Source organism: Mesoplodon mirus, assembly GCF_964341445.2.
Source record: "Mesoplodon mirus genome assembly, chromosome: 2".
Lineage (NCBI taxonomy): Eukaryota > Metazoa > Chordata > Mammalia > Artiodactyla > Ziphiidae > Mesoplodon > Mesoplodon mirus.
This window is the reverse complement of record NC_138977.1, coordinates 205,658,085-205,729,046: the sequence shown is the minus strand read 5'-3', so window position 1 is coordinate 205,729,046 and position 70,962 is coordinate 205,658,085. Positions and strand designations below refer to the sequence as shown.

Below are 70,962 nucleotides of genomic sequence, written 5' to 3'. Positions count from 1 at the left end.
ATTCACAGGGTCCAGGTAGGAGCACATGGACTTGTCTTTTTGAGGGCTGCCATTCGACCCACTGCAGCGACTGCCAGAGGAGCCCTGGGGAATATGGATGAGGGGGGTGGGGGGGAGGTATGGGCCCTGACTCAGGGCTGCCAGGGGAGCCTTTCCTTATCTCTGTGACCTGCAGGCCTCCTTGTCATCCCTTAGCCTCTGAGACCCCAGGCCGCAGTCTGTCTGTCTGTCCTAAGATGCTGTGATTTTCCATGACTCCCTGTGGGTCAGGGCCTCTGCTGTGGGGAAGTCAGGCAGCATGGCTTGGAGGAAGGATGCCCTGTCCTTCCTGGGAGATTGATGGCTTCCCTGCCTTTTCCATCCCTTGCCCACCAAGGGACATGCATGGGCTATGATAGAGGAGCGGAAACAGGAAGGATGTGGGCTCTCCCACCCACGTGGCTGGAGTCCAGCCCACTGTCCTTCCTGCACCTGGGCTGGCTGGCTGCATGACCCCAGTCCAGAGGATGGGTTTGGCATCCTGGTGACTTTTTTGGGAACGCCTCCCTCTTCCGAGAGTGGGCCTCGAGGAAACTTCACACTTTGGCGGGTGTGACTGGGCATCCTCTGTGAGTCTGGCCAGTGTGGCCACGTGCGACGACAGCAGAGCTCGTGTCAGTGGAAAGGCCACTCTCCTCACAGCGTGCACTTTCCCACGGGCCCATCAGTAGGTCCACCTCTCTGGCATGGGGGCGGGGTCTCTGCTCTCCCCCTCATTCTGCCCTGCTCCCCAACCTCCATCAGGGCCCAGTCTTGACCCTTGGAGTTTCCCCAGGTTAGGGAGGGCTGGCGGGGGTTCAGCTCTCGGTCCTGGGGACCACAGGCCTTGGTCTGTAATCTGACGGCTGCTTAGTGCACACGCATTAGGCCACACGGTCTCTCTCTTTCCTTCTAGTCCCTAGAGAGGCTGTGGGGAAGGCACGTATAAGCCCCTAGCACAGCCTGGTTAGGATTATTCTGAGGGTGGCTGCTAGGGCCGATGGGGAGACACTGGGATAGAGTCAGCCCTGGACTTGGGGTGAAAAGCCGAGCCAGGGGGGTATTTTGGGGAGTCCTGGATGCAGAGGTGCTAGCAGGTGGTGGTATGAGGGGGAACAGTGAGGTGAGCCCCGGGGTCACGGGCCGCCTTGAGGGATGCTTGGTGGGGAGTGGGGGGCAGCAGTGGGCAGGGAGAGGAGGCAACAGACTCTGGGTGGCCCAATGACATATTTTATTTGGCTCACATGGGTTTTGGGTTTTAAAGAATTTTTGAAAGAGTAGAAGACATTGTAAACTTGGGATTTTGATAAAATCCAGATTTCTGGCTTCTCTTGGGGGAAACAAAAAAGATTATGCCATTTGGGGTGCATAGAACCGCAGTATGGTAGCTCCCCCTAGAGAAGGGCTGTTTGGCCCAGTTGTCTGGCATCTGCAGCCAAGCTCATCTGTGGTGGGCAAGTGTCCCCTCTCCACGCCCCTACTCCAGGCACATCTCCCACCGCCACTCCTGCCCCCAGGAAGGGGAAAGGAGATAAGGGAAGGAGCCCAGTGGCCCTGAGGGTGGCAGGTCCCAGGAAGGTGACACAGGCTGGAGGCCAAGACAGAGGTCCTGCCCAGTGGGAGGGGTGGAGGTGACGGAGGAGGTCACTGCAAAGGCACTGAGAAGAGGCGGCCCTGGGGGCCCAGAACCACACCCTTTCTACCCACTTGCTCAATTAATTTTTGTCGGTCCTCTTCCTTCCTCCTTCCTCACTTCCTCTCCTTGCCCGCCCCTCCCTCTCTGCCCACGCCTGAGGCCTGCCAGCGCCCCGCTCCCACCCTCAGTGCTGCTCAGCCCCCCTCCCTTCCCCCTGCAAACTGCCTCCCCCATCACTGTGTGGGATGCAGATGAAGAGAGTGGCTCCCTGGCCTTGCCCCTGCTGGGCCTTTCTCCTCTCCAGCAGGGAAGCCCCATCCTGTAAAGGTGGCAGACAGTGGCTGCATAGCTGCCCTTCTGCAACCGTCTGTGCTGAGTCTGTCTGTCCCCTGGCCCTGAGGGGATGAGGAAGGAGTGTATGGAGACCTATCACTTGCACAGCCGGCCATCTCCTCCCAAGTATGGGATAAGCCAACTCCCACTGACACACTGGGCGCCTGCAGGTGTCCAGCCTCATGCCTGGTGCCTGGAGGGGTCTCTTGCTGGCACCGTGGGTGGGAAGGCAGGGACCCATGGGGTAAACCAACGCAGTAAAGAGCAGGAAGGCGGCCTGACCCGCAGGAGTTTGGAGAAGGGCAGGTCCCCTGGAGGAGGGGTCCCTGAGCTGGGCCTGAACGGCGGGTGCTGTTGAACAGCAGGAAAGCTGGTCAGACACCAGCACGCGGCCTGGGCTCTGCCAGAGAGAAGCGTGGAATCGGGGATGAGACAGGCGGGGCCATGGGAGGGGTGCCTCACCAGGGCTCAGACGAACTGCTCCTGGGACCCACACTCCAAACCAAGACTCAGGGTCAAACTCTGTGCTCTGCATTCAACCTCTCTTTTCTTTTTTCTTTTCTTTCTTTCTTTCTTTTTTTTTTTTTTTTTTTTGTCTGTGTGGCATGTGGGATCTTAGTTCCCCAACCCGGAATCGAAACCACACCCCCTGCGTTGGAAGCACGGAGTCTTAACCCCTGAACTGCCAGGAAGTCCCCTCAATCTCTCTTTTCTTACAGTCCTGTGTCTCCAAGGCCTGGGAGACTTGGGGGACAGTCAACCAAATGATTTTGGTGGTCACCACTGGCAGTGATGCCAGGGAGGTGGCAGTGCTCACTCAGGTTCCCATCAGCCCCTGAGGGATGGAGGTGGAACAGAGAGGGGGGCGGACTCCGTCACAAACTGCAGTCCAGGGAATCTTAGGGGCCACCCAGCGCACCTCCCTGACCATCAGCCTCTTCACAAGATAGGGGTGTTGCAACTACCTAACCGGTGTTCTGAAAATTAAATGACAAAACACACGCAGAGTAATTAGCTTCCTATCAGCTGTTAATGAAAACATCATCACCTTTCACTTAACCTCTCCTGGCTGTGAGGGTCCACAGGGTGATGTCCAGCCTACCTGGACCACTTCCACCTTCACCCATCTCCCAGTCAAGTGTGTCTCCTCGTTACGCCTCGGTAAAATGGGGCTTAGATTAGTACCACTCTAAGCTCTGACTTTCTTAAATTTGTGGATTTATTTCCCCCAAACAACATGTATGTCATTAGCCAGGACTGTGAAACTCCAGCACAAGGCCAAGCACACAGGAGGGGTCTCCCTTAGCCCCTTCTTTCTCAGGAGGCCCAGAACCTAAGCAATGGGAAAGGGACTCAAGTCACCCAACGGGTCCTGGGCTACAAGTGCCCTCCGCTGCCATCAGCCCACCTCCTTATTCCATTTCATAAGGACACATCAGCTCTCCTTTCGGCTCTGAAGATGACGCCAGGGCCTGAGCTACTTTTGCTGTGGTAATCAGCAGAGCTAATTGCATCTGACAGGCTGGGCGTGGGGCAAACCCTTGGCGAGCTCCGGGATCTGGGCTGCAGTGTCACTGGAGCCCCACCCCCTCCTCCCTGGAGGTCTGCCTGGTTTGGGAAGGGGTGTTTCACAAGCTGGAGTGGGCATTAGAACCACTTGGAGGTGCTGTCCCCACCCCTGGAATTTCTGATCAGCAGGTCTGGGACAGCACCTGAAAATTTGCTCATCTAACAAGTTCCCAGGTGATATTGGTGATGCTGAACCGTGACCACATTTGGAGAACCACTGTCCCAGGGGGTCTGCCAGGCTGCTGGGAAGGGCGTCCCCGCTGCTGAGGCCACGGTCAGCCAACCCTGGGAGGGGGCTGGTGGGTGACAGGGCAGAGGGGTGTTGATGAACACGTTGTGGGGCTGGACACAGGCTCCTGCTGGTCTCAGTTTGTTGTAAGAATTGTCTGGAAGGAAGGGGCATGGTGGATGTGGAGCCAAGCAGATGGGCACAGGGAAGGTCTACAGACAAGGAGGGGCCCCCAAAAGAACGGCAGTGAAACTCTCTGCGATGTTGTAGCCTATTGCTCATTCCGTCCTGTGAGGGTACGTGGTGGCCGTCTGCCTCCCACGTGGATTGTGGTGTTTCTACTACAGAGGATCATGGCACGCTCATCTTTGTGGGCCCTGGGGCACCCAGCATGTTCCTTGCACACTGTAGGTGCTCTGTAGACATAACACAGTGGAAAGAACTTGGGCTTTGGCGGAGGCAGTCAGAGCAGGCTTCCTCAGCCCAGCTTTGCCTTTTCTAGTTGTGGGGCTAGAATATTACTTCTCCTGGGTTATGGTTAACCCACCTGTGAAACAGGAGTGACACCCACCACCTAGAAGTTTACAGGGCCCGCTGTGTGCAGTGCCCAGCACATCCTAGTGAGGGCTTGATAAATGTTAGTGTATCACTATTAGCCAACTCTTTTTTTTTTTTTTTTTTTTTTCCCAGCCACGCTGTGTGGCGTGTGGGATTTTAGTTCCCTGACCAGGGATGGAACCTGTGCCCTCTGCATTGAGAGCACAGGGTCTTAACCACTGGACCGCCAGAGAAGTCCCACTGTTAGCCAGCTCTCAGTGGCATTTATTGGATTAAGCTGTGGTGGGTGTGCTATAGGGGTCTGGGGGCCGTGGGAATGAGGGACCCACGGAAGTGGGGGCCATCTTGGATTTCTCCCCCAGGGTCTGGGGCTTCCGGCCAAGCTCAGAGTAAGGGCCTGAGTAACCCATTGGTTTGGGCCCACCACCTGCAGCCCTTTGCCCCAGCCCCTGCTGCCCCCATGACCCTGGCCCTTTGCCAGGCTAAGTTTAGCCGTGACTTGCATGGGCCACTATGCTCTGTGGGCCGGGGCAGGGGTGGAGAGGAACTCAGCAGGTTTCCTGCCTGCTTCCGGGCAAGCAGACCAACAAAAACCCTCCAAGTGGCCCAGGTTTATTTTCAAAGCCAAACCCAACTGGATGTCTCAGACTGCATGTATGGGGCAGCCTTGTAGAGGTGAGAGCTTTGGGCCAAGGCAGAGGTAGACATACTTGAAATTGGGGGAAAGGGGCCCTTTGGTGAGTAGTGTGTGTGTGTGTGTGTGTGTGCATGCGCGCGCATGTGTACGCGTGCATACATATATCCACGGTTTTGTGTGAGGCTCTCAGCTACTGTCCTGTCCCTGTGGTCCCCAAAAGTCCAAACATCCAGATTCTCTCCCCTCATTCTTCTGATCCCCACAGCCCCTAGGGCAGTGTTCTTGTGACTTGGTTTGGGGAGGGGAAGTAGTGGAGGCTTCTAACCCAGCCCCACGTCATGGGCACTGAGCAGCCACCGCCCTGTTCACCATCACTTAGGTGCCACAGGCAGAGCCAGCCTGCACAGAGGGTACCAGGAGCAAAATGACAGCTGGGATCCCATCCCATCCATGGGAGGGTGGAGGTGGTTTAAGCTGGGAGTGAGTCAGAGAGAACTCCACCTCCAGGAGGACCCAAGGCTCCGAAGGCTTCTCCCCATTTGCTTGGGGTCAGGGCGGAAGCAGTGGTGTGCCAAGGAACAGCAATCCCAGGGGAACGTTTTGTGCTTTCAGAGCACTTTTGAGCATGGTTCTTCCAGGCCCATGGGAGTTGGGCAGGGCTGGTGTGCTTGACAGGTGAGAAAAGAGGCCCATGGAGGCCAAGGGGGAAGGAGCTGGTATTGGAAGGTGCCGACCCTATGCCGGGCACTGTGCTCAGCACCTGAGATGGAGGGTCTCGCTTAACCGCCCCTTCCTATGAAGGAGGACCTGCTGTTAGCGCCATCTCACAGGTACAGCAGTGGAGCCCCAGGGAAGCCAAGTGACTCACCCAAGACCCCTCAGCAAGGAGCGGTCACGGTTCAAACCTGAGCCTGTCTGCTTCTACAGCCTGGGCTCCTTCCTGTTTCCCTTGTGCTCCTGTTGAGTCTTCTTGGTTACCCTGCTGTTGCCAGTGTTCCTGTGGCTGCCTGCTTCCTGCCCGAGTCCCATGTAGGGGCATCTCTGTGGCCCACTGCATCACAAACCCCTGCAGGCAAGTTCATCTGCTTTCCCATCCCATCACAGCTACCCTTTTATAAGAAAACTTGCTCAGGGGCAAGCATTTTGCTGAGTGCTTTCTATGCATTATCTCCTTTACAACAGCAGGTATAGTTATTCCCATTTTACAGATGACGAGATTGAGGTTCTGAGACGTTGAATGATTTGTCCAAGGTCACATATCCAGTAGGTACACATGCTGGGTGCTAAGTCGGTCCGTCTCCTCCAGAGTCCGTCCTCTTAGCCCCTCATGCGCTGTGTCAATTGCTCCAGTTGGTTAGGAGTTTTGAACCTTGCCTGCCCCAGTACAGCCCATCATCTTCCAGCAGACATGAGGACATATACAGGTAGCCCTGTGGAAGCTGTTGGGTAGAGAGGAGGAGGACTTCCTAGTCACAGGACTTGGTGATGGCACCCCTCCCCAGCTGGTAGCATCCTACCCTGAGTTGGCGTGGAAACTGACCTCTGGAATCAGGTGCTGCCAAAGACTTTTGCTGTGACTTGTCAGGGCCCGCTGTGCCCAAATGTGGCTGCCTATAGTACAGAGGCCTGGAAGGGCCTCAAAACCCCCAAATTATCTCCTAACTGGCTGCTACCTAGTATTCTACTATTAGTACTCCACACCTTTATCCTAAAACTCTGATCCACGTTTATCAGCCGGCCTTATGGTTTTATCTTGGACCACCCTGGCCAAACTTTCCACTACTATTTCTCTAACGTAGAATCCGGGGCTGACCTGTTTCTGAAATTATCCAGCAAGCTGCTTCTTGTCTTGGGGAAGAGAAGCTGGCTGGCTGCCCCCATTCTTTTTCCTCGCCCCACCTCCCTTCCACTCTGAGACTTCCTCCACTTTCTCCTGTCCTCCATTTCCTCCTCAAGTAAAATTACATAAGTGCTTCAGAGTTCACCTCTGAGGCCTGAATGTGTCTGCACACTGAACTCTGCTGCTGCTGGACCTCCCTCCTCCCTGCCAAGCCTTTTGTTTCCCACTGACAGGGTGGAATCACATCTGAGCAGCAGGCTTTGCCCAAGTGTGGCAACTCAGGCCATCTATTGGGTTGTCCAGAGAGTTTGTTCGGGTTTTTCCGTAACATTGGAAAAACCTGAACAAACTTTCTGGCCAAACCAATACATCCTGGCACTGCTGGGTAGAACCCACAGAGGTGTTCTTACCTAATGACAGATACCTGCCTCTTGGCACCATTAGGGTAAGAACCAGAACAGGTGGCTTTCAGGGTGCGAGTTCAAGGTCAGGGAGTGGGGTGTATTGGCATATATTGTGTGTGGGGGGGGGGGGCTCTTGGTTCTCCAACAATGACCTCCTTTGGCCATTTGCTCTCCTAGCTGAGGTCCCCGGCAGGAAGCAAGTGGGGCAAATGTGGAAAAGGCCAACTGTTACTTCCCAAGATTCCAGCCAGGGAGAAGAGGGTATAATATAAGACTTACCATGTGAGTCTGCTTCTCAGACTTTAATGTGGATGGTATTAAAATGCAGATTCTGGTTCAATAGGTCTGGGGTGGGGCAGAGATTCTGCACTTCTTTTTTTTTAAATTATTTTATTTATTTATCTATCTATTTTGGCTGTGTTGGGTCTTTGTTGCTGCGCACTGGCTTTCTCTAGTTGTGGCGAGCAGGGGCTACTCTTTGTTGCGGTGCGCGGGCTTCTCATTGCGGTGGCTTCTCTTGTTGCGGAGCACGGGCTCTAGGCACACGGGCTTAAGTAGTTGTGGCATGTGGGCTCAGTAGTTGTGGCATACAGACCGTAGAGCGCAGGCTCAGTAGTTGTGGCGCACGGGCTTAGTTGCTCCGTGGTATGTGGGATCTTCCCGGACCAGGGCTTGAACCCATATCCCCTGCACTGGCAGGCGGATTCTTAACCACCGTGCCACCAGGGAAGCCCCGAGATTCTGCACTTCTAACCAACTCCCAGAAGATGCTGCAGCTGCAGTCTGAATAGCAAGTACTGTGTTGTAAGAGGTTAGTCCTTCCCCAAAATTCCCCTGAGAGCTAAAAATCCATTTATCCTGGAGGAATGGTGTGTCTCCTTTCACAATTAAGAAGTCAGATTTAAAGTTCAGATGACTCGTGAGAGGAAAGCCAATGATTCAGTCACTCTGGTTGTCTCCTAGACTGTTCTGGGGACAGACCGAGGAGTAGCCAGGAGATCAATGTCTGAATTTGAGGTGGAGCCTTCCAGATCAGAAGGAGAGGTTTACAGTGGGGAAAGATAAGGGCTCAAGACTGCTTCAGTTACTGTTCAATGAACGTATGCTGTGCACCATTCACTGTGCTGTGTAGGCAGTTTGCATGGATCAACACATCCATCAGTACGATGGCCCTCTGGGTGCTCTGGCTTTCCTTTTGTACAGTAAGGAAACTGGGGCTCAGAGGGGTGAGTTAACATGCCCAAGGTCACACAGCTACCCAGTGAGTGACAGGGCTGGCTTTGGAACCCAACCCTCCTGTTCTTAACCACTAGGCTATACTGTACTGAGGAAACAAGCATTCACTAGAAGGCATTCACTGGGCGGGGGAGGGGATGTCTTATACAGGACTGTTTTGATTTCAAGTGTTGGAAAACAACTCAAGCTGACTTAAATAAAAAGGGAATGTATCGGGAGTTCTCTGGTAGCCTGGTGGGCTTTCACTGCCACGGCTCAGGTTCAATCCCTGGTCGGGGAACCGAGATCCCACGAGCCACGTGGTGCCACCAAAAAAAAAAAAAAGAGAGAGAATGTATTGATTTATATGACTACAAAGTCCAGAGGTAATGGCTTCAGGCACAGCTGGGTCCAGGGCATATGCTTTCCTCCATGTTGGCACCTTTCTCCTCCCCTCTTTGAGGCAGCCAGAGAGCCACCAGCAGGTGTGTGCTCCTGTTCCCTCAGCAACCCTAGGCAACAGGGTGAGCCTTTCTCCCCACTGGTCCCAGCAAATCCTACCTCTATCTCCCAGGGGCCAGCATAGGGTCATAAGCTCACGCTGAAACAGCCACTGTGGCTGGTAAGGAGGAGCATGAAGTAGCCTTGCCTTGGGCCTGGGTTACACGCTCACCCCTTGAGCAGGGGGTGGGTTCATCCCCACCCAGACCACAAGGACTGGGAGTAGAAAAGGTTTGGTTCCCAGGAAAAGTGGGGTGCTTCTGCCAGAAAGAGGGCTGTCTGGGCAGACCGAAACAGGTCCACCACTGTGGTTGTGTAGCCAGGATCGCTGCTGTGGGACTTCGGGGTTCTTGTTCCCGAGGCTAGGCTGGGCGTGGGGACGGGGAAGAACCGTAAGACGTCCACCAGCTCGGCGGGGCGGAGGTCGGTGGGAGGGAACCACGAGGGAAGAAACGGCACCGAGGGGAGCCCGGTGTGACCGTTGTCGGCCTTTCTCTCCCTGTTCCCAGGAAAGCTGCAGCCATGGCGCTGGGGCTCTTCCGGGTGTGCCTGGTGGTGGTGACGGCCATCATCAACCACCCGCTGCTGTTCCCGCGAGAGAACGCCACGGTCCCCGAGAACGAGGAGGAGATCATCCGCCAGATGCAGGCGCACCAGGAGAAGCTGCAGCTGGAGCGGCTGCGCCTGGAGGAGGAGGTGGCGCGGCTGGCGGCCGAGAAGGAGGCCGAGAAGGAGGCGCTGGAGCGCATAGCGGAGGAGGCCGAGCAGCAGAATGAGAGCCGTGCCGCCTGGGACCTGTGGAGCACCCTCTGCATGATCCTCTTCCTGGTGATCGAGGTGTGGCGGCAGGACCACCAGGACGCGCCCTCGCTCGAGTGCCTGGGCGCCGACGAGGACGAGCTGCCCGGCCTGGAGGGCGCCCCCCTCCGGGGTCTCACCCTGCCCAACAAAGCCATGCTCGACCACTTTTACGAACGCTGCATCCGGGGGGCCCCGGCCGACGCCTCCCGCACCCGGGAGTTTGTGGAAGGCTTCGTGGATGATTTGCTGGAAGCCCTGAGGAGCCTGTGCAGCCGGGACGCGGACATGGAGGTGGAGGACTTCATCGGCGTGGACAGCATGTATGAGAACTGGCAGGTGAACAGGCCGCTGCTGTGCGACCTCTTTGTGCCCTTCATGCCGCCGGAGCCCTACCGCTTCCACCCAGAGCTCTGGTGCTCCAGCCGCTCTGTGCCCTTGGACCGCCAGGGCTACAGCCAGATCAAGGTGGTCCGGGCTGACGAGGACACGCTGGGCTGTATCTGCGGCAAGACCAAACTCGGGGAAGACATGCTGTGTCTCCTCCACGGCAAAAACAATGTGGTGCGGCCAGGCAGTGAGGCGGAAGACCCGCTGTGCGTCGGAGACTCCCCGTACCTGGACACGATGCGAGTCCTGAAGTGGTTCCAGACGGCCCTCACCAGAGCCTGGCACCGCATCAACCACAAGTACGAGTTCGACCTGGCCTTTGGCCAGCTGGACACCCCGGGGTCCCTCAAGATCAAGTTCCGCTCGGGGAAGTTCATGCCCTTCAACCTGATTCCTGTGATCCAGTATGATGACTCCGACCTGTACTTGGTCTCCCATCTTACCAGGGAGCCCTGTGGGGCGACCCCGCCATCCAGCACAGATTGGCTCCTGTCCTTCGCTGTCTATGAGCGCCACTTCCTTAGGATGACCTCGAAGGCGCTGCCCGAGGGCGCCTGCCACCTCAGCTGCTTGCAGATTGCCTCCTTCCTGCTCTCCAAACAGAGCCGCCTGACCGGCCCCAGCAGGCTCAGCAACTACCACCTGAAGACCGCCCTGCTGCACCTCCTGCTCGCCCGGCGGCCAGCCGCCTGGAAGGCTGAGCAGCTCGATGCTCGTCTGCACGAGCTGCTGTGCTTCCTGGAGAAGAGCCTGCTGGAGAAGAAGCTCCATCACTTTTTCATCGGCAATTGCAAGGTGCCCGAGGCCATGGGGCTCCCTGAGGCCGTACGCAGGGCTGAGCCTCTCAACCTCTTCCGGCCCTTTGTCCTGCAGCGAAGTCTCTACCGGAAGACAGTGGACTCCTTCTATGAGATGCTCAAGAATGCCCCAGCGCTCATTAGCGAGTATTCCCTCCATATTCCCTCAGACCATGGCAGCCTGCCCTCAAAAGCTGTCATCTTGTAGAGCATCCACGACCCAGAGGGCCAGGACACAAGGCATCCTACATGTCCACACTCCTGGGGGCATGTGCAGGCCCTGTCCTGGGAAAATGACAGGCTTTGTAGGGCGCCGTGGCTCAGGCTGCCGGGGGAGCCAGACCCTATAGCACAGAGGAAACAGAATTCCAAGCCAAAGCTGGTTTGCTTTCATGCCGTTGGGGCTTGCTGGTGAAGCTGTTGTCTGGGTTTGGGGACTGATCCTTTGCAGCTTACTTTTGGATCACCACCGATGGCCAAGATGATGACAGAACTCTATGGACGCTGAGTTACAGACAATGCAAACATCGATTTGGGTGTGATTCTTTTTACATCCCAGGTCCAGTCTTTACTTGAATATCAACAAAAGATCTACAGGAATGCTAACAGGGACCCGTGTTAAGACCTTGCACCCTGATTTACAGTAACCCTTGACCCCAGGCATCTGCAACCAAGCAATGGGCACCAGTGTGGGAATTTGCAGTGTTCCATCCACAGCCTGCACAGTAGGGGTCCCCACTGTGGCTGCCATTTTTATACTATTTAGAGAAAAGACCTAGAGAGATTCAAGGCCCCAGGTGGCTAATGTCTCTGTTACACAGAAGTGGGCACTTGGTGGCAGACAGAAGTTTAAGCTGGCCGTTGTTTCAGCTACACCTCTCACTCAGGGTGCACCCCCTTTTCTCTGCCCCTTCTCCCAGGATGCTATGTCCTGAACCCTGTGGGTGCCACATACCACGCTGGGTACAAGCATGGTATGTGGGCCCCTCCCCCTCGTTATTCTCTCCACAACTGGTCTCTCTGGCCACCAGTATGTTGGGAGGTGGGGGGCACTGAAGATAGACGATGAGAGAGAAAGAGGAGCACAGGGTCACTGGGGCAAAGGGCAGAGCCTGGTACCTGGGGTCTGGTTTGCAGTCTGGCCGCTGATGCCCAGTTCAGAGAAGGTCGTAGAGCTGAGGTGAGGGATGCTGTAGCCCTGAGTTTTCCTCAGGGTTCCAGTCCTAGAGCAGGGTGTACCTGGAAACAAGATTACTGTGGAAACCCAGCTCCACATGCAGGCCCCCAAATCCCCTTGGCTGTTCATTCCAGTGGGGCTCCCTCACTGCACAGAACCCTCCCTTCTGGATGGGCCTTCCTGGCCACACAGATGACCAACACCCTAAGAACCTGACAGAGGCTTGGCTGACTGGGACACGTAAGGACAGACTACAAGCACAGCCCTCAGACCTCAGAGAGACCACCTTGGCACTGCTGGGCTGCAGTCCCTGGGCAAGCACCAGAGCCGGTGCTCAGAGCTGGCCTCAGTCTCCAGGCCTGGTTCAGAGGGACTGGGAAGCCACTCCCTCCTCCAGTTATGGCTTCACTTGCCCTTTGGGAGCTCCTCTCTTGGCCTTGCCTCAGTAACCTTTGCAGGGGGCCAAGGGGAAGCAAGAATGAGTGCTCCTTCCCCAGCACTCTCCTTCCATGGTTGAAACTGGCCGTGCCTCCCAGACACGTACCCAATTCCTCAGGGGTGTCGGGCTCACCATGAACTGAAGAAAGGATCCTGTCTCTACCCCAGGAGTGCTCTCACCTAGCCTCGGAATGTTCTAGAAGATGGACAGTTTGCCTGACAGGGTTAATTCACAGTAGGAGGCTCAGCTGTTATGGGGCATCGAAGCCCATAGGAAGCTGTAGGAAGCTTCCTTCCATGTGAGCTGGGGTTAGACTGAGCAGCACCTGGGTCTGCCCCTCCCCAGGCCCACATGGTCTCCAACAGTAACCCCAAAGCCCCATTTCCAGTTTGGGGGAATTTCCTTATTTATTGTCACCCATGCCTTTCCTTTCCCATCCTCATCCTCATCTGATGTGCTTTGAGGAGACCCCAGCAACCAAGAACCAGCCTCCAGAAGCCAAGACCAAGCCTGAATCTCCCTCGGCTTCCCCTTTGCTTCCAGGAGAAAATTACCTTCTGGCCTCTTGTTTATACAGAGACAACAACTCAGCGGGGAAATGGGGATCTTTTATGTACCAAAGCTGCTTCTGAAGCAGAGAGCAGCGGGACTTTTGGTGTTTCATGCTGCCTTATTTATGTTAAAGGAAGAATTAAATTCTTGCAAGGAGTAGAAACTGGTCACAGTGTTTGTTTTTAACTTCAGGAAGTCTGTGAGCTTCCCAGGGCAGAGCTGAGGAGGGGGTGGATTTCCTACTGACACGCGGAAGCTTTCACTCCCTTTTTATTCTTACGCTTTCAGGAAATTTAAAAAATAGCAAAACAGAATATTTCTGGCCCATCTTTGAGGCAGCCTGCAGAGTTCCAGAAAGGGCCTTTGAAAGCAGGCTATAGGGTGGATTCCAACACAAAACCTTATTTCACAGAGCTGATGTGTGCAAAGAATGTGGGCCCTGGGAGTAATGTGAAGCTTTTGGCTTGAAGGAGAGAGATTGTCTTTTAAACAGAAGAGTTCTAGACCTTTAGGTCACTTAGGCCTTTCCACTAAGGACAGCTTTCTCCGAGGGATCTTTCCTTCCCGAGCATGCTTGACATTACCCAGCATCTGCTCACTTGCTGTACCAAATGCCCCAGGACTTTTGCTGCACCTCTTGACAAGTGAAGTGAGCAGGGCTGACCTGAGCCACAAGGTCGGTTAGGTTGAACGAGGGCCTCTCCTCCTCAAAAGCCCCAGCCCCTCTCTCTGCCTTGTCAAAGCACAGCCTGGCAGTCCAGTGGTTAGTACTCTGCACTTCCACTGCAGGGGGCACGGGTTCAATCCCTCGTCCAGGAACTAAGATCCTGCAGGCCATGATGCATGGCCAAAAAGAAAAAAAAGCACAGCCTGGGTTGAGAACGTGATTTGTAATCAAACCAGCCAGCACTGGTTTGTTTGTAATCACGGGTGTCATCAGAATCCTATGGAGAGCTAGGTCAAATGCCCAGACCCCACCTTGAACCTACACGGCAACCAGGTAAGGCTCTATTTCTAAAGCGCCCTCAAGTGACTGATGACACCCCTAGCTGAGGATGACTCTTCACTTCCTTTCCAAATGGAAAGTGAAAGAAAACCCAAGTGGACTGCTTTCCCTACAAAACTGTTGGGAGAAAGGCCTGGTAGAAGCCGATGAGCCTGCTTGGGATCTATGGTCCAAGCGGCATCTGCCACACCACAGACGTCCGTGAGTACACCCACACTTACACTAGTGGTATGAGAAGCAGAGAGGGGATGGGGGAGGCAAAACTGGTGAGCACTCCTTTCTAGCAGGTCACGCATGGGTATCACCGGGGCACAGGTTCCTGGGCCACACTGCAGACTTCAGTGGAATCTCTAGGAGTCCAACACAGGAATCTGCTTTCTGCCGAGTTTCCCAGGTGATGCTTGAAGTCCAAGAACCCCTGATACTGGAGGATTAGGGAGGGCCTCACGGCAGGGTGCTGCCAGATACTGTTTCTAAAAGATGGGCAGGACTGACCAGGAAAAGCATTCCAGCCAGAAGCATGGAGTGAGGGCAGGAAAGCACCATAGATGTAGGCAACATTTAAGTAGCACGTACTGTGTGCCAAGCATCCTTCCAGAGCGGGGTTGGTGGCAGCTGTGGCAGCAGGGAGTGACTGTCCTGGAGTTCTAACTTAAGTCACTCAGCAGACCGGGATTCAGAACATTCTCATGCCCCGTCTGGTCTCCGCCTCATGGGATAGAGCGGGAAAGTTGTTTGGTTTGACCACAAGAAGAGAGCCAAGAGCCATGCAGTGACGGAAGTGTGGGCCTTCGGCTCACCTCACCACAGCCCCCCAATTTGCCCTCCCCGGACTTGCCCCCTCCCTCTACCCTGGAGGGACATCTTTCAAAGTTAACATTTCTCCTTGCCATCCAAAGATAGCTTGTTTTTCTAACTTGTGTGTCTGTTCTTTTTAAAAACAAAACCAATACAGTCATGATAAAAAAATTCAACCACAGAAAAATTAGTAACAGATAAAAGTTCCCACTCCTGACTTCTCAGCCCATTCCCCCATTAATCAGTAGGAAGTATCTTGTTTATCCTTCCAAAATGTTTCTATGTATGTACGTATCACGTGTGTGGATGCATCCCTTTAGTTCTTTTTTACATAAATTGCACCATACCGTCTAACTTTTCTTGGACATCTTTTTGGAACATTTGGCTCTACCTTGTTGTCTAAAATAGCTGCTTGCTATCTCCCTGTGTGATAGATGTACCTTAATTTACCCACCCTTCCCTGAGGAACACTTAAGGTGTCTCCACTTCTTTTGCTGTTTAAACAACACTGCAGTGAACATCTCTGTGTGTAAAACAGAGTGATCCTCTTCTGGTAATTGCTGTATTCTGTACTCACCAACTTGCTGTATATGGATTCACCACCAAGCATCTTAACATAAAAATAAGAATAATCCCTTTATTCTGGGATTTATTCAATCATCATGACTCTGGAGTGAGGAAAAGCCATTTTTAACCAAGTACTGAAAAACACAGCTTGTGTTCCACCCTGGGTCAGATGCTATGTGGGGAACAGAAATATAAGGCAAGGGAAGGGCTCTGTCCCCAGTGAACTGGATCTATTAGGAAGACAAGACCGATGGCCACAAAATAAGCCAGAGAACAATGAAGACTGGTAAGTAATTGAAAGGGAAACCATGTGGCTCTGAGGCCTGCATGGCGACAGGGGTGTGTGAGCTGCCGGATCAGCTTTGGGTTTGAGCCGCAAGTTTCTGCGTCATGCATACACCCCTTCGTACCGTCATTCATCCAATCACATATTCATGCATTTGCCCCTTCACAAAATACTTGGTGAGTGGCTATCACTTTCTATATGTCAGGGACTGTGCCAGCTCCTAGGAAAACAAAGTTCAAGTGAGACACTTTGTCCTTATACACAGGAAAATTGAAGAGCCTCCCCAAAGAAAATCAAATCAACACGATTGTCATTCTGTCACCAAATGCCTGTGTTAAATTCATCTGAGCCCAGGGTTGGCTTATTTCCTCCTGCACCATGTACAACCCTGCTTTAGAGGTGAGAGTGGCATTTTCTATCCCTTTGGTGTTTCTCTACAGCCCCGGAAAGAAAACAGAAAATAAAACTGTCAGCAACAGTCTCCCAGCAAAATGGAACCACATAAACCTCAGAGGTGTTCAAAGGTATTACTTCTTTTTTCAAGGGGAAAAGGTTAGGTCTTAAAAGTGCAAGAGGAGAGGCCTCCAGACTCCTCCGGGATAAGTGGTCCACACGTCTTCCTCTAGGCTTCCCCGGGCTAGCCAGGCGATGTCACAGCAGAAGCGGCTCAGGAGACCCCAAGTGTTCTCGGGTGGCCCCTCCCCAAAGCCCAACTCCTTCTCTGGTTTCCTGCTCTACCCCTTGCCCTCCCTGCGCAGGAGGCTGTGGTTCTGGCTCCCAAAGGCCCGGGAATCAGAGCCAGGCTGGCTCTCGGAGGGCCCACCAGGGGGCTCGCGGGAAGCCCCACGGCCTCAGGGGTGGCACAACCTACCACATCAAAGAGGAGGAGTGTTAAGGTGACCGGCCCAGAGGAGGGGGCACGAGGACAGCTGCTCTTGCCCCAGCCAGTTCCCTGGGAAGCTCAGGCCCCTCCCTCTCATTTGGGCTGGGAAACACCTGCCCCTCTGCTTAGAAGGCGAGAACTCTGCTGAGCTGCACTTCCGCGTCCGTCTTCCACCCACCCCTTCAGCTCAGCACCAACACAGCTGCTTTGGAGCTGCGGCTGCTGTGAACACTTGAGGTTTCTGCTCAGACGGGCTGAGACCTAGGCAGGTGGAGGCTGCCCCTCCTTCCTTCCTCCTAAGAGAGCTGAGGATGTTTTAAAGAGACAGATGGTTTGAGACTTAATCTGAGTTCTCAGCATCCTCACATCCGTTGACCTGTGTCATCCCCTGATCCTAGCACTGAAGGCTTCAATATAATAAACATATGTTGAAAACCTAAAAAAAAAAGTGTTAAGGTGAGATTTTCAGGACAGGGGCGGGGTAGGGAGTTGGGAAGAATTCAGTCCTTTCTATTTCTTTAAAACCCACCGATCAGTAAGGTTTCTCTTAGGGTAACTTTGTTTAAAATAGAAATAGAAAGCAAAGACCCACTTCCTGCCACTTCCAAGGCACCCTTGGGCCTGTCTTCCCAACTGGCCAGAGATGACTCACACAGCCACCCCCGGCCTCATTGCTCACCTATTCCTGCAGAGAACTGAGCTGTGTTAGACCAAAGTCTCTTGGGACAGTGGCTGGGCTTCCAAAGGCGGATATTGGCCTTGGGTCTCTCCCAAAAGGCATGGCTAGTGCTGAGTCAGCCCCCCAGGAGTTGAACTTCAGGTCAGCCCCGAGATCTCCCAGCCAGAGATGAGGAGTCAGCCCATACATACTCCCCGATTGCTGATACCCCAGGAATCAGGGCCAACGGATGCAGCAGCAGAAACCTTAAGTGGAGCCAGATTCAGGGCCAGGGAGGTTGGTGGCGTTCGGCCCTCTTGATAGCCACAACTTCCACCAGAACGATTCCTAAGAAGCTCCGTCCACACATCTGTTTCCTCCTTGCAGCATTTTGTAATCAGCCAGGCATAGAAACTACTGAAGCCCCACCCATCCAGGACAAGACAAGACCTCAAGCAGCAAGATTGCTCAGCCTGAGTGTCCAATGAACCAGAGAGAGACAAGGAACGGAGGTCCCCCTGCCCCATCTCCATGTGCCCGCTCAAACTGGAAGCCCAGTGTGAAATTCTGCCCATGAGGGACCCAGACTTCTCCCATGACAAAACCGTGCAAAGACCAATGAGACTGAGATTCCAGACAGTGCAGAGGGCACAGGGGCTAAGAACTTGGACTCTGTGTTCAAATCCCAGCTGTGCCACCGTCCTGCTTATTAGCAAGTCACATAATTTCTGAGTCATGGCTTTGCCTCGTTTCTTCTCCTGTAAAATGGGAATAATGCTGCCCACCTCATACAGCCATTGAGAAGACTGAGTGTAAAGGGCACCTGTGAAGCACTTAGCTTAGGGCTTGATGAATAATAAACAACAAAAACAGCAGTTGTTGGAACTCCCTTGGTGGCGCAGTGGTTAAGAATCTGCCTGCCGGGCCTCCCTGGTGGCTGGCGCAGTGGTTGAGAGTCCGCCTGCCGATGCAGGGGATACGGGTTCGTGCCCCGGTCTGGGAGGATCCCATATGCCGCGGAGCGGCTGGGCCCGTGAGCCATGGCCGCTGGGCCTGCGCATCCGGAGCCTGTGCTCCGCAACGGGAGAGGCCACAACAGTGAGAGGCCCGCATACCGCAAAAAGAAAAAAAAAAAAAAAAAAAAAAAAAAGAATCTGCCTGCCAATGCAGGGGACATGGGTTCGAGCCCTGGTCCGGGAAGATCCCACATGCCGCGGAGCAACTAAGCCCATGCACCACAACTACTGAGCCTGCGTCCTACAGCCCGCGCACCACAACTACTGAGTCCACATGCCACAGCTACTGAAGCCTGCGTGCCTAGAAGCCTGTGCTCCGCAACAAGAGAAGCCACCGCAACGAAAAGCCGGCGCACAAGGAAGAGTAGCCCCCACTTGCCTCAACTAGAGAAAGCCTGCGCACAGCAGTAAAGACCCAACACAGCCAAAAATAAATAAATTAAATTTTTTAAAAAAAGGTAGCGGTTAATTACCCTTGCTCTTTTTAAAACATTTTTCTCCCATGTTTTAATATTTATTTATTTATCTATTATTCTTATTTATTTTATTTTGGCTGCACCAGGTCTTCGTTGTGGCCTGCGGACTTCTTAGTTGTGGCACGTGGGACCTAGTTCCCTAATCAGGGATCGAACCTGGGCCCTCTGCGTTGGGAGTGTGGAGTCTTACCCACTGGACCACCAGGGAGGTCTCTACCCTTGCTCTTCGGAGGGCCCCTTACAGCCAAACTCCTACTTCGTGGTTCTCCCATTGATCGTGAGGCTGTCCCTCTAGTACCTCCTCTGCCACTCCATCACACATGAGTCTGTCTGCCCTGGGGTCTCCTTCAGCACACGGTGTGGGACCTGCAGGACCTCCACACCTAGCTTGGGGCCAGGCACATGCTCAGGAACTGTCTGTGCACCTAACCAAAGGGGGTCTGCAGCACTGGCCCCAGCTTGAGGGAAGAGGAAGGGGTATCTTTCCTTAGCTCCTCTGCCCCCTCTGCTTTCCTGGTCCCTTTGCAGAACAGCTATAGCGCTTCTATCAGCAGTTACCATAGCAACAACAGAGCCAGTGAGAGGGTACCAGGCAGGGCATCCCTGCATCCCGGGAGACCAGGTGCCTCTTCTGGACAGCACACAGGGGAAACTGCTGTGACGGGTGCCTCATAATGAGCTCCCTGGAAGGGGTCCAGGTTTCTATGTCATCCATATACTCCTTATTTCATCGAGTCACGTATTTGCCCCTTCACAAAACACTGAGTGACTGTCACTGCTATATGACAGGCACTGTGCCAGCTGCTAGGAAAACAAAGTTCAAGTGAGACACTACTCCTGCCTTGAGAGAGCTCCCAGTCTAGAGAGGGAAGCAGAAGGGGAAGGCCGGGGAGGGCAGGAGGCAAAGCGGTATCGGTGAGGGGGGAGCCGAGGAGGGCCTCTGGAGTCAACTGCTTGCGTTCAAGCCCCGGCTCTGCCTATGACTCGCCATGTGACATCTGGGCACTTTACTGCATCTCTAAACCTTAGTTTACCCATCTGTAAAATGGGGGTAATTAGCACTTACCTCAAAGGCTGGGAGGTATCACTAGTATATGTAAAGTATTGCCTGACATATGGCAAGCACTCAGTAAACAGAAGGCTTTCTGTTGTTCTGACTCTACCGGGGGTTCCCTCCTCCACACACCCAAAGCCAGTTTTAGATTAGAGCTTCCTCCAGTGCTTCCTCAGCAGAGCCCCAGCTAACTCTTACCCCAGCTTCCAGGCTTAGCAGCCCCCACTGCCCCTGCACCTGGTAAGTCTGTGTGTACCCCACCCCCTGCTGCCAGCAGATTGTCAGGACAGTGTCCCAGATAAAGTCCCCAAAGGGAGTCTTTCTGTTTAGCACATGAATGGCCAAGTACCACTTATTTCAGGATGGAATTTTTAAAATACCTCCCACTCTGATCATTTATAGGGTTCCTCAGTATTCATTCTGGTACTTTCCTCCTTTGGCAGAAATGCCCAGAAACACACACACACACACACACACACACACACCTTTGAGAGATTTTCTAAACCTCTGAGTATAATCCAAATATTCCACAGCTTTGGAAGTAGAAACCCAGATTTAGCAAAGGCTACCTCTGCTAACAGACATCCTTGCTTCCCAGGCCCCCAGTCTTGTGCTGCCAGGAGAGGGGTGCCACGCTCAGACTCCCCTGCGTGGGCAGCACAGAGCCTGCCTCAGTTGCTTTTTCCTCCTTGGCTGACGGGCCTGCGAACGGCTCCCTCCTGCTTGCTCTCCGCCAGGGAGCTGACTGTTGCTGTTCAACCACACCCTCTGAGGAAGGCTGTCTGCTACTAAGTGGGCTGGGGATGCTGCTTGCTGTCTGCAAGGGGATTCTTGGTTGTGGTGGATCTTTGGGAGGAAATGACAGGGCAGCGTATCCTACAGGTCTTCTCAGGAGCATGTGTGTAATCATCCTTCCCATGAGCAGCACGGTTCCCGGGTGCTTTTGTGTTCCATGCAGCATCCAAGCTGCCTGGTATCTGGGCAGGCCTGCGGGCATTTCAAATCCCTAACACTTTAACCCTCATAAGATGATAACATCCTCTGAGAGGGCAGAGAAGCTGAATTCTGAGTACTCCTCCATAACACAGGAGAGGGTATTTATTTTACCATCATCAGCAACATGGCAAGATTCCAAGATTCACAATATTAAACTAGGCTTGGGATGCACGGAATGGGGCCGGGGGAAGGAATAATAGTCCCAGCTTCAAAGGGTTCACAGGTCATTTGAGTCTAAACCTGCACACATGAAGCAACCGGAAAACAACTCCAAACCATGCATCAAGCTGTGTGCAACGCAGGACATCTTGTTCCACAAAGTGCTGGGAGAATGAATGCAGAGTTCATGTCTAATCATCCTCAGAAGCCTTGCCATGGTTATAGGGCTGTTGGCTATTCACTGAGCATTTCCCTGGAAGGTGCTAAGTCCTTATATGGATGACCCCATTACTTTTCAACGACCCTATGAAACAGGTCCTTAGTCGTTCCATGTTCCAGATAAGAAACTAAGGCTCAGAGTGATTAAGCATCTTGCCCATGGAATTTAATGAGCGGCAGAGCTAGAATCTGAACCTGGTACACCTGACCACACAGCCCTCTTCTTATCCTCTATGGTATACCACCTCTTTGCCCAAAGAAAAATTCTTATCTGAACTTTGCAAGAGGAAAAGCTGGTTGAAGAAAAACACCAGGAGGCTGCTCTGAGGAAGATTAGAGAGTGGAGGAAACAGCATTTGCAGAGGCTCAAGAGCTCTGGCACAAGCCATATGTGAGCAAAATGTTTGCAAAGACCAAATGCCCAGGCTTCCAGGGACTCACAGGGGTGGATGAATGGGAAATGGGGCTCCTGGGTGGACCTAGTGCTGTGTGTGTGTGTAAGGCGGGGAAGGGGCTGGAGGCTAATCCGTGAGAAGCCCCTCGGGCTGGATATCTGATTGTTTGTGTAGACTTTTGATAATAAATGGAACCAGGCTGACATAAACCACAGGGGAGCCTAAGGCAGAGCAGCAATGTTTCCCCTCCATCAAGATGATCATTGACTTTGACAAAGGAAATGTGGACCAGGTGGGATGTGAGGTAAGAAGTTACGGGAGAGACACCCCACCACAGCCCTCACCACCAAAGTTCCGAGGAGCAATGTGGAGGTACCCAAGGGCAGTTCCTGCAGCAGTGAAGATGCTCCACCTTGGACCTGACCATTTGTTGGTAGGTTTAATCCACTCTAACACAGCCACTCTGCTGTCTGAGATCAGAGAAGTTTAGAGCTAGAAGGAATCTCAAGTACCATTTACTCACCATCCCCACCACCCAGCACAACCACTGCCAGCTGTCCTGGCCATCCCAACCCACCCCCACTGTGCCAGGATGTAACTGGACTCAGCCCAGATGCGCTCCAGTCCAGAACCACCAAGGAAAGGAATCCACACGACCGCCTCTAGTCATCAGTTCTGATGTTATCATCATCTATGACGAGGACGCTCTTTCAATGCTGTGGTTTAAACCGTCTTTCTCTGTTTCTACTAGAGGACAGATTTCACCTTAAATCCATAGTTGAACATGCTTTTATAAGATATTCTCCAGGGGCTTCCCTGGTGGCACAGTGGTTGAGAATCCGCCTGCCAATTCAGGGGACATGGGTTCGAGCCCTGGTCCAGGAAGATCCCACATGCCACGGAGCAACTAAGCCCATGCGCCACAACTACTGAGCCTGTGCTCTAGAGCCCCTGAGCCACAACCACTGAAGCCCATGCGCCACAATTACTGAGCCCCCATGTGCCATAACTACTGAAGTGTGCCCTAGAGCCCACGCTCTGCAACAACAGAAGCCACTGCAATGAGAAACTCATGCACCGCAACGAAGAGTAGCCCCCACTCGCCGCAACTAGAGAAAGCCCGCACACAACAACGAAGACCCAACTCAGCCAAAAATTAATTAATTAAGTAATTAATTTAAAAAAAAAAGACTTGGCCATCCAGGACCTTTAAAAAAAAAAAAGATATTCTCCAATTGTTGAAAGTGGTTATCTCTGAGATATGGGATGATGGAAGACCTCCTGTTTCTCTTTCACTGTTTTTCTTTTAACCCTGATGTAATTTTTTTAAACCCCCACCCATAAAAGAAGTAGTTGTTATGAAAGCTCCTCATGGAGCCTTATTTAATTGCCTCTTTTCTCCAGGCTAAATGCTTCTAGTTTCATCCAGAGGTTGACAGTTCAAATTCCTCTGTGGCTGACAGGTGACATAAAGGAAAGATAAGGAAGTAGTGTAAGGCAGTGCAGGTGACCCTTGCCAACTGCACAGAGCACGCCTGGCTGAAAGGCTTTCAAATCCCAAATTGGGCTGTGGGCCACCAGCCTGCAAATTTTCTATGAACACTCTTCTCCATCCTTTATTTCCTGGTTCTCCAAGCTTTCTGAATTAGCATGTGGAGCCCCAGAAGAGAACATCTTTGGTTCTGGCCATCCAGAAACAGGCCTTTATTTGTTGAGTCAACAGCAGTCTCAGTGCCATGCCAAACACTGGCCAGCACACAGGATTTACACCTGCAAAGATGATCAATCCCTGAGTCCCAGGAGAGGCCACAGAAGCCAAGCAAGGATCCTAGGGAAATGTGACTTGCAGACCTCATTTTGTGTTGGCTCGGGTGCCATGGCAACAGAGCGCCCCATCCTGAGTAGATGGTACAGAGACTGCCCCATCAAGTGGCACCTGTTCTGGCAGACCCTCTACTTCCCCAAGCAGGCTTGCTCTGTCCAACTTGCACGGAGTCACACTGGTAAGTATTTACATGAGTCAAAATCCACCCAGAGGCAGCAGATGGCCAGGCCAGGCCAGGCTGAGACATGAGGAGAGAGGGGCTGGTTTGGGCTGAGTCAGAGGCAGGAGCAGCAGACAGCTCTTCCACGGGCACTGACATGTCCAAACATCACTCCTGCCGCTGCCTGGTCTCAGCATGGCTGGAGGCTGGGAAAAGATCCCGTGTGAACAGAGCAAATGATCACAGGCTGATCCTGAAACCCTGAGATAAAATGGCATTGTACAGAGCTGTCCCACTCCTACGCCACCTGCTGGCACACCTGGCCATCCTTTGGGGCTCCTCATCGTCTTCAGTGGTGGGCATTGTTGGACGGAGCCAGCCGAGGTGCCATATCCAGCCAAGAGAAGCATTCCCGTAAACTGGTGCAGCCACTATGGAGAACAAATGGAGGTTCCTTAAAAAACTAAAAATAGGGGCTTCCCTGGTGGCACAGTGGTTGAGAATCCGCCTGCCAATGCAGGGACACGGGTTTGAGCCCTGGTCCGGGAAGATCCCACATGCCACGGAGCAACTAAGCCCATGCGCCACAACTATTGAGCCTGCACTCTAGAGCCCATGAGCCACAACTACTGAAGCCCATGTGCCACAAGTACTGAAGCCTGCGCGCCTAGAGCCCATGCTCCACAACAAGAGAAGCCACCGCAACGAGAAGCCCGTGCACCACAACGAAGAGTAGCCCCCGCTCGCCGCAAATAGAGAAAGCCTGCACACAGCAATGAAGACCCAACACAGCCAAAAATAAATAAATTTTTAAAAAAAGAGTCACCGTGTGATGCAGTCAATCCCACTCCTGAGCATTTATCTTGGAAAAACAAAAACTCTAATTTGAAAAGATACATGCACCCCAATGTTCAGAGCAGCACTATTTATAATAGCCAAGACATGGAAGCAACCTAAGTGTCCATCAACAGAGGAATGGATAAAGAAGATATATATCCATACACACACACACACACACACACACACACGAATATTACTCAGCCATAAAAAAGAATGAAATATTGCCATTTGCAGCAACATGGATGGACCTACAGATTATCATACTAAGTGAAGTCAGACAAAGATATGATATCACTTATATGTAGAATCTAAAAATATGGTACAAATGAACTTAATTACAAAACAGAAACAGACTCACAGACATAGAAAACAAACTTATGGTTACCAAAGGGGAAAGTGGGGAGGAGGGATAAATTAGGAGTTTGGGATTAGCAGACACTACTCTATATAAAAGAGATCAACAACAAGGACCTACCATACAGCACAGGGAACTGTATTCAATATCTTATAATAACCTATAAAGGAGAAGAATCGGAAAAAGAATATATATGTATATTTATAAAACAGAATCACTTTGCTCTACACTTGAAACTACCACAATACTGTACATCAACTATACTTCAAGAAAATAAAAAGAGCTCCTGAAACTAATAAACACCTATAGCAAGGTTGCAGGATACAAGGTTAATGTACAAAGCCAATTGTTTTCCTACATATTATCAAGGAATAATTGGATTTTGATCTTAAAACCAAAACATAATTTATTTTGGCACAAATCAAGGCAGGGGGAGTGGAAAATTAAAAAACAAAACAAAACATAAATGGACTCACAGACGTAGAAAACAAACTTATGGTTACCAAAGGGGAAAGGAGGAGTTTGGGATTAACAGATACACGCTACTCTATATAAAACTGATAAACAACAAGAAGCTACTGTATAGAACAGAGAAGTCTATTTAATATCTTGTAATACACTATAATGGAAAAGAATCTGAAAAAGAATATATACATGTAGAACTGAATCACTTTGCTGTACACCTGAAATGAACACAACACTGCAAACCAACTATACTTCAATTAAAAATATTTTTTTTAAAAAAGAGAAGCATTCCCACTGCAAGACAAGCAGCTCTAAAAGCTCTAGGTTTAAAACCTCAACCAAGATGAGTGGAGAGATCAGGGGCTCCTGTGTCTTTGTCATCTTTGTCATCTTTATCACCCACACAGCCCAGGCTTGGTACACAACAGGCAACCAGAGGCATGTGTTGGGATGAATTGAAAGCGTCTGTGACGCAAATCCAACAGAATGACCTTTACCTCTGACTGCGTTTGGGATGTGTGTCCTTTTTTAAGGCAGGATGTTGGCTATAGAACATTTTGTGAGCCATCCTGAGCCCTGACAGCACCGGTGATATTCTGACGTCGGTAGTCCAGGGTGATAATGGGTGTTTCATTTCCTGCTTTGGAATTCTTTCAGTCACAGGACCCTCGGTGTCTCCCGGGCCCACAGCCAAACTTTGAGGGAGAATGAAACTCATGCACACCCACAGGCACTGCAGCTTTCATTTGCCAAATGGAGAGTATTTGGACTTGAAGCATTTTCTTCCCTCTCGACTCTCTCACCAGGAAGTTGGGGAGGGTGCCATCTGTAGTGACAAGCATCAGTGATGGGGCGGCCTTGAACCTCAACATCAGCACCAACAACCTGGAGGTCAAACTGGGTCGATAACCATGGAACTGGGAGGCACACAGGCTCTCAAAATGTCCCTGGACAATCTAGCACGGAGATTTCTAGAGACTCACTGGACGCTGTGGGCTAGAGGAGCCATACAAATGATTATCAGAAATGATTCTGTCTCCATATTTATTGGGAACCTCAAAAACAGTGAACAGAGATTGACTGCCGCACCAAAACAAGTGCTGATGCAGAATCACGACATGCTTGGGAATTCTGGGTGGTGAATGGGTGGACTGCAAGGCTCAGCAACTTAGCCCATAGTCAAAGGCATCGGGGTTGTTCTGAAAATAGAGATCCAAGAAGCCAAGGAAGATGTTCTTATCTATGAGAAGAGCACGTACTGTGGGGTCCTGCTTCATGGCTGTGATCCAGAGCTGGAGTGCAGGGGTGTGGTTCACACAGCTGCAGGACAGGAGAGAATCGTTAGCACAGCTAAAGGGCAAAGGGGACATGGATCACTTTTTAGACTTACAAGCTACAAGAAATGGATTTACTGGGGCAATAAAGTTATCTCAGTTACCTTACTATCAACTGAGCACAATCACTTACTGGAGGAAAATCTAATTCTTGGAATGGCTGTGTGCTTTAGAATTGCAAAAGTTGTTGCTTTTAACCCTTCAGTTAAAATGCTTGTGGATTGAGTGCTCTGGGGAAATAAGGTATCTGTGCTTCACTGTTTGCCAACAAAAAGACAACCTCCTGAAGGACACATCCTTCTGTCATTCTCAGATTTTACTTTAGGAGGTTTGAAAAAAATAAAGACACGTCGTTTCCAAAAACACTTTTTTTGGAAAGCAATGAGTAAAACAATCATTAAACCTTGAAATAATGGAGCTGACTGGGTCCTTTCAAAGACCGATCAGGATGTTTAGGTCTAGGATCTGTAAAGTGACTTGCCCAGGCAATAAACTTGTTAGTGTAAAATCCAGAAGAAGAGGTGAGGGTTCCTAATATGTGGTTCAACACTCTGTTCCCAGAAGAGACAGGTTTTTGTAAAGTTTATGGTGTGACATAGTTTAAAATATCCAAGTTTGTTATATCTGAACTTCCCTAAGTGGGACGCACAGGAGATGCCTCCTGAGTAGACTCAAGTGTGTGCAATATGAAGGAGATGCAGTTCTACCTCGGCAGGACCGGATTCCCAAACACCAGAGTGGCCGGCACCCACCATGCAACCGGCTGGCGTGAGAGCAGAGCCAGCACAAGTTCAACCTCTCCTGTGAGCATCGTGGAAACAAAGCACATGTTCTGCCCAGGGCTCCTATGAAGCCTCCCTGAGTCTACCAGGCAATTTCTTCTACTTTCAACATCCCTACACTCCCATGCCGTATGGCTGGCCATTTGGTTTGTTTGTATAACATCAAGCATATATTACTTTAAAAATCATTTATTTTTTGAAGGGTATGCCTATCTGGGGAAAGATTCCTTGGGGAACTAAGGTGTGAGGAGTAAGGTGTGTGGGATCCGCTGGGTGACACAGCAGGACCAGGTGGAGGGCCACCGTGGAAGCTGCAGACAAGGCGCCAAGACCCTGTGACTGAGACCCTTCCCCTGCTTCTGAGTTCACCACCGGCCTGTGCTGGGTGGGTGTTGAGGACAGCAGGCTCTGTAGCATGGCAGGAGGCTTCTGGACACAGAAAAAGTTTTATCAGCAGAAATATGGGTGAAGTTTGGGTCCACAGTTAGTGGCAGAAGAGCACAGATGCATTTTGAACAAGGAAACACATAGTTTAAAACCCGACTGTGTTTCACATTCACATGTGTCACATGTCCGGAGAAGGACAAATGGCACACAGATCATCTCAGGCACTAGGGCGACCCTAGGAATCCACAACCACACAGTTAAATGTCTTACTCGGCTACTCCATATACATCCAGCCGCTCAAACCAAGGCCAAAAGAGGTAATCAATCATGGATATACAGTCTCCAGTGAAGAAGATGGTGTTCTGATAGCCAAGAATCTGAAAGTTTAAACAGAGCAAAAGCAAGTTAACTTACCTATATGCTAACGTATTTATAGACACTAAGTACAAGTATCAAATTAATTCCCAAAGAAGGAGAACCAAGACTTTGATTCTCCTGCCATTTTGTTAGGTGAATGCATCTTCCCTTTTCCTGAGTTTTCTTCCACCTCCTTTAGGGTCGTACTCCTGGCCGTGCTCAGTCCTGCCCTCCTTTCAACCCTGGGGCATTCGTGCAGCTCATCTGACTGGAGGATTCTGAAGGACAGCCCAGCCCAGCCACTCCTTCTCAGCCTAGAACAGGTTCCTCCCTGTGCTAAGCTTCCCAGGGATGAGCTCAGCCCCTGGAGAGGGGGCCCTGCCCCTGACCATCACTGCCTGTTGCTGGGAGGGAGGGGCCACATTAGGAACCCCACTTGTTGCAGTTGTGACTCCCATTCTCCAGGGTCCACTTTATCTGTAAAAAAGGGGACACCACAGTCTCCACACATCTTCCTCTTTTGCCTTGTTTCTCAATCAATTCAAAACTAAGGCAGGGAAGAGCAGGGCTATCTAATGGGCTCGCTCAAATCCCAACACTCTCTTTCTATCATATTTTCTTTGTTTATTTGAGCTCTTTGAACTTCACACATATTGGCCACCCAACACTATCAACTTTTTACATTAAAATACAATTTCCGCATTCCCAAATGGGACAAACCAACCTGGATAGATGAATCATCAAGAAAACAGATAAACTCCTGACAGAGAGATAGCCAAAGACAGTGTGGGGGCGGGGGGGGGGGCGGGCAGAAGGTACTTGAGAATTTAAAAAGCAACAGTGCTTAGCAGAGGTTTTTGTTGGGCCAGGTCTTCCCACAGAGAAAAGTATGACGCCAGTTACCTAGTTAAATCAAGCAAAAGACTCTCTTTGACCCACGAAAAGCATAATCAACTAAATACTTCCCCGTAGGCACAGATCTAGATTCCTGTGTCCTTATGTCTCAGGCTTGATTCTTCGTACTCTAGGACAGCTTGTTGCCTCTATGATGTAGTCTAGGGCTGAAGTTAAGAATGACTTCTGGGGACGTCCCTGGTAGCGCAGTGGTTAAGAATCTGCCTGCCAATGCAGGGGACACAGGTTCAAGCCCTGGTCCAGGAAGATCCCACATGCCACAGAGCAACTAAGCCCGTGCTCCACAACTACTGAGCCTGCGCTCTAAAGCCCGCGAGCCACAACTACTGAGCCTGCGCTCTAAAGCCCGCGAGCCACAACTACTGAGCCCACATGCCACAACTACTGAATCCCGCGTGCCTAGAGCCGTGCTCCGCAACAAGAGAAGCCACCACAATGAGAAGCCCGTGCACCGCAACGAAGAGTAGCCCCGGCTCGCCGCAACGAGAGAAAGCCCATGCATAGCAACGAAGACCCAATGCAGCCAAAAATAAATAAATAAATAAATTTACAAAAAAAAAAAAGGATGAGCTCTGGTACCAGCAGACCTGGTCCTACCTTGGGCTCTACCTCTCATTCAACATGGAACCCAGGGCAACTTACCCACCTCCTCCTCCAAGCCTCATTTTTCTCATCTGTATAATGGTGGTAATGTTAGTGCCCTCCTCAGAGGTTATGGTGAGGAGTGACGGAATCATGCATGAATATACATGAGCTCTCATGATCAGAAAGCACAGAGACCCCCCAGAGGTTACATCTACAGAAAGCAAGTCCTTCCCCAACAGAAAAGATCAATGGGATCCTCCACCTGCCACCCTTCTCAGAGGAGAAAGCAAATCTTGGTGCCCTAAAGTCTATGTCTTCATTACCTCCCAGTATGGCACAGAGGAGACCCCCCTGACTAGTGTCCTGAAAGTCTGAAAAAATGTTAGGTGGCATCACTTTGTTCGAAGAAACTCACAAGATGGTACTAAAGCGGAAGAATCTGGCCAATGAAAACTCAAAACAGATGCTATTTTCAGTCATGTGTAAATAAGTCCTGATTTACAGGGGAAAGGAACAAATTGTTCAGTTTTTATGGATTCCAGAAAGCCCCAAACCTTCTTTATGTTCAGGAACAGATAGTAATCGCCCTAACTTTTATCACTGGCTTTGAAACGTATACCTCCAGCTTCTTATTGGCCTTTCATGGCACAAACGAGAACTGAATCTAAACTGATCGACTCTGGAACTTCTATATAACTCTTCTGCTTTACAGAGCAGAGGTACTCTTGAGAAAGTCCTTGTCAAAACAGACCACATATGGACATGTACTAGAACCCATGATGATATATTTTTCAAGCTTTTCATTTACTTGGAGTAGGAGTATGCCTTTGAATATATATGATCTTATAGATACAATCAATTTTTATATAAACACTCATAAAGCAGTTTAAGCCTTATCAAGGTGCTTGGTACAATAAAAAGTCAAGATAAGCATATGGATGAAATGAATGAGGCATCAATTATCTTCTGCCAGCCTCTCCCTCGCCCCTGAAATACATTTACACGTTCCCTCGGACTTTCTTTAATCCAAGTGTGACATCAAAATTCCTTGGAGTTCTTGATACAGCTGTAGATTCTTGAGCCCTGCCTCAAACAGGCATTTCTCCACCAGATTTCATACAGAGCAAGTCAAAAATCCCAAGAGAAAAGCAGTCTTCCTATAAACCAGCACAAAGTGCTGGCTCCCCTACAGACACATTGCAGTAACCCAGGAACACAACGTGGCCAGGCCTCCTTGGAGGTTTATTACCATCTTTAGGATCTTCAGTAGGAGAGCTCCCTCCTCTGCAAACCTGAGACTTTCCGGACACGTGAAATGACTTGTCCCCTTAGAATCACAGAACTTCAGTACTGGAAGGGCCACTGGGATTCTTCTAGTGTGACTCCCCTTCCATTTTTCCATTTATTTATACCATGCTCATTACACAAAGGATTAGAGTTGCAGTGTACAAAAACGTGTACACTAAAATATTAAATATGAAAAATAATAACATGCTAAGATCAGGGGAAGTAAAAGTTAGAACAGAAGGTCAAAATAAGGAAGGAAAACGGTCTCAAGATATCAAGTCAAGGCTCCTGCAGAGTTCTTTAATAAATAAAGCTTTGGATTTGACTTGAGTTTCCTGGCAGTTCAAGTGGAGAGGAAAACATGCTGGTGAGCTGATTCTTGTCTCCTGCGTGGAAGCACAAGAGACTCTTGCTTACAGAGGAGGAAACTCCAACCCAGGGAAGTAAGAGGGCTCTCTGGTTAGTGCCAGAGCTGAGACAAAAACACCATTCTCCTAAGTCCCAGACTGGTATCAACCCTGTGTCATTCAACTTCAAATAGGTATGTATGATGACTCTAATCACAGAGGCTTCCCCAAGTCTCTTGTGAATTCTTTGCCTGTTCTTAAAATGTATGTAGCAGCAAAAAGCTTAGAATCAGCAAACTCTGAAAGCCTCTTTCCCTCTACATCCAAGGACTGGCTCAGCTCTGAGCGTCCCTGTGAGAACTTCCCCCTCAATTTTCCTCTTGCTCAGACTCTCTGTCAGGGGCTCTGCCAGAGCAGCTAACTAACCAAGAGATGTGACACAATCATGGCAAAAGAGCTTTTCAAAATGCTCTCCTTCCTGTTTCATTCCATGGATAAGAAGGTCTTCAGGCAACTTGACTCAAAAGAGTTCTTCTGTGATCTCAGTTTAAACTAAGTCCCTTGCTTACAGCCAATTAGCTGCTCTGACAACTTTTCAGATAATCAGAAGTAAAAATAAACCGACAGTCTTAATGTCCAATGTCTTGTCGTTCCTAAGTGTGCTGTCATCAGAAACAGAACAGGAAGCTGTGGCTATACCTTGACCCACTCAGCGGTGCTTATGTTAATATCCAATGTCATTTTTAAAAACTCTGTTTTGAGTTTTTCCTGTCACCCACCTGCCACATATAATGATATTGGCCATTCTTAATGTTGAATCGCTTTTCTCATGATGGACTCCCTCACTCTCAGAACTACTGTCCTTGGTATCATCAAGCAAGGCAAGATGGCCTGCTGAGAGAAGACACTTTTCCACCAAGGCCCTAGACATCCCCACAAGGCCATGCATGGCCTGGGGAGGCAACTGAGGCTCTAGCTTCAAGCCCTTGAAGTGTTAACACATCTTCAATTCAGATTAAGAATTGAGATATTTTAGGGGAAGCCATTTGATGTTCTGGAATAGTAGAAAACTCTATTTTTAAAACTTTTCTTGGGCTTCCCTGGTGGCGCAGTGGTTGAGAGGCTGCCTGCCGATGCAGGGGACACGGGTTCGTGCCCCGGTCCGGGAGGATCCCACATGCCGCGGAGCGGCTGGGCCCGTGAGCCATGGCCGCTGAGCCTGCACCTCCGGAGCCTGTGCTCCGCAACGGGAGAGGCCACAACAGTGAGAGGCCTGCGTACTGTAAAAAAAAAAAACAAAACTTTTCTGTTCTCCAGTTCACTGAAAAATGACTACAGATCATTGTCTTGCTTTTAGATGTGACAGGGGATTAGGAGTGAGCATGCCAATCAAGAGAGAGGGACTGCTTGGTGAGACCTGAGTACCGCTACTTTCACCCCAAACTTGAAAAGCCTGGAAGGGCCACTCATCTACTGCGAAGGCCTCTTGGGCTCCCCCAGGCGGACGAAAGGAGGTTCGTGCTAGAGCGCACGTAGAAGGAAGAAGGGCGCGGGGCTCTCCCTCCTGACCATCGTGGTGAGGCTCACTGGCCGGGGCTTCCCCGCCAAGAGATTCAACAAGGAGGAAAAGGAAATCTGCAAAAATTTTTTAAGGAGCAAGATTGTAAAGAGAAGCAAAGCCCAGACTTCCTCAAACCAGGCATTCTAAAAAGCTTCTTCAGTCTACAATCTTGGACTCTCAAGTGCAGCTTCAATAACTGCACTTTAGGCCTTGACTTAGCCACCTGCCCTGCACGTGGTCATTTACACCACAGCCGACAAATCCCGGACTTCTAACCAGGACAGCCTGGTGGCTCTCAGCGGGTGCTGCTGTCCTGGTTGGAGGAGGAAGAAAGAGGTTTTTCTTGATGGAAATAGTTCTTAAGAAGCAGACCCGGGACTTCCCTGGTGGCACAGTGGTTAAGAATCTGCCTGCCAACGCAGGGGACACGGGCTCGAGCCCTGGTCTGGGAAGACCCCACATGCCGCGGAGCAACTGAGCCCGTGCACCATAACTACTGAGCCCGCGGGCCACAACTACTGAAGCCCACGTGCCTAGAGCCCGTGCTCCGCAACAAGAGAAGCCACCGCAGTGAGAAGCCCGCTCACCGCAATGAAGAGTAGCCCCCGCTTGCCGCAACTAGAGAAAGCCCCCATGCAGCAACAAAGACCCAGTGCAGCCATAAATAAGTAAATAAATAAATAATAAATTTAAAAAAATCAAATAGCAATTTATTTTTTAAAAAAATGAAGCAGGGGCCTCCCTGGTGGCGCAGTGGTTGAGAGTCCGCCTGCCGATGCAGGGGATACGGGTTCGTGCCCCGGTCTGGGAGGATCCCATATGCCGCGGAGCGGCTGGGCCCGTGAGCCATGGCCGCTGGGCCTGCGCATCCGGAGCCTGTGCTCCGCAACGGGAGAGGCCACAACAGTGAGAGGCCCGCATACCGCAAAAAAAAAAAAAAAATGAAGCAGACCCCCCTCCCGCAATAAAATACACAAAGCCACTTGCCGGTACATCAGCAATGCAGGCCCTTATCCAGAAGCAGAAGCAAAGTACTCAACTCCAGGGCAGAAATCTTTTAAGTTCATATAAGATAAGGGGGAGATTCTCAAGATTTCACATTTCAGGTCCCTGCTACACTGACATACTATAGCTGAGGCTGAGCTAACGAAGATGAACCGATTCCCTTTAAAACAAACCAAGGGTAGAGAACAAATAAAGCCACTTCTCTAGAAAGAAGCCTGAGAAGTAGGGTCTGTGCAGAACACGGCCCTCCTACTGACCACCACTTACAACCTGGAGCTCCCTGTGAGGATCTGGAATGCAACCTGTCAACACTTGGGGGGATCAAAGGACCACCCTGAAAATTCTATCCTGGAATCCTTTTCATGGGCTTAATTCTTTTGTCAAAATATATTTGTAAGATAGTAGGGGGGGAAAGCTAGTCGGGTAAGTCTTGACAAGTCAAATATCTTTTAGGTGATGGGTGGTGGATGAAAATATAAATGAATATCAAATCTCTGAAGGAGGAGAGGATTTCCTATGTATAAAAGTATAAGAAATCACAACAGGAAAGACTTATAGAACAATAATGTTATATTTATATATGTACAAAACAAAGACAAAAAGTTAAAACAAAACCAAAAAATGTGCCTTAAAAACAGGCCAATATCCTTTATATATAAGGAACTCTAAAAAAAACAAATCAACAAGGAAAATCAGTAAGACCTTGACAAACAGATGGGTAGTAGACCACTTTCATAAATAAGACACCAAGAGATGGAATACTTTGGGGGAAAATCTACCACCTCACTAGCAATCAAAGAAATATACATTAAATCAACGATGAGAAACTACTGTTTCTCAAAACAGGCAAATACCTTTTAAAATGAAATCTCCCAACAGTGAAAAGGGGATGATACAAAGGGCATTTTCCGTACACTGAGGGTGGGGGGTATACAGCACATATCTTGGAGGAAGCAATTTAGTAACATCCAGCTCCAGCCTCTAAAGTGGTCATACCCCTTGATCCGGTAACTCTATTCCTGGAAGTGCAGCCTAAGGACATATTCTAAAATAAGAGAAAAGGATTTTTATGCAAAGAAGCTGCTGTTCCTGGCAGCATCATTCACAATGGTAAGCAACTGAAACAAACTAAATAACTCGAATGAGTGTTGCTGGATAAATAACTATGGCTTATACATATGGCAAATTATGCAGAATGAAAAGTGATTTTTTCCATCTTTAATAATTACACATCTAATAGAGAAATACATTCTCATTATTTAAAAAAAATTCAAACACAGAAAGCAGTATAAAAGGTAAAGACTCTCCCTCCCTATCCCTGCTCTTAACCACTTTTCTTTCCCACCCCAGTGCTAATCCCCTTCCCAGTAGCAGTCACCAGTAGGAGTCTGATGTGTGTCTCTCCAGACATTTTTCCAGGCGTTTATTTACATGTATATATATATATGCATTTATAGTTAAGTTTTGTTTTCTTCTACAAAATTGGATCATATCACTTGTATTACTGTGTAATTCATTTAATATTTCTAGGCAATCTTTTCATCTCAGTACACGTGGATCTACCTCATTCTTTTTTTATATAAATTTTTAAAATTCTATTTATTTTATTTTTGGCTGCGCTAGGTCTTTGTTGCTGTGCGCGGGCTGCTCATTGTGGTGGCTTCTCTTGCTGCAGAGCACGGGCTCTAGGCGCGTAGGCTTCAGTAGCTGTGGCTTGTGGGCTCTGGAGCACAGGCTCAGTAGTTGTGGTGCACAGGCTTAGTTGCTCCGCGGCTTGTTGTATCTTCCCGGACCAGGGCTGGAACCCGTGGCCCCTGCATTGGCAGGCGGATTCTTAACCGCTGCACCACCAGGCTTCGAAGCCTTCATTTAACCATTCCCTATCTAATGTACATTAAGGTTTATAATTTTTCACCATAACAAATAAGGCTGCTCTAATAAACACCCTTATACCCATAAATAAGCATTTCTAGAGTTTATTAAAATATGGGGAAAATCCTTAGGTCATAATGGTAACCAAGTTCTATATACAGTACAATTTCAACTACATAATAATATACATAAGAAAAGGAGAGAAAAAATAATAACAGTGGTTGTTTCTGGGTAGTGGGATTATGAATTTCTTTTCTTAGTTTCTATATTTTTCTGTATTTTCCAAACTTTCTCTAATGAACAAGTATTACTTTATAATCAAAGATGAGTAAAATTAAATTTTAAATAACAAGAAGAACTATTATTCTATTGTTTACATGGTGGGAGAAGGTATAGAGGAAGTTTATTAAAAGAAATACAGCAAATATTAGTTTACCTAGAAAGCAGCTGTCAGAATTGGACAATGAATTAAGTTACCAAACTAGCAGCACTAAAACTGCTCAAGTAGCCACGGTGACTAGAAGATAACCAGTTCCCCAGTGTGGAGGAATGGTGATTACAACCAAAAAATGGCACGTAGGTGGACATGCTGAATTAGCTAACAAATCCAAGAGAACTGACAACACATGTCCGAGCCAAAATCTCATAAATGAATGCTCACAGCAACACTATTCATAAGAGCCAAAAAGTGGAAACAACCCAAGTATCCATCAACTGATGCGTGGATAAACAAGATTGGTGTATCCATACAATGAAATACTACTAAGCCATAAAAAGGAATGAAGGATGAAACTTGAAAACATTACACTAAGTAAAAGAAGCACATGGAAGGCTAACGTTAAATGATTCCGTATATGAAATGTCCAAAACAGGTAAATCCATAGAGAAAGAAAGTAAATTAGTAGTTGCCTATAACTGGGAGGGTTTGGAAGAAATGGGGAGTGACTGTAATCTGGCTGAATCCTGTCCTTCACTGCACTTGGACTTGATTGGACTACTTCCATAATGAAAATATTTAGAATGAAGGCACTGCCACCCGAAAAAAGAACAGCTGAAAGGTTCTGCCAACATTCCAATCCACAAAGATAAAAGAAAGGTGGGATCAGGTGCTATTTTGAAATGAAAGTCAGTAATAAAGATTAAAAATCTAAAGCTTAAAAAAATTACGCTGCTGAGATGAATGATTCAGTAAAGACTAGCCAATAGGTTTGAAGACAGAACGTGTGGTTAGAGAAGGGCAGCCCAGCAGTTTTTAAAACTCAGGAAAATGTTCAGAACAGGAAAGCAAGTGGGGAGCCTGCTGGTTAGAGAGAAAAACAGCAGTAATGTATCTCAAAGAATTGTAAAAATAACATAGAAAAATATGGTTATATAACAAGCACAATAAGCCTTTAATTTCGATGAAACTTTTTTTTTAAGAAAAATTTAAAAGTCAGACAGGGCATTTATTTCAAAAGAAGAAAATGTCAGAGTGTAAGGCTGCAAAAGTTAAACTGAGCCGTTTGCTTGAGGATAACGCGGCAGAAAATTATACATTGGTCTCTTAAGCTGTTTATCACTCAGAAAGCCCGAGGATATTTAAGATATTTTCAACTCACAGAAAATCCTGATTGTACAAAACCTTGTGAAAAAAAATTGTACACGTCATCTCTATTAATAGAGAGGGACCATCTCTATTAGAATTATTCGGACAAGTTTCAATTTCACTAGAATCTCCTAGAGTCAGTACACCGGTATTGAGAGGAATGAATCAAATAATTCAAGCTCAGTGGGCATGTTTCAGATTCTGATATTGCCTTTGTTGTAGTTATAATTCCTGCTAACATTTTAGGGGACAAAAGCTACATTCAAATCTGGTAGAACAATGCTGAATACTCAGTGGTCCTTAAACTAGCCCTGGTTTAGGTAGCTTTCACTGATGCTATTTATTAGATCTGACAGGGTTGTTGGCAAGATTAAATGAGAGGATGTATGCAAAGCACCTGTGGCATCATGCCTGGCACAAAAATGCAGATTCACTTCCCCTGGAAGAACCCAGCTGAAGAACTGTGTCTCCATCGTAATATTAGACGTTTCTTTAGCAATCTGTAATTTTCAAAGTTCATCCATCATCCAAACACAGAGTAGGAGGAACACAGTTTGAAACGTGTTTTTAATTATCTCTGAATTTAAAGGGTTTTGTTTCCCAGCTCCTTTCCCTGGCCCAGGAATTAACTGTAAAAAGGTAACCAGACATGATAAAATCAGTTCAGCTAATCTTTGAAATAAAGACCTTAAACATTCTCTGTGGGCCAAGAGCTTTCAAACTTCTTTTTGAAAGCACAGGTCCCCCTCCCTCTCCAAATTCCAGTTTATTGGATGTCTTGTTAAATCCGGTGATAAGAGCGGGGCTGGTCTGGCTGAAGCAGGATTTGGAACCACCCACCAGACCTCCCCTACTCAGTGGTCCCTCTGTAGAACCCAGAAACTCTCTGTTTTAAAACACTCCCTCATTCTATAAATGTGGAAACCAAGGCACAGAGAGGTCCAGAACCTTGCCAAAGGTTCTGTCATCTAGTAAAGCCAAGTCTAGGATCTAAAAGTCTACCTCATCCTAGTTGCCTCCTTGGAGTCAGGACCACAGTCTGTGTTCTCAGGACCAAAGGCTGACATTTCTTACGCATGACTATTCATCATCCAGAAATACTGCAACTGTATAAATCTAAGATAGGCAGCTGGAATTGTAAATAAACTGAACTGCTTCCACTTAACAAAGGTCAAATGGAAGCATATTAGTTATCAGCCTTCCCTTAAGGGGATAAAAATAGCATTCTCTGGCTGCCAAAAGAACTACAACCCACCCACAGGGGGAATTTATCAGTTTCTGGAACAAAGATAAAGGAAGTCAAAGAACAGCCTTCCAGGTTATTCTAGATGTACAGGGTAAGTAGCCCTATTACTGCTGGATTTTTTTTTTTTGCCTCACCACAGGGCTGGTGGGATCTTAGTTCCCCAACCAGGGATTGAACCCAGGCCCTAGCAGTGAGAGTGCAGAGTCCTAACCACTGGACCACTGGACCACCAGGAAATTCCCCATTACTGCCAGATTAATGGAGGATCTGATAACAGTCATTGCTCCTTGCTTACCCATAGACACTTTCCCCTTCTTTCTTTCTTTTTTTTTTTTTTTTGCGGTAGGTGGGCCTCTCACTGTTGTGGCCTCTCCCGTTGCGGAGCACAGGCTCTGGACGCATAGGCTCAGCGGCCATGGCTCACAGGCCTAGCCGCTCCACGGCATGTGGGATCTTCCTGGACTGGGGCACGAACCCGTGTCCCCTGCATCGGCAGGTGGACTCTCAACCACTGCTCCACCAGGAAAGCCCTCCCCTTCTTTCTTGATTATAGAACTCTGATTTTATGCAGGGTGTTCCCAGCTAAAAGACTAAATTTCCCAGCCTCCCCTGCAGATACTTATGACTCTACAACTAGGTTCTGGCCAATCAGATTTAAGTAGTCATGGGGTAGGACTTTTAGGAAAGCCTTTATAGTAGTATGGCCTTTTGCCATTTTTTCCTTTCTGTTGTCCTTTCTGTGACCTGGAACTTGGATGTGATGGCTGCAGTTCTAGCAGCTATCTTGTTATTTTGAGGATATAAGCCTTGCACCAAAAATAACAGAACAGGAAGAGAGAAAAAGCCTCAGTCCCTGGTAACTTCATGAAGAAGGCATCAAAACAGCCCTGTACTACCTTACCTCTCTCTCTCTCTCTCTCTCTCTCTGTGTGTGTGTGTGTGTGTGTGTGTAAGAATAAATCCTTCAAGGACAAATTTACAGTGGTTAGGTCCCTTTTACTAGCAGCCGAACACAATCTCTAACCAACATAGACCTTGGACTCAGTGGCAGAAGCTAGAGGATCCATGCATAGATACTTAAGGAATGTGGTGATTCTGGCAAAGGAAGAAATTCATCACATGCCCTCCCTTACTCCTTGCCAGATTTTCAAGGAAAGTTCCAGAGCAGGTTAGCAGAGGGCAAGTACCCACAAGTTAAAATCAGATGCCTAGTAACTGAACTTATCAAAGTCTGGCAGGAAAAGAATAAATCTGTGAAAGTGGAGGGTGCCAGGGTGACCAGGGTGGGGACCTGCATCACTTCTTCCACTGCATCTGGCCAGGAGGGGGGCCCATTTTGTACCTCTTCCAGGTTGCAGAACTCCTGACGCAGGGCTACCTTCAGATCAACGCGTTCTCTCCCACATCTCGATGCTATCAGACACATCTTGGTCAAATGTGGGACCTGATCAGAGGACACAGGTTCTTAGTGGAGAAGTCTGAGGGCTCCTGCTCTGCCTAAAAATGCAGCCAGAGCTTTGTCACTCCAGCTGAACAGGCCAACACCCACATTCAGGCTCCCCAGCTCCCTCTGAGGGCCACCTCTGTGGTTTCAGGAATCCACTTGTCACAGCACCCTGGTAAACAAGGTGTTTTAGAGGGGGCTCTCCGGTGCTCCTTACTTGGTCAGCTATTTCCATGCTGTACAATCTTGGGTAGGGCACTTACCCTCTCTAAGCCTCAGTGTTCTCATCTGAGGAATGGAGCAATAATAATACCCACTTTAAAAGGCAGTGGTGAGGCTTAAACGAGTTAACCTTTATAAGGTAGTTAGAACAGTGCTTGGCACATCACAAGTGCTCAACAGACATCAGCTATTAATATCACTGAGTTATTTTTGTTTCTTTTCAAAGAGAACTGTCTTAAAATTTCTCCATCATATTCTCTCCCACTATCAACAGGTGCCCCCTTTTCTCTCTTCTACACATTTCCTGGATGGTTGGCACTCCTGTTCCCCATAAAGGCCAATCTCCTTCTGTGCATTACCTTTTTCACACCCCAATTTTTTTTTTTTTTTTACCTGGGACCTTGGAAATGTTTCCTTTAAAGTATCACCAGTTTTCAATTCTTTCAATCCTCCTGTCTCAAGTTACACAGTCATAACTATGCCATAGCCGTAACTCTTGAGACTGCTAGTTCAAATGGAAAAGTACCTATCGGCTAAGCCTTTAACCTTTAATATCAGAGGTCCCAGCTTTACTATAATTCCACACCAGTTATCCTCCTAAGGCACACATATGTATTAAAACATATCAATTTCACCAACGATTTGACTTTTAAAATGGATTGGAGTTTGGGAAAGACATACAAAGTAAAACAGAGTGTAAGTGGCTTTTAAAAAAAATTGGATATACCTTGTAGAATAGCTCCAATAACATCTTTTGGCGAGCTCGCTCATAAGGGTCACATGGATACAGCTTCCTTCCAGGGTAAGCGTCATCCAGGTACTCACAAGCAATGGCAGAGTCATAGATCAGTTGACATTTGCTGTTCTCCAGGACAGGAATTTGGCCAAAAGGGTGCTTTGTAAAGAACCATTCAGGCTTGTTTCTCAGGTTAATGTTGATGACTTCATGTCTTACAAAGCAAAGGGAAAACAGGACAGAACAAAACTGAAAGGCTTAGGCAGGCAGACACTCATCTTGAAAGCAGAAGCAATCAACCCATAGAATTAAAATCTGCCATAAGTTTTTTTTTTAATTTAGGTTTGTACAAAGAAAAATACATAACAACATCGTCTTCATTCCTGCAGTAAGATGTGCTTGATGTTTTCGATGCCTTATCTCATTAACTCCTCATGATGAGCAGCAACGGAGGGGAGGCAAAGAAAACACTTAACACAGCCCCTGTGAGAAACAAGCCTCCCTGTGGTTGAATCTCCTGCCCAATATCACCCACTAAGAAGTGGCAGAGCCGGGATGGGAGGCCAGGCGGTCTGACCCAGAGCTCACAAGCTTAACCATGGCACCACAGATTTCAGGACATTTTAAAGTTCGAAAGTACAGATCTGATATCCGGAGACATTTTTCATTTGCCACAGCTGGAGGGAGGGGGATTCTACTGCCATCTAACGGGTAGAGGCCAGGGATGCCGTTAGACATCCAGCAGTGCACGGGACAGCTCCTCCCTCACCAAACACACAGAGCAAAGAACTATCCAGCTCCGAATGGCAACAGTGCCAAGGGTGAGAAACCCTGCCCCAAAGAAGTATTTACATCAGTTCCTAAGCTGCCACTTCATCACTAGGGGTAAAACATCAATTGTTATTTTTCTTAAAAAAAAAAATAACCTTAAGGCCAAGTAGAATTGAGCAAGAGGGAAGAACCTGGAAATATAAGCCATAGAAACTCCACACAGCAGAATTACATAATTTTCTTTAAAACGTCTCTGTATTAGTCTCTGCATCTCTTTAACATGAATCCGAAACTCCCCAACTACCGATTCTCCAAGGCCAGAGTCAAGAGGCTGGAGTAACACTTCTCAACACCTTGGCTTTGAGCTGGTCCATCCAGCCGTCCACATTCCAGCAAAGTTGCTCTGCCTTCCAAATCCAGATGTCCTTTGCAGGAGCTCGTCTTGCAAAATTCCTTCTGGACGGGTGTGTACCTATTTATCAGGTGTGTGGGAAACTTCAAGACACCTCTTTGATAGCAGTTCCTTCTAGTTCACTGTTTAGAACTATTTGTTCATTCATTCAAAAAATAGTTTTAAGCACCTACTATGTGTCAGGCTCTCTTCTGGCCCATGAATAAGAGAGACAAGTCCCTACCTTCAAGAACTTACATTTGTGTGTGTGTCAGTGTGTGTTTCTATGTGTGTTGGGGGAGGGGCTGGGAGATGTAAAGGAAAGACAGATAAACAAATAAGAAAACATTGCAAGCGCAATGAAGAGAACAGAGTTGACCTGAAGACGCCTGGGGTGGGGTGGGGTTTACACTGGACGGAGCAGTCAGAGAAGGCCCCGGTAGCCTCCGTGGTGCCTTTCTTCACAAGCTCTAGGGGAGGAACCAGCTCACCCAGCCATCATTCAGTTTACTCTGAGCTGTCCTAAAAGTCTCCTGCACAGGCCTGTCTCTGCATTTCAGGACGGCACTCTCAAGAACCTGTCCTTTGCTAACCGTTTATTGACTGCCTCAGAAGAAAGGCACAGAGAGCCTCTGAAATCTGAGCAGGGCTCCCCAGATATTAGACGTTCCCACGCGCCTATGGGGGCCCCCCTGCTTCTCACCTGATGCCTCTGGCCCGGAGGACCAGGCGCGTCCTGTGCGCGTGGGGGCAGAACCTCATGCTGTAGAGGCGGATCAGGCCCTCTGGGACAGGCCCTGGGGGGGCGCTCCCTGCGGGCAGAGGGGGATACAGGGAGGCGGATTAGCCCAGAGGGGAGAGGGGCTCACTCGCCTCCCCAGGACCCCAAGAGGGTCGCGGGTGCTCCGCCTCCCGTGTCCCAGAGAAGACGCCTTTATTTTGCACGTGGCTTTTGCGCGGAGGAACCCTGTCCCTGCTCGCCACGCTGGTCTGGAGGCCAAGGCTGGCAGCCGCCTCACCAGAGCCAACATCCAGCCACGGGGCGCCCCCAGCCCGCGGACAGCTGTCAAGAGGACTCACCTTCCCCCAAGGTCCTGGTCGCATCGTCGTCCCTCACGCTCTCCTGGCGTCTGCTTAGCGACCCACACTCACAGTCGTGGCCATGTGGCTTGCTGCCGCCACTGCAGGCTCCAAGGACAGCAGCGCTCCTCCGGATCTCCCCTCTTGCCCGAAATTCAGCTTCGCAGCAACAGGGCAGTGGCGAGGTACAGGGGGAGTGATCCAGGATGGCAGCTAGGATTATTCAACCTGCAGAGACATAGTCCCAGATTCAGAAGCCGTAGTAGGAGTGGGGTAAGAACAAAAAGCAAAAAAACAAAACAACAAAAAACAAACGAAAAACACCTGAAGAGTACCCCTTGCTTTGAACTCACATCCTGTGCGGTCTCTTCTCTGCATCAAGAATCCGTGAAGAATGGACATTTAAACTCCACTTATTTCAAAGGAGTTTAATAAAAAATTGACCAGGGTAACGCTAATGTTTTCTTTCCCATTCTAAACCCTCCCTCTTGTGTATCTAAGACAATTGGCCGTACCTTGTGTCTAATGAGTATTTATTTTAAAATAAGGCCAAACCTTTTCATGATCTAGCAGATAAGAAGAAACACGTGTTAGTGTTAAGATCTTGCACAACCCTTAGAGCGTCTCCTTAAATTTTGTGTTCTCATTGCCCCACCCTAGTTCTGGCCATATTTATGAGATTTTACTCAAACTATGAAAAACTGGTGATGAACCGAAACGAGATACCTAGAGGCAAAGACACATTTGTGAGCTCTTTCCAACTCCCAGTATAAATTTCAGAGAAGACCCTTTTTAATTCCCAAGGACACACTGCGAACAGCCAGCAATACAGGGGCCACTTGGATAGCACGCCCATCTACATGAGATAAAGGAGGTAGCTGTCTTTTGCTCTGACCTTAAGAAGCTGAGATCCTAAAATTTAGCAGGTGGAAGTACAATTCTTTTAATTGTTACAGGATAGAGCTGAAATGGGAATTGCTTGTAAATGCATTTTATGGGGTTGACAGGTAAAGAAGGAAAGAAAAGTATTATGTTTCACTCACAGTGACTAAATGATTTCCATGGGTTGGCTACCTTATTTGATTCCCACAACCACTCAGTCAGCTATTATTATTATTGCTATTTTACAAGTTAGAAAATAATCTCAGAAAAATAGGAAATGCCCTGGTGGTCCAGTGGTTAGGACTCGGTGCTGCCACTGCCAGGGGCCCAGGTTCTAACCCTGGTCAGGGAACTAGGATCCCGCAATCTGCGCAGCGTGGCCAAAAAAAAAAAAAAAAAAAGAAAGAGAAAAAGAAAATTATTTGCCCAAAGTGACCAGTGAGTAGGGTTGAAGAACTTTAAAAGTCCGAAGTCTGGCTCAGTGACTTGGCCTCTAAAGCTGGCAGCAGTGTGGAGAGGAAAGGACATAAATCTAACAAAAGATATAGTGCATAATAGCTGCTCAACACATGTTAGCTGAATCTAAATATCTTTTATTAAAGTACCAGAACCTAATTATGTAGCTTATGAACAGGCACCTTTGGTCTTTGGAATTCCAACCTATCCAGATATTCTTGGCTAACAGTGTTTACGTTTTTTTCTGCTGAATAAGAATCTTTGAAAATCTTCAGAATAGTCACTCGACTACATTCTTTGCTAAGTTACTCAGAGTGATTTTATGTAAGATATGGTAAGTTGTCACTCTCTAAGAACTGGGGAATGGCAAAATGTATGAATAAATGTCCTCTGGAACGAAAATGCATATATGTCACCAAGAAGCCTGGCACTGGAAAAGACAAATTGGTTCTTGACTTGCCATGCTGGTAGTTTTGCATCTGGAAGACAGAGGAAGTAATAAGATAATTACTCTTCTGGAGCTAATTTTGATCAAAAAGTACAAACTGGAGGATAAAATAGGAACAATCAACATAACCATGTCATGTGAGAGCTTCTGGTAGACAAGGAGCTGACTCCTGATCAGACAAATATAACACTCACATAGAGAAAGTATATTTCAAATAGTTGAGAGAAAATATAAACAGATTCTAAAAGGAAAGGCCGTATGAGGAATGTGAAATTCTCAAAAATCAAAATAACTTATACTAACATGGATTTGGTGCTTTATGTGTATTAACTCATTTAATCCTTAAAAGAGTCCTATAAGGGTTGTATTCTTGCCTCAGTAAACTGAGGCTAGCAAGGTCAGGTCACTTGTCAAAAGTCTCACATCTAGTAAGAGGTGCAAAGGGTACTATGAAGCCTGGAAGTTTGACTCCAGGGGCAGCACTCTAAGCAGGATCTTAATCTATACGAGAGATGGGAAAACTTTTTCTGTAAAGGCCAAGCCGGTAAATATTTTAGGCTTCTCAAGCCATCTTGTCTCAACTACTCAACTCTATCCTTGTAGGGTGAAAACAGCCGTAGATAATATATAAATAAAAGGGTGTGGCTGTGTTCCAATAAAACATTACTTATGAACGTTGAATTTGAACTTCATATATATTTTAATAGGCTTTGTTTTTTAGAGAAGTTCTAGGTTCACAGCAAAATTTAGCCGAATATATAGAGGTTTCCCACTAACCTCCGACCCCCACACGTGCACAGCCTCCCGGAGCATCCTGCATCAGGGTGGGAGGGACATTTCTTAGCATTGGGGAGTTCCATGTAATTTTCACGTCACAAATCATAATTCTTCACTTGATGTTTTTTTCCAACCATTCTTAGTTATTGAACTGTGCAAAAATTAGCAGTGGACTCGGCCCACTGGCTTTAGTTTGCCCATCCCTGGTATACACTGACAATGACTGGATTAGCAATAGCTAAGCTAAGGATTCCATTTGTAAAGTAAAAGGTTCCTGGCTCCGCCTTTCTACCATGCCAGAAGAGAATGTATTTTCATGTTGTGTCTCCTCATTCCCACCTTTTCAAGAAAAGCAACTCTGAGAGTTGGAAAATATTGTTTATTAAAAGTATGGCTGACCCTTAACAACTAGGGGTTTCAGGGTGCTGGTTCGCCACACAGAATAAAATCCAAGTATAACTTTACAGTCAGTCCTCCGCATCTGTGGTTATACACCTGCAGATTCAACCAACTGCAGATCATATAGTACTGCGGTACATATTTAGTGAAAAAAATCCACGTATAAGTGGACCCTTGCAGTTCAAACCCATGTCGTTCAAGGGTCAGCTGTATACCTGTATATGGGAAGTCACATTCTGAGATGATGCAAGTCTATTTGATGTAGTCAGGGGAGAATGGACAAAGGGATGGAAAGTTCTTCCTCTGAATGGAAGCAATATTATGTCAAAGTTCTCACTGGGCACTATATTCAAACCCTGGCTTTGGCACTTAGGCAAGCTATCTAACCTCTTTGACCATCAACTTCCTCACCTGTAAAATGAGAACACTAAGTACCTACTTGAAGGGTTTTGATGTAGCGAATGAAATTGTTCAGGTGGCCGTCCTCAGTAGAGTAAGAGTTTAATGTACTTCAAAATTAATGATTAATACTAGTGAATAAGGACACATTTTTAATAGCACAGTGCATTCTGATTTTATATCCAAAAAGATAAAGCATACTGCAATTCGGCTTTGCCAAGCACATTAGAATTAAAATTCAACTCAATGCTTCTTTCATCAGTGCCCAGTTTAATACCAACTGAATGGGTTGAATGCTGCAGGCTACCTTTCAGTAATGTGTTTTTTAATCTTACCACTGAACACTATGATTTCCCTAGAAAGATTTTAATTATGACCTTTAAGCTTAAACCTATTTCCTCTTTAAAACTCAGTAAGTACCTCTTTGAAATCCTCTTTGCAAATGTTCCTTGTATATCATGTTTACACCTCTATTATACTGAGTCACTCAAGCAAGAAATAAATGGTAATAAGGCTATATTAAACCTACTCCAATTTGGTTTCCAGCTACCTGAAATATGACCGCATCTGTTTTGAAAATGGGGAGAACTTCAGTCCTGGGTGATGATGACTTAAGCCTTCTAGGAAAAAAGTGCCACTACATTAATAACAATCTCTTCACTCTATTTACCTGAGTCTCTGTTTTGAGGAGAGGAAGTGGGGTTTGCATTTTGAAATTAAAAAAAATGTTTTTGGTCATACCCATCTCTGATAGTGGCAGAACCTGGAGGACATTCCTCTTAATATTTCAGAAGCCTAATTTACATGACAGATTGTGTTACTGGGAGTTCCACTATTATTCACCAAGTTCAAAGAGTTAGGCAAGTGAGGAAAAAGGCTCTTTTTCAAACGGGCCTAGGTTTAGGACTTGTTTCAAAGAAGTCAGGATCAGAGAGAAGCCTATGTTCTAATGTCTTTGGGACATTAAATAAGATTACTAAAGTTGTCAGTGGGGGAACTTCATCTTCCCACTGCGGAAAGCAGGGTCAAAGGAGACTTTCTTTTTAAGTACCTGATTCTGCTTTTCTGTCCCTATTTTATAGCTTAAGGGATCAAAGAAAAAAAATTAACAACCTTATATAATAACACTTGAATAAGCAAAGGCAGATTTTCAAGATCCTAAAATAAGCCAAAATGAAACCTTTGTAAAATCAAACAAATTTCGATTTGTTTGGGTTTCGAAAAGGAACACTTCCTGTCCTATCCCAAGAACAACAGTGGTGTGTCAAAAAGGTGGCTACAGTCCTCTCTCAGCTCAATCTCTAAAACTTAAAAGTTGATGAATAAAGAGTCTGAGGCAGAGGCATACTTAAACGCTTATTTTAAGAATGGTCTTAATGACTGTTAAGAGTTCAGGCTGGGTTTGAATCACCTCTTCAACATTTACTGGTCGACCCTGGACAAATCACAGCAACTTTCTATGCCCTGATGTTCTCATCTGTAATTCAGAGCTAATGGTACCAACACATTGTATGGTCTGGGTTGAAGTAATTCAGACTATGGATGAGAAGCATTTAATACGTAGCAACCGTTAGCTATTATTTTTATTATTTGAATGTTGCAGGGAAGACCCATAGTTCTGACAAGACAGAACATTCCTGGGGGCCAAATGTCCCTGTCTATCAGTGCCCTATAACGTAGCTAAATTAGTGGTGCCCAATGCAGGGCTGACAATTAGTGACATGGGGTGTCTTTACTTGTCTTGAAGTCAAATCAGAAAACGAGAACAATTTAATGACTTTTTTTTCCCCTTTAAGTTAAAGGTATTCGCTTTAAAGACCTGTTCCTTACTCTCAGATTATAGCCCTTGCGCTTTTTTTTTTTTTTTTTTTTTTGATGGTAAAATCTCTGATGAAACTTTGGTGAAATACTTGAGCTTTCTTTTAAAACGGTTACGCAAAATAAAAGTTGGCAATCCTATTCTGGGTTCCCAAATTCGTGAAAAATCTCAAAATTCAAAATTGACCTCTAAACCCTCGCCCCTTCAAATGCTACGCAGGCAGCAGCAACCCACCAGGCGCTGGTGAAAAGAAGGACGACACCAACGAACCTCCAGGAGGCTCGGCGGACGGAACCGGATGTGGACGAATAGAGCCACAGAAAGAGGCGGGGCCCAGGCGGAACCCGCCCCCTAGAACGCGATTCTATCCGTCAATTGGCCGCGGCGCCCGGAGCTTCAGCCAATCTTCCAAGCCTTTGTAAGTGCCCCGGCCTCGCAGTGCCAAGCTGAGCCAATGGGCGTCCGCGTTACAGGCTCCTGGGTCCCGGAGTCTTGGGTCCTCGCGGGTGTCTGTGGCCGGCCAAAGTGGAAGCCAGGTAGTGGCTGGTCAGGGCACCTCAGTCCCCTGGTCTACATCCGACCGAAGTCCGCCCGCAGCCTGCCCCGGGTGGGGCAGGCGGACGGCGGCAGAGATGGGTCCGCCCGGAGCCTGGGCGTTGGTGGCGGCCGAGGTGGGCGGCTGGAGGCTGTTTGTGAAGTCAACCAATTATCAGCTGCCTCTCAGGGTGCGGCCCCCTGGTCGCCTGCATCACCATGGGGCGGAGGACTCATTTCAGATGTGAACTCCCCGGCCCACCCTACCGAATCGGAAATCCAGGGGTGAGCCTTAGGTGACTGTTAACGCACTTTTACGTTTAAGAATAAGGACAGGAAACTAGACTGTACTGGGGCAGGTCTACAGCCCGCCCCCTAGTTCTGACAGAAGAGCCCTGTGCTGGGTGTGTTTCCCCAGAACTTTCTGCCAGCGTCTTAAGGCCTCACTTAACCTCAGGACCTTAGTTGAATCATCTGTAGAATGAAATCCAGCCTTATATACTGAAGTGATGGAGGTGGTCTTCACAGTATTCAGTTACATATATGGGACACCTTCTGTGTGCCCAGCATAAGATTTGGTAGGAAGGATTTGAAGGGGTTAGTGACTGGGAGAACAAATAGGAGACCACCTAGTCACCTGGCTTTGAGGTGACTTGGGTCTGGACTTCAGTGGCAACAACAGTAACAAGAAAGGTGTAAAACTGAGTCAGTGATGGAAAGGAAAGAATGAGGAATCGAAAGGTTCTTAACTCAGAACCCAGAAGACAAACTTGAAAGGGCATCTCTTGAAATGACAACACGGTATCCAAGTGGAAATGTCCTATGGGCAGTTAGAAATCCAGATTGAAGTTCAGCTCTCACTAGAGATGATTTAGAGGTTTTCAGCAAGGACTGTGATAGAACCCTTAGCATCCTTTGAGCATCCTGAGACAGGAAATGTGTTTACATTTCTGCAGGAGGGACTTGAGGAAAGCCCACACACAGTAAGGCCATAGTGTCAAATCAGAGAAGGTGATCCAGTGAGACATGAGAGCACTTGGTAAAACAAAAGCATGTTATTATTCATATTAGTGAACGAAAATATCCGATATATTTTCATTGTTGACTCCTGTCCCCTTCAGAGCCCATAGTCACAGGCCTCGAGGTTGTTCTGCAAGTAGAGATCTAAGAAACCTCGAAAGGCCTTTGGATCAATGAAGAGGGATGATACTGCAGGATCTTTCATCATGGCTGCCATCCAGAGCTTAAGATTTGGAGTGTGGTCCACATACCTGTGGGAGGTGGAAAGAATGAAGGTGTGAGCAAGGCTGAGTAGGAAGGCACTGCAGATTCTCCTATATGTCATTATTACCACTCTGCAGTTTCTTATTGTTCTCCTCTAACTTTTCAAAATAGTTCTTTAAAAATACTTGTTTAAGATGCATGTAATCATTGAATATGAGATTTGGAAGATATTGTAGAGGTCCTTGTTTTGTGAAGAGGAATCTAAGACTAGAGTAAAGTGACTTGCTCAGTTAGCATGAGAACTTGTCCAAACGGAGGCTGATAGTTTTTTAAAATGAGAACATGAAAGACAACCAAGAATGTTATATATTATTCTATAGTCAGATTGTGACTAAAAGGAACCCTGAATAGCTCTAAGTTCTAAGAAGTGGCAGTAAGCCAAGGTCGCTGCCAAACTTCGAAACACAGAGTTTGGAAAATAGTGTGGGACTCTTGATGGTAAATGGGAGGTAGCATTGGTCATACAATCCTTCCTGAAATCCTTATGAAAATGCACATCCTTATGGATTTTTAACCAGGAGGGAAGGAGTAATTACTTTTAAAACATTTTACTACATGTCACAGAACTCCCCACCCCTACCGGCCCCAAGGATGAAAAATGGTGAGTGTAGGTATAGGACATGCCCTGGAAAGTCCAAGTCTCCTCCTGTCTGCTTGCTCCCATTCATGCCGGTTGAATGAGATATGTTAATTTTTGTTCATAAAAAAAGGTTAGTATATACTATTCCAGTTATCATTATCCTAAATTAAGCACAAAATATTCAAATATCTTACTCTTTTAACTCCAGGGCTACCAGCCATTCAAACCAGGGCCAGATGAGGTAATCAATCATAGAAAGAGAACTGCCACCAAAGAAAGTTGTCTTCTTATTAGTCAGAACCTGAACATTAAACAGCATAAGAGTACTTCTTATTTGTGTATCTGGTAAGATTCATCAAAAGAAATGATGAAGGCAAGAGTTAAGTTCAGAAAGTGAGAGCAGCATGTTTTTTTTGTTTTGTTTTTTACATCTTTATTGGAGTATAATTGCTTAACAATGGTGTGTTAGTTTCTGCTTTATAACAAAATGAATCAGTCACACATATACATATGTTCCCATATCCCCTCCCTCCTGCATCTCCCTCCCACCCTCCCTATCCCATCCCTCCAGGCGGTCACAAAGCACCGAGCTGATCTCCCTGTGCTATGCGGCTACTTCCCACTAGCTATCTGTTTTACATTTGGTAGTGTATATATGTCCATGCCTCTCCCTCGCCTTGTCACAGCTTACCCTTCCCCCTCCCCACATCCTCAAGTTCATTCTCTAGTAGGTCTGTGTCTTTATTCCTGTCTCACCCCTAGGTTCTTCATGACATTCTTTTTCTTCTTAAATTCCATATATATGTCTTAGCATATGGTATTTGTCTTTCTCTTTCTGAGTTACTTCACTCTGTACGACAGACTCTAGGTCTATCCACCTCATTACAAATAGCTCAATTTCGTTTCTTTTCATGGCTGAGTAATATTCCATTGTATATATGTGCCACATCTTCTTTATCCATTCATCTGATGATGGACATTTAGGTGGTTTCCATCTCCGGGCTATTGTAAATAGGGCTGCTATGAACATTTTGGTACATGACTCTTTCTGAATTATGGTTTTCTCAGGGTATATGCCCAGTAGTGGGATGAGAGCAGCATGTTTTACCCTGACATATTCAAGTTGGCTTTTTGTCTGATTAAGCTTTAGAATCTCTTGGTTTGGGATGAAGCAAAACGGTCACTAAAATAAACAGGAAAATGGAGAAAAATAAAACAAGCTACAGAGTACATGATCTTTGTAATAGATATATCCGACAAAGGACTGGTATTCAGAATTTAGAAAGAACTCCTGGGAATCAAAAAGAAAAAAGGCAGAAAACCCATCAGAAAACTGGGCAAGACTTGGACTTCACAAAAGAGGAGGTCAAAATGGCCAATAACCATTTGAAAAGGTGCTCAACTACATTAGTCATCAGGGAAATGCAAATTAGAACCAAAATGTCATACCACTTCACATCCATCAGAATGGCTAAAATGAACAAGACAAACTTAGTAAGGGTGTGGATCTACTGCTGATAGGAATGTATCAATAATTTGGTACAACCATGTTTTAACAGTATCTACTAAAGCTGAGTTCATGCATACTGTATAACCCAGTAATTATATTCCTTGGAAATGTGAACGTATGTTCACCAAAAGATAGGTATAAGAATGTTCATTGCAGCACTATTTGTTACATCGCCAAAGTGGAAAGGTTTACTGTCTATCAGGACTAAAATGGATAAATTGTACAGGAGTCATACATTGGAACGCTACACAAAGAATAGGAATCAACTCCACACAATATAGATGAACCTCAGAAACCTGATATTGTATGAAAGAAGCCAGACCCCAAAGAGTGCATATTATATGATCCCATTTGTATAAAGTACAAAAACCATCCAAAACTAATATTCTGTTTCTAGATATGGATGCTAGTATCATGGCTGTGTTCACTTTGTAAAAATTCACCAAGCTGTACTCTTATGCTTTGGGTAAATCTCTGCATATAATAATTCAATAAAAAATTTACTTAAAATATATTGGAAATAACTAGATTAACTGCTAAACAGATGCCAAATAAAATTATTTGAAAACTAAACACAAATACTATGATTCTGAAATTTAAGAAGGTGACTTGGTATGGTTTTGCAAACAGAAGAACTGAGAATATCATCTGGCTAATCAACACCAAACCATTTTATAAAACATCCATAGTTTTTCTTAGGGCCCTTATAACATTCTGCATTGAAGATAGATCATTTATATCTACCTGAGTATTTGTCTTTGGTCTACCACCAAACTAATCATCTGAGCAGTATGGACCGCATCTCACCTTCTACCTCCCATGCTGTCCAGCAGAGTGCCTTGCAATTATTAGGCACTCAGAATTGTACAGTGAGTCACTATTGTTTGCGGTTGTCCTTAAACTGTAGCGCCTGGTAATATTATGCATAAATAAAATACGTATGATAGTTTCACTCAGAAGGAAATGCCCTCTCAGCAGCCTGAAACATGGAAATGGTACCACTCACTGTAAAGTGTGAGTCCTTAACCTGGAGTTCCGTGAACTCAGATGGGAAGAAAATTATATGTCCCCCAACTACCCCCAAATTGAGCAGTAGTATGTGGATGTTCTACTGCTCCAGGGGCTGGTACCTTCAACCTCCACCTTATTCAAGAGTCAACTGTAGTTGTACATAGAGATTACTTGAAATCAGGAAACATGATTATCTTTGTGTCCCTATATGTGAAAACTGATTCCCTGGCGGTCCAGTGGTTAAGACTCTGCCTTCCAGTGCAGGAGGTGTGGGTTCGATCCCTGGTCAGGGAACTTAAGATCCCCCACGGCATGCGGTGTGGCCAAAAATAAAACAAAAACAAACAAACAAAAAAACCTGATTCAAGAAAGAATATAAAAATCCTGAAAATCAATTAACATTAAGGAAATTGAACTATACTATTAAACTCCACCCCCATAAAAGACACCAGACTCACATGTTTTAAAGAAATAGCCAAACCCTATCAAATGGTTTCAGATCTTAGAAATCCAGAGAAAGTAAGCCAACGCATTTTATGAGGTTACAGTAGCCTTGATATAAAAACCAGATAAAGATACGATAACAAAATCTCCTTTACGAGCAAATATGCAAAAATCATTTAAATATCAACTAATTCTAAAGTATATATGAAAATCCACTGAAAACAAGTAGGTTTTACACAGTAATACTGGCATGGTTCAACACCAGAAAAATCTGTCAGTGCCACCATATATATTCACCAGATTAAAGGGGAAAAGTTCAATGAACATTTCAGTAGATGTAATAGATGCAAACAAAACACTAAAAATCTAACACTCATTCATGACTTTTTTTAAATTAGAAAACTAGTAATAGAACTTTCTTTTCTTTTCTTTTCTTTTTGCGGTATGCGGGCCTCTCACTGTTGTGGCCTCTCCCATTGCGGAGCACAGGCTCCGGACGCACAGGCTCAGCGGCCATGGCTCACGAGCCTAGCTGCTCCGCGGCATGTGGGATCTTCCCGGACCGGGGCATGAACCCTCGTCCCCTGCATCGGCAGGCGGGCTCTCAACCACTGCGCCACCAGGGAAGCCCTAGAACTTTCTTAATAAAAAAAAAAGTTTCTGAAAAAATCTCCAGCAAAGTTCATACTTAACGATAAAAGGTTAGGATGGATTCCCATGCAAGACAGGACTGTATCTTCTCTCAGTAAAAACCTAAAGTTGAGTGAGAATGGAGGATGATTCCATATACAGGTCCAAATGGCAGCTCTTCCACAAAGCAGGTAAAAACACATCTTGGCTTCCCCAAATGTCTGTCTGACTAATGGCAAACTCTTGTGGGAAATGTTTATTATATAATAAACATTTTTATATAATTTTATTTAAGTTTTCATACAAGTAATTTTATTTCTTTTTATATAAGTTTATGTAAGTTTATTATATAACACTAAGTGGGAAAAAGCACACAATGACTCATACTCTGATTATAGTTATGTTAACTTTTTAATATATGTTCAAGGACTGGGCTTCCCTGGTGGTGCAGTGGTTAAGAATCCGCCTGCCAATGCAGGGGACATGGGTTCAAGCCCTGGTCCAGGAAGATCCCACATGTCACGGAGCAACTACGTCCGTGCGCCACAACTACTGAGCCTGCGCTCTAGAGCCCGCGAGCCACAACTACTGAGCCCGCGTGCCTAGAGCCCTGCTCTGCAACAAGAGAAACCACTGTGATGAGAAGCCCGCACACCGCAATGAAGAGTAGCCCCCGCTCGCTGCAACTAGAGAAAGCCCGTGCACAGCAGCAAAGACCCAACTCAGCCAAAAATAAATAAACTTATATATATAAAAAATACATAGGGCTTCCCTGGTGGCGCAGTGGTCCGGGAAGATCTCACATGCCGCGGAGCGGCTGGGCCCGTGAGCCATGGCTGCTGAGCCTGCGCATCCGGAGCCTATGCTCCGCAACGGGAGAGGCCACAACAGTGAGAGGCCCGCGTACCGCAAAATAAATAAATAAATAAATAAATAAATAAATATGTTCAAGGACTGAAAACAAGCATGGAAAAATAACAACAGGTGAAAAACTGGAAATGTGGGTGAAATTTTTCTGTGATATTTTCATGTCAGTGCGATAAAATGTTTTAAAAGCAAGCCCATGACAAACCATTTTTAGGTGTTTTGGTTTGTATCTTAAACACAACAGCTTACAGCTGCTATCTGTTGTAAACTAAAATTTCCTATTTGGTATTATTGCTAATTAAAGTGATTTTGGAAATGGGAGTATGAGGAAAAGAATAGAAGGTGACAGCAGATACAATGTATCACTTCAATAAAAATCAAGGAGAAGGGATTGATTACCTCCTCTAGCTTGCTGAATTCTTTATGCAAATCTTCTTTCAGGCCGGAGCAGTCTTCCTTATTTTGCCTTCTAAGAAAGCTTAATAACAAAGATGGTACCTAGACAGAGAGTAATTTCTTAGTTTATCAGTGTGACGCTAACTATACCCGCCCCCTCATATAAAAGCGCCAGAGAACCCTCATAGACCCAGTGTCAGGATGTTCTAGAAACTTCAAAAGTATACCAATTCCTTTGCTCACAGAGGTCGGGTACCGATCTTAAAAACAGTTCTGTGGGGCTTCCCTGGTGGCGCAGTGGTTGAGAGTCCGCCTGCCGAGGCAGGGGACACGGGTTCGTGCCCCGATCCGGGAAGATCCCACATGCCGCGGAGCGGCTGGGCCCGTGAGCCATGGCCGCTGAGCCTGCGCGTCCGGAGCCTGTGCTCTGCAACGGGAGAGGCCACAACAGTGAGAGGCCCGCGTACCGCAAAAAAAAAAACACAAAAAACAAACAGTTTTGTGGCCTTAGATGCTGTACTGGTCAGGATTTTATAAGCTGCAAATAAGAGAAGCCGATTGGTGAGCTTGGGTCAAAAATGTCCTAAAAGGACACTGAGTGGCTCACAGACTTGCTGAGAGGCTGAACAAACAGGTCTGGAACATTTCAGAATCATGCTGGGAACTGACCTGATGGGAAGCACCCACTGCCACCAGTGAACCGAGCACTAGATGCTACAGTCAGTGCCGCTGCCAGAAGTTCGACTCTGAGGTAACCAATGCCACTCTGGAATTCAACCTGGCAACCACCGCAGCTCCTGAAAGCCAGGCGCTCTGCCACCAGCCACCCTCACCAGTAGAACCAGCGCCCCACACCAAGCCTGTTTCCCCACATGGCTCATTTCTGAATTGAACTCTACCATGTGTATGTCTGAGAGGAAGAGCCTAGGTCCAGACCTTGGCCCCAGCTGCAAAGGGAGCTGGGAAGGGGATTTTCCTGATTTCTATCTTGGGGATGGCATGAGAAGACAGTTCAAAGTGGTTGATGACCTGAAGACTTGACAGGTGTCCTGTCAGATGCTTTCATGCTTGTGGTGGAAGTGTTTGTGTTTTAATGCTCGGTCTTTGGTATTGTCTCACTGCAAGAGACAAAAGTCCACTCGTCCAGTGGAAGTAAACAGGCACTTGTAAAAATACAGGAGAATGTCCTGAAAGCCCATCCATCCCAGGGTACAGCTTGCCGTCATTGGAACTGAAGGTGTGCAGGCAGCCCTTCCTTCCGTGTTTCCAACTGGGCCTGCCTGGTCTTTCATCTCTGCTTCTCCTTAAATGTCTGCTCCTTGTTATTTTCCAATGTCAAATCCCTTTGCAATGCTCTTAATTTCTGATTCCTTAAAAATTCTTTTTTTGCGTGACCTTGATTTGTCATCTCCAATGATATATACATACACCTCTAAAACCTCAACACATTTATTGTCTTAGTCTCTGTGTCTCATTTCCAAGTTCCCAGGAGAGAAGATGACTTGGCTGTGGATGCAGGTGGGGGCATTTCTGGTTTGCTAAACTGGGACCAGGAGGGTGGTGTCATAATAGTGCTTAAGGCCACCTCTTCCCTGAGTGTGAGGGAAGTAATGGTGGGCATCTCCAGGTGTTAGCTCATTTTCTCTCTGGACAGTACAATGAATCTCATTACTATTTTTTAAAATTCTCCAACATCTTTCTTGAAAATGCCATATTCCCTGTCCATCATCTTGATGGCAACCATCTCTAGTATTCTTTCACTCTCGTTCCGCTATGCCAGACAACTCCCTCTTCCTTCCCCATTGACTTCCCTTTGCAATGTCTCCTTTAAGAAAATGTTCTCCCTACAAGTCTCACCTTCTGGATATTTCTCTAACCATTTCTTTCCCTAGAGATAAGACGTTTCTTATTGTGCTGAGACATATCCTGACAAAAGTAACAGAATTATAGAGATATAACCTGACCATGCTATTCGCATTGTCTACTCTTGGTCATTTCTGTGTTAATACTAATTGTTTGAACTCACCCAAATGTTTGATTTAACATTGATGCTAATTAAGACACAGACAGTTCTCCTATAGGAATGCCATTTACTCAGTCCACAAGGAGCTATTGCCAACACACAGAAGATGCTCACAACTAGACAATGTGGCTAGAACAACAAGAGCTAACATTGAGTATCTACCATCTGTTGGACTCTAGGTGTTTTATATTAACTGATTTTTATCAATGGGATGGGATCAATTACTATACTCATTTTACACATGAGCTGAGGCACAGAGGTAAACTAATAAGCAACTAGCTCACTGTCACATAACTAGGAAGGGCTGGTCACAAGCCTAGGCAGTGGGCCAACAGTGATGCAAACACGGCCCTCATCCTCAAGGAGCTCACAGCCCTGGTACAACACACAGGCAAGAAGGTGGCAGTCCCCACAGGGGAAAGTAAGCACACGTGGGCACACAGAGCTGGGCACTAACCCAGCGCAGACAAGCTTCTAGAAGACAAAGGTATCTGAGCAAAGGCAGTTGTCCCTTGGTTCCTTGAAGGATTGGTTCCAGGGCCCCCAGCAGACACCAAAATCCACTGATGCACAAGTCCTTTATAAAACGGCATAGTATAGCGGGCCCTCAGCATCCTCACATTCCGCACATACAGGAGCGCAGACTGTACAGGAAAGAGGACTTGGAGACAACCAGGCAAAGTGAGAAGGGGGAAGAGTCTTCCAGCAAGAGTTGAGAAGAAGGTGGCAAGTTTGGGAAAAATAAAAACATTTAGCATGACAGGAATATAAAGTGTTAGGAGAAGAGTGGAGAGGTGTAACTTTGGGAAGTAAACAGGATCTGGACCATGAAAGGGCTCATAGGACATGTCCAAGTGGACAAGAGCATAATCCTGTTTGTCTTCCCCACCCAAATCACTGAGCCATCAGTGACAGCAATGATTTAGCTTAAAAAACAAAGGTGTTATATAGGAGTTGAAATTTCTTGAACACACACCTTAGAGAACAACTCAAAGACCATCTTTTGGCAGGCTTTCTCATAGGGGTCATCTGGCAACAGCTTCTTTCCTGGATATGCTTCATCCAGGTACTCACAAGTGATGGCAGATTCGTAGATCACTTGACCCTGACTGTTTTCCAGAACTGGCACCAGGCCGAAGGGATTCTTCTTGAAGAACCACTCAGGCTTATTTTTTAGGTTGATGTTAATGACTTCATGCCTGAAAAACACATAGAAGACAATGAAGAGAGTAACATTTTTCTTGTACTCCTGAATAAAGCCTCATTGGTCTTATCATCCACTTAGCTGGTCAGACCCGAAATTTCGGAGTCAGCTTGGCCTTGATTCCTTCCCCCTGCCACCTCTTCCTCAAATCAAACGGATCAGCAAGAACTGTCAGCTAGACCTTCAAATCACATTCTGGCTTCATCCACTTCTCAGCTTTAACACTGCCACCTCATCTAAGACGTCATCTGCCACCTGGACCTCTACAGTAGTCCCAGCAGCCCCTCTGCTTCCACTGTGACCTCCCTACGGTCCATTCTCCACACACAAAAGTAAATTGGATGAGGCCACCGTCCTGCTTACTTACAACCCCTCGCTTGCTCCTCATTGCAATGAGGATAAACTCTAAACCCCTTGATCTGGCCCCTGCTTACCTGTCACATCTGCTTCCTATGACTTTTCCTTTGGTCATTATGATCTGGCCACACTGGCCTTTTTTTCTTTTCTTTTCTTTTTTTTTTTTTTTTTTTTTTTTGCGGTACGCGGGCCTCTCACTGCTGTGGCCTCTCCAGTTGTGGAGCACAGGCTCCGGACGCGCAGGCTCAGCGGGCATGGCTCACGGGCCCAGCCGCTCCACAGCATGTGGGATCTTCCCGGACCGGGGCATGAACCCGTGTCCCCTGCATCGACAGGCGAACTCTCAACCACTGAGCCACCAGGGAAGCCCCACACTGGCCTTTTTTATATTTCTTGAATTACTTTCTTCATTGTACTGATGATATGTAACTGAAATTACTTTGCTTACTTAATTACGTTTGTTATGTCACCTCCCTAGAATGTAAGCTCCATGAAAGCAGGGATCTTGTGTGTCTTGGTCATATTCATAAACCAACACGTAAATCAGCAAAGTTATAAATAGATTTAAATGCTATGAAGAAATACAAACATTTTCAGATAGGTACTCAGTACACATTTGTTGAATAAATAAGTGGAAATGCTTCAAGATTGTCAATTAGATACTCCATTTGGGACTAAGAGGTATCTTAATTGTAAAAATATATGAGCCAACTAATTGAGTTTCTCCACACCCCGCCACTCCATTGTATGAGGATCAACATGATAAAATTCAATTCCTTTTGCTAATTTTAATAGAAAGTTCCTCATTTTTTTCAAGAATATTAGGGAATCCAAAAAATCCATCCATGAAATAAACTTTCAGATTAAATCTCCATGCACTGATACTTTTTAAAAATGTTACATGGGTAAATGACACTAAGTGTGAAAAACAGGTGAAGTCCAGGCTATATTAAGATTGTTTTTAGAACTAACTTGTATCCTGCCTAAGAGATTTTAGGGGAAATAAGAGAAAAGAAAGTTTCATATAATTGTTAAAGCCAGGTCCATATCATTGTCAAAGCTGGATGAGTGTTCAATAGAACAGATTAGCTACTCAAAAATAATATACCCAACACCTTTTGTTTCCTATTTCCTCATCCACCTCAGTAGCTAGCTACAACAGCATTATCTTGACGATTTAAATATGCAATCCCTCCCCCCATGGAAACAAAGATATAGCCAGATTGCACACTGGCATCTGTGTGTATGGACGAAAAGGTTCGTGTGCTGTTAGATTACTGGACACTTCAGATACAAGCCACTGCAAGAAAAATGACGTTCCCTGCTAAGGAATTATCAACATTTCTGAAATTTTATAGTATGAAAAGAAAAGGTAAATCCTGGGCTTTTGTCATAAAGAAAGTTCTCAGAACACACATGCATTTTGCTAACCTGGCATGGTGAGCCAACAAGGCAACATATCTGCTGCAACAAGTTGGAAGATGCACCTTTTAGAGAAAACCATGCTTTAGTAAATTCTATCATGTGGTAAAATCTAGTACGTCTCTAATCAAAGCCTTCCGGGACTCAAACTTAAAACTGATCCATAAACATAGCAGACCTCTGTTGTTTGCACTGCCTGGCAGCTGTTACACCCTTCACCCTCCATACACACACTTTTATGTAAAATCACTGCAATTTTCCTTTGGGAAACTGTCCCAATAAGATATGGTTGTTTTCAGCCCAGAGTTCCAGAAGGGCACTAACCCAGGACTTTGTGGCCCCAGATCCAGCTGTGTCTTGCTCCTGGACTTTTCAAGTGTATGAGCACAAGATGTGTCTTTTTCCAATCCAGCTGAAATGGATATCTCTTAAATGCAATAAAAGAATCCTGACTAATACAGTAAACATTACAAGAGTTGGATAAAATAATGTTTTGATAAATGTTGCTAACTGTTGAATATTTTGCTATGTGTTCACAATCTGTTTCATCCAAAATAAGATGCAAATCCTACTGAAGTGATGACTAATTCAAAGATAATTTGTTTTTTTCTTTAGAATGTATCTTACTTTTTTTTTTTTAGAGAAAAGAATTGCCTGCTTAATTCTCCCCCAAGAAGACTAAAATTAGTTTATAAATTCTAAGCACATACATGGAAAATTTTCTTTGTAATGCGGGCTTTGTTTTAAACTTCCACACTACAGGTATCTAATGTCTGTTCAACAGATTCCAAAGGTCATTGGAAGGGAGGCAGTTCAATGGCTATTCAGCTCAGGGAAAAGCCAATGACTTGCATATTTCCTGTGGATAACCCATATGTCAATCACCTTCATAGTTTCAGTGAGGCTTCCCAAAAGTCTGAATTTTTAGGCATAAACACTTTATTTCACCCAACCAACAACCCAATCTATAGGAATATTCATAGTACAGTTAACTCAGCACTCTGTCCAGCGGAGGGTCAAGGTCTGGACTCTTCAAGGGGGCAAATTACCGTCTATTCAGGAAGGGACTATAGCCTCAGAATAACAGCAAACAATATACACAGGACATGAAAGAAGCGGGGTGAAAGAGAAGGAAGTACAGAAATCAGGGGTCTGCCAGAGCTAAAAGAGCTGCCTGTGATTACCATTCGAGTGCTCTCTGCATGCCACTAACTTTACTGGAGCCTCAGCTTTTCTGATCCATAAAATGGTTAATCTAAACGGGGTGTCCTAGACTGGTGGTGTCTGTGGCATTCCTCCCGCCCCCCGAGGATAGGGTTCATAACTTTCTATGTGCCCCCCCCCCGCCACCAAAAAAAAAGGCTGATGTATTTTGTAGTAAAGGAAGCTGCGGGGGGACCCTATCGAAGATTTCCGCCCGCTCTTCCCGCAGCTGTTGGTTCCTGGCTGGCTCCGGGAGCGGCCCGCGCTTTGATCCTCACCCAATTCCCTTGGCCTTCAGGACCAGGAGCGTCCTCTTGGCGAACGGGCAGAACCTCATGCTGTAGACGCGAATCAGGCCCTCGGGGACCTGCCCCGGGGGCGCGCTTCCTGCGGGGAGAAGCGGAGGCGGTTACAGCCCCGACAACAGCGGGGACTCTCAGCCTCCCGCCGCCCCCCGGGCCTGGCCAGTTTCCCGCGGGTGGAAGACCTCCTGCGTGGCTCCGATCCGGAGCAGCGCAGCCCCCAGGCCCTGGCCCCGACACGCGTCTGAGGGTCGCCGCGGATCGCGGCGGGCAGGCCTCACCCTTCCCCAGGCTCCTGGCTGACCCTCCGGACATCTCGGCGCAGCACAGGCCCAGCTCGCGCCTGGGCTTGCAGGCGATTCAGAAAGTCGGTCGCCCCGCCCTTCCTCCTTCCCTCCCTCCCTCCCTCTCTCCCTCCCTCCCCGTCTCTCCAAGAAGTGCCAGCAACCCGCCCGCAGAAAGCCTCCTGGGCGATCCGACCCTGCGCCCAGGCTGGCTTCCCCACTCTGCGTGAGAAGGAACGCGCCGCCTCCGCCTCCCGCGCGCCTTGTGGGAGATCGTAGCCAGACGCCCACCCCGTAAGCCCCGACCCAGGGCCGGCCTTCCCGGTTTGCTGGGGCAAAACTTCAAACACCGCAGATGGCGGTCGCACCAAAGTTCAGCCTGCTGGCCAAGAGGTGCTCCCATGACGAGCCAGCCCAGCCGTACAGCGTGGGGGCATTGGGAGCAGGCTTGGTGGCCCTAGGTCACCCAGAGATAATGAGGGCGTGGCGGGCTCCCCGCGGTGCCGGAGGGGGACCCTGGCCCGGCTCAGCATCTCGAGCGAGTGCAGAAGTGCGGCGGCCCTCCGATCCTCACCGCCCCGCAGTGGCCCGGGAACAGAAGAGGGGGAGCACCAGTCGCCCCCCAACCCCCGCGCCCCCGTCCCCGTCCCTGTGTGTGGCTTTGTTCGTTTTTTTGTTTTTGTTTTTTCTCCTACGTGTGGGTTTTTTCTTGGAGCTGTTTCACAGGAATTCGTGTAATAAAGACTTGGTGTTCTCTTGGTGCAATGGAAAAAAAAAAAGCACAAATGAAGCTCAGAATCCTCAGAGCCTTTCCCTGACCCCGATGGATGGTGGTCTCCAGTCTGCCGGCACGTGGGTCCACACCGGATCCAGACCCTGACCTCCCACACCCCGCGCCCTGGCAGCAGGGACCCGTGCCCAGGCCCCAGTCACGTGGCTCCGACTTGGTTGCAGCTCTCCCTCTACCCAAAGGCTGCCCTTACTTCAGAGCCTGTGGTCCCCGGGGCCAGCGCTTGCTCAAGGTCCCAGAACATGCTCTCCTAAAGTTCCTTTCCATAGCCCAGGGTCAGGTCGCCCAGCCACCTGGAGAGCCATTTCCTTTTTCTGTCTGTACTAATATGACTACTGGGGAGGGTCACTGTCTCTACTGTCACCCTTAGGACACATCCTTTTAATTTTAACCCAAAGGAAACAGCACAAATCTGGATATTACTAATCTCAGAATGATGATGCTGCTTTCAAAAATCTCTTAAATACGGGGATTTTGAAGCCCTAGTAGGGGCACATGCTTAGAGTCAGGCAGGTGGGTTAGTGAATTTAGTCTGCAGGTCTATGAAAAATGTCTGGCCAGATCATTCACTCAGTCAGCCCCCTCAATTAGGAAAGAGGGGGTTCCAGGGCACATAGTACAGATACTGTGTGTATCTGAAAAGAGTAGTCAATGTCTTATTTGTCTGCAGAGATTTCCAAGCTGGTACCTCCTGTGCTGTTTACTTGGGCAGGAAGGAGCAGGGAGTGTTTTTATTTTGATTAGCTCTGTATTTGGAGCTGCAGAGTGAGGTGATAAGCAGGCCCACCTTGGAGACTTCCTGCTTGATTCCTGTATTAGTTTGCTAGGGCTGCCATTAACAAAATACCACACACTGAGCGACTTAAGCGCTGGAAATTTATTCTCACAGTTCTGGAGGCTATAAGTCCCAGATCAAGGTGTGAGCAGGGTTGTTTCCTTCTGAAGACTGTGAGGGAGAATGTGTTCTGTGCCTCTCCTCTAGCTTCTGGTGGTTAGGTGGCAATCTTTGGTGCTCCTTGGAGTGTAGAAGTATCAACAAATAGCTGCCTTCATCTTCACATGCCCTTCTCCTTGGGTGCATGTCTGTGTCCAAATTTCCCCTCTTTATAAAGACACCGGTCTTTGGATTATGGGCCCATCCTACTCCAGTATGACCTCATCTTAATTTAACTAATTACAACTGCAATGAACCTTTTTCCAAATAAGACCACATTCTGATGTACTGAGGGTTAGGGCTTTAACATACGAATTTATGAATTCATAATTTATAATTTAACTTATGAATTTATTATGAAACCATATGAATTACAATGACCCCTTATTAACCATGTGAATGTGGGCAAGTTCCCTCTGTGTTTCAGTTCCCTCTTCTGTAAAATGTGGTGGTAGAAACTTAATGCCTCTCTTATAGAGTCTGAAGAAACATTAAATTAGTTAATAAATAAGAAATACTTAGTTCGTGGCACCAAATGAATGTTAAATAAATGTTTGTTATTATTAGATACTAAACAAAAAAATTAGACCACAGTTTTGCTAAAACATGAGTCTTGCTTAACTCTTTTTTAGAAAATTAACTGTTTAGAAGGCCTTTAGTACATTAATGATATGCAAATTAACCCTGTGAATTTAAACATAGCAAGGCAAAACCTCTGATTGGCCAAACTAGTGATTCCAGGTGTAGGGATTATTTGAGAACTTTTATTTGGAATGGCTCGTCCCCTAATTAGTATGAATAGTGCAACATTTTGTTGCAATGATGAGAAAGATCCAGTTAATCAATAAAGTAAAATGTTAATTCCTCAAAGAAAGAAGTTGAGACTCACTCCCTCTTGTGAGAGCACCGGAATCACAACTAACTGCTGAACAGTCATCAACAGGAAGACACTGGAACTCACCAAAAAAGATACCTCACATCCAGAGACAAAGGAGAAGCCACAATGAGATGGTAGGAGGGGCACAATTACAATGAAATCAAATCCCATAACTGCTGGGTGGGTAACTCACAAACTGGAGAACACTTATACCACAGGAGTCCACCCACTGGAGGGAAGGCTCTGAGCCCCACGTCAGGCTTCCCAACCTGGGGGTCCGGCAACAGGAGGAGAACTTCCCAGACAAGCAGACTTTCAAGGTTAGCGGGATTTGATTGCAGGACTACAACAGGTCTGGGGGAAATAGAAACTCCGCTCTTGGAGGGCACACACAAAGTAGTGTGAGCATCAGGACCCAGGGGGAAGGAGCAGTGACGCCACAGGAGACTGAACCGGACCTACCTGCTAGTGTTGGAGGGTCTCCTGCAGAGGCAGGGGGCAACTGTGGCTCACCGAGGGGACAAGGACACTGGCAGCAGAAGTTCTGGGAAGTACTCCTTGTTTTGAACCCTCCCAGAGTCCGCCATTAGCCCCACCAAAGGGCCTGTAGGCGCCAGTGCTGGGTCGCCTCAGGCCAAACAACCAACAGGGAGGGAACTCAGCCCCATCCATCAGCAGACAAGTGGATTAAAGTTATACTGAGCTCTGCCCACCAGAGCAACAGTCAGCTCTACCCACCACCAGTCCCTCCCATCAGGAAGCTTGCACAAGCCTCTTAGATAGCCTCACCCACCAGAGGGCAGACAGCAGAAGCAAGAAGAACTACAATCCTGCAGCCTGTGGAACGAAAACCACATTCACAGAAAGACAGACAAAATGAAAAGGCAGAGGACTTTGTACCAGATGAAGGAACGAGATAAAATCCCAGAAAACAACTAAATGGAGTGAAGATAGGCAACCTTCCAGAAAAAGAATTCAAAACAATGATAGTGAAGATGATCCAGGACCTTGGAAAAAGAATGGAGGCAAAGATTGAGAAGATGTAAGAAATGTTTAACCAAGACCTAGAAAAATTAAAGAACAAACAAACCGAGATGAGCAATAAAATAACTGAAATGAAAAATACACTAGAAGGAATCAGAAGCAGAATAACTGAGGCAGAAGAATGGAGAAGTGGGCGGGAAGACAGAATGGTGGAATTCACTGCTGTGGAACAGAAGAAAGAAAAAAGAATGAAAAGAAATGAAGACAGCCTAAGAGACCTCTGAGACAACATTAAACTCAAACAACATTCGCATTATAGGGGTCCCAGAAGCAGAAGAGAGAGAGCAAGGACCCGAGAAAATATTTGAAGAGATTATAGTCGAAAACTTCACTAACATGGAAAGGAAATAGCCACCCAAGTCCAGGAAGCACAGAGTGCCAGGCAGGCTAAACCCAAGGAGAAACACGCCGAGATGAATAGTAATCAAACTGCCAAAAATTAAAGACAAAGAAAAATTACTGAAAGCAGCAAGGGAAAAATGACAAATAACCTACAAGGGAACTCCCATAAGGTTAACAGCTGATTTCTCAGCAGGAACTAAATGTAAGACTGGACACTATAAAACTCTTAGAGGAAAACATAGGAAGAAAACTCTTTGACATAAATCACAGCAAGATCTTTTTTGACCCACTTCCTAGAGTAATGGAAATAAAAACAAAAATAAACAAATGGGACCTAGTGAAACTTAAAAGCTTCTGCACAGCCAAGGAAACTATAAACAAGACGAAAAGACAATGCTCAGAATGGGAGAAAATATTTGCAAAGGAATCAAAGGACAAAGGATTAATCTCCAAAATATATAAACAGCTCATGCAGCTCAATATTAAAGAAACAAACAACCCAATCAAAAAATGGGCAGAAGATCTAAGTAGACATTTCTCCAAACAAGACATACAAATGGCCAAGAGGCACATGAAAAGCTGTTCAACATCACTAGTTATTAGAGAAATGCAAATCAATGACGTATCACCTCACACTGGTTAGAATGGGCATCATCAGAAAATGTACAAACAACAAATGCTGGAGAGGGTGTGGAGAAAAGGGAACCCTCTTGCACTGTTGGTGGGAATGTAAATTGATACAGCCACTATGGTGAACAATATGGAGGTTCCTTAAGAAACTAAAAGTAGAATTATCATATTACCCAGCAATCCCACTACTGGGCATATACCCTGAGAAAACCATAGTTCAAAAAGACACATACACCCCAATGTTCATTGCAGCTCTATTTACAATAGCCAGGACATGGAAGCCACCTAAATGTCCATCGATAGACAAATGGATAAAGAAGATGTGGCACATATATACAATGGAACATTACTCAGCCATAAAAAGGAACGAAATTGGGTCATTTGTAGAGACGTGGATGGACCTAGAGACTGTCATACAGAGTGAAGTAAGTCAGAAAGAGAAAAAGAAATATTGTATGTTAATGACTATATGTGGAATCTCGAAAAATGGTATAGATGAACCAGTTTGCAAGGCAGAAGAAAGAAGTTGAAAGAAAATTTACTGTCCTAGGAAACTACAGCTCTGTAGTACTGCTCTGCATTATAGTGAATCAGCTCCAAGGCCTTTGTGGTTGTGTGCATAAGATGTGAACATCTAGATACACACTGCTGTTAGCCACAGGTAAAACGGCACAGTAGTTGTACTTTTTGTAGCTGTAATTGTCAGTCATGTTAACCTGAGGAAGCTAAACTGAGCTGATTCTGCTGGTTAAAGATAAAGAGTTAGAGGTCCTCGTGGTAAGAAATAGTTTTCTTCCTTCTAAGTATCACCTGTCTTTATTGCCCATATACACCTACTTGATAAGAACATTCTTCTGTGAATTTTCAGGAATGCAACTGGAATAATTTTATACTATCTAATATATAAGAAATTGATATTAATGAGGTGTTTCTATACATGCTCAGGTCATGCCAGGTTTCTACCAGTAAAAACTTATAGCCACAGGACATGTTGTTTTTTGGAAAGCATTATTTCTTTGTCTCCAGTCTAAGGGAACACAGTACACAGACCTTAAAGGCAAAGGAAATTGAAAGGAAGTCAGATAAAAGGATATAAAATGGAAGGTACTGATGGATTTTAGTGCTTTTAAACTTTCACTTTTGTGAGAAGTTTCAATGGAGAATTTAATGCAGATGAGACGAAGCTTTTGAAGAGGATCTTAAGACTTGATGAGATTATTCAAACTCAAATCCTGAATATGTAATGATGGTAAACCACAGTCTTCAAAATTTTTTGTGCTTAATGCTCTCCTAAAGTGCTATTTTAAATGCTATTTGTACCACAGTGCAAATTGTCTCCTGTTTTTGCCCATGAATGGCCCTTGGAATTCTTTAAATGATGTCTGTGTTAGAGTCCATAGATACCAGTTCTGCAAAATTGCCCCAAGCAACCTCACAAGCCTCCATGGTGAAGCCCCTCTACCTCCAGGTACCACCCACAGGGATAAATACCTAACTTTTAGTTACACTGTAATGTATTTTATCATACTCCTTAAAAATAACCCCGTTTTCCCCTTTCATCAGCCGCTACAAAGTCTTCCTCTGACATTATCTTGTCTTTCACTAAGTACCTGGTTTGTCCAACATGTGACATAGTGCCACCCACAAATGCAGCAAGGGGTGCTCTGGCCATGGGTCCCCTGCTTTAAAGGACTCAGGCCTCTGTCATGGGAACAGCAGGTAACAGCACCCGACATTCTGCCGGCACCACTGCTGTGATTCACCCCTTTCTGGCTCCAGAGTTCTCAGCTTTTTTCTCTTGAATGCTGGGAGGTTTGTGCTTTGTGCCCCTACTGATACCAGGACACCTTTCACAGTGAGAACTGGAACTCATTTTCCTTATTTCTCTCTCCCAGTCCATTCTCTGGGATAGTCTATCTTTCCTCTTCCTGACTAAGAAAGAAAGGCCACTCATCTTCCTCTGATCTGCATGGTGCAGAGGTCAGGGCACCTTCTCCTGAATATCAGCCACAGATATTTCCCAGAAACCCAGCTGGAGACCTCCGTTTTCATCTAAAACCCAGTCAGGATTTCATGGAGTAAGATAGACACAAGATTGCTTTTTCAATTTGATTCTGTTCAGTTCCTCCTTTGCTCTAGCACAGGGCAAGTTCAGATTCCCAGAGTCATAGCTGATTGCAGCCAAGGTCAGTATTTGTTTCCCAGAGTCCACACTTCCTGCCCACCTTACATACTCTACCTACCATTTACTCTGGGAACAGTGACAGGACTTGCCTCATCACATTCTTCTCTAGCGGTGGCTTTAAAATGCTCAAGTTGTAGTTAAAGGTATATTGTGTTTTGCGGGGTGGTGCACGGAGAGCTTGATGGAAATACAAATCAGCCAACTAGTGAGGGAGTAGCAACAGAAACTGCCCAGAGCTTAAGAAGCACTAGAGGAGAAAGCTTGACTGTTGTCCAACACACTTCTCCCTGTGACTCAGCAATGTGGGATTTTGTCAGCCAGTTTTGTGTTTGGCATTCACACTAAGCACTGCCTGGGTTTGCCACTTGCATTTCAGCAAAGAAATTCTTCAAGGCAGAAACACATAGCTCCACTCCTTCCTCATGCCACCTCAGCAAAGGACACAACCATCTCTGACTGTGATGATCAGACACCCAGGAGCATCCTGGATTCTTCCTTCTCTCTTACCCCTCTTTATCAATCCATCAACAAAGTCTACAGGTTTTTACCTTTAAGATATTTTTAACACATGGACTCAACAGTGGCTTTCAACTGGGCGTGATTTTGTCCCCCAGGGGACATTTGACAATGTCCAGAGATATTTTTGATTGTCACACCTGTGGAGGTGCTACTGGCAGGGATGCTGCTAAACATCCCGCAAGGCATGAGACCCACCCCACCCCCACCCCCATCCAGTCCCAAATGCCAGTAGTGCTCAGCCTGACAACCCTGCTTTGCTTCCCTTGTTGGGACCATGAAATCGACTCCTAGCAGATCTTCCTACTTCTATTCTCTCTACTCTCCTACACAATTGATTATCCTCCTGCAGCCAGAATGATCTTTTATAAACATAAATCGGATCATGTCATTCCTCTCTTTGAAACCATTTAATATATTTCTGTGGCTCTTAGGATAAAGACCAGAATTCTCAACTTGGCCTTTACCTGGTGCTTTGCTCCTTCTCCAGCCTTCAGTGTTTTCTACTGATCACCCTCTGCTCCAATCACACTGCCCTTCCCAGTTCATGCCATCTGTTTTCCTGCCTTAATTCCTTTACAAAAACTGTTCTCTGCCCATTCCCCATCCTCTACCCGCAGCAATCACTCCTCATCCTTGAAATCTCAGTGAAAACAGCACATGCACACAGAAACCAGCTCTGACACTACCCATCCAACCAGGAGAGGACCACAACACAAGCCCTATAATATCATGTTCCTTTTCTTCTTCATTCAATCTGCGGTTCCTACATTTGTGTAATGGAGTGGATGTCTATCCCTCACTCCCTGGGCCCCACCAAGAAGGAAGTTCTTCTAAGTTCCATGAAGGAAGGCACTGTATCTGGTTTGCTCACTATTTTGTTCCAAGCAACTAGCACAATGCACAGTAATACTGGGTAAATATTTGTGAGTGAAACGAAGAGAAGGTGGCAAGATGGGAAGGAGAGACCTATAGAAGGGAAGAGGAGAGGACTGGAGAGGGGGCAGGGCAGAAGGAAAGTAGGGGAGGGCAAGAGGGTGTAGGAGAGGGAAGGGAAGAGGCAAGGAAAAACTGCTGACCTTTTGATCAGTTACTTCCAGAAGATTTCTGCCTCCTTGAAATAGTTGAGGGTCCATTAGAGGGTGTAATAAGTAATTAAAGGCTTGAAGCTCTAGATTTAGACTAGATCTGGCTTTAAGTCCCACTCCGTTTTGTAGCCTTGGACAAATTAATTCTCTTATCCTCTTTTCCTTTT

General features: G+C 46.9%; 3 protein-coding genes across 5 annotated transcripts in view; 1 reads left to right on the top strand and 2 right to left on the bottom strand.

The window, feature by feature from the left end:
• The window catches only part of ITPRIP (inositol 1,4,5-trisphosphate receptor interacting protein), a 25,562-nt gene extending 12,306 nt beyond the window's left edge, over nt 1–13,256 (top strand). Inside the window, exon 2 of the mRNA XM_082644364.1 lies at nt 9,450–13,256. Within this exon, the coding sequence (XP_082500490.1) occupies nt 9,463–11,133 (1,671 nt within the window). The 5' untranslated portion in view covers nt 9,450–9,462 and the 3' untranslated portion in view covers nt 11,134–13,256. The remainder of the gene's footprint in view (nt 1–9,449) is intronic.
• Nucleotides 13,257–26,411: 13,155 nt separating this feature from the next.
• On the bottom strand, nt 26,412–42,889 carry LOC309793650 (glutathione S-transferase omega-2-like; the record flags this gene model as incomplete). Its single annotated transcript, XM_082604302.1, has 5 exons — nt 42,782–42,889; nt 40,908–41,130; nt 39,857–39,958; nt 28,025–28,131; nt 26,412–26,571 (listed from the first exon to the last, which is right to left on the bottom strand). The coding sequence occupies exons 1-5, from the start codon at nt 42,838–42,840 to the stop codon at nt 26,412–26,414; spliced, it is 651 nt and encodes a 216-aa protein (XP_082460428.1). The 5' UTR covers nt 42,841–42,889.
• Nucleotides 42,890–49,908: 7,019 nt separating this feature from the next.
• GSTO1 (glutathione S-transferase omega 1) lies at nt 49,909–62,952 on the bottom strand. 3 transcript variants are annotated; one of them, XM_082604272.1, is made up of 6 exons: nt 62,856–62,952; nt 62,082–62,190; nt 58,594–58,816; nt 55,598–55,696; nt 50,931–51,037; nt 49,909–50,143 (listed from the first exon to the last, which is right to left on the bottom strand). In XM_082604272.1, exons 1-6 carry the CDS (start codon nt 62,920–62,922, stop codon nt 49,990–49,992), a joined length of 759 nt encoding a protein of 252 aa, XP_082460398.1. In that variant the 5' UTR covers nt 62,923–62,952; the 3' UTR covers nt 49,909–49,989. The 3 variants fall into 3 exon arrangements, with proteins under 3 accessions (XP_082460398.1, XP_082460399.1, XP_082460397.1); XM_082604273.1 differs by lacking the exon at nt 62,856–62,952 and adding an exon at nt 62,387–62,486; XM_082604271.1 differs by lacking the exon at nt 62,856–62,952 and adding an exon at nt 62,291–62,468.
• Between the last annotated feature and the right edge of the window lie 8,010 nt (nt 62,953–70,962).

What these genes read in the sequence shown, in the direction of transcription:
- GSTO1 (XM_082604271.1), bottom strand. Translation starts at nt 62,420, where the DNA reads ATGTCCGGAGGGTCAGCCAGGAGCCTGGGGAAGGGTGAGGCCTGCCCG. An exon ending in CTGAAGGCCAAGGGAATTGG is followed by an intron (nt 58,817 to 62,081) that starts GTGAGGATCAAA and finishes TGTGTTTTTCAG; the next exon opens with GCATGAAGTCATTAACATCA. An exon ending in TCTTTGAGTTGTTCTCTAAG is followed by an intron (nt 55,697 to 58,593) that starts GTGTGTGTTCAA and finishes CTCTCTGTCTAG; the next exon opens with GTACCATCTTTGTTATTAAG.